The following is a 66,750-nucleotide window of genomic DNA, read 5'->3' as shown; positions in this document are numbered from 1 at the left end:
AAAGTCTCCTTCTACTTGTGTTTTAAGCCGTTCTGCGTGTGCATTTTGAGTTTGACATGTCATTTTCCACATGGAAAAACCCCAAATCTTTACATTGGAATATACCACAGTCTGGATAAAGACAGATTTATATATTTAAAGGTTGGTGGTTTTTTACCCTACTGTTCAGCTAAAAAGGCTCCCAGAGTGATCAGGAAAAACAAGACAGTTCCTGCTGCAGGCTTACAATCCAGAAGGCACAAGATAAAAGGCAAGAAGACAAAAGAAGCAAACTCAGGCACTAATTGTTAAATAGTACTTCTTATAATAATCATCTGGAAGCAGTTTAGGGATGGGAGGAGCCTTTCAGCAGAGCTCATAGTATGGCCCTATTTTCTATCTCCTGCAGTTTGGTTGGGTATCTAGTAATAGTGACATTTTCAAGAGTTGAACTCGGAGAGAAAAATAATCTCCAAGTATGCAGCATAAGTTGGCTACAGTGCTGACTAGTAGGCATCCTGTGATGTCTTCAAGAGTAGATAGATGTATATTGATCTTTAAAAACAAAACCGGCAGCCTATCTAATGCATACAGAAAGGATCGTGCCTCAGATAAGCCAGCTTTTGATTCTAATATATAAGCTATATATTACCTTATATATTATATGCAAGGACAGGAGGAAGTTGGGCTTGCCTTATGCTGGGGTTGTACTGTGAGCTCTTTTATGTCTTCACATGTGCATTCACTTACTGAACACTCAGTTCTTTGCAATACTACTACATCACATTGGTGTGTGAATTCTCCTAGTTTAAATGCTGAACACCAGTGGTGAAAGTTTTTAAGCATGCTGTTAAAGAGAGTTCACTGTAGAGGGAAGTATGGAGTAGGGTAGGGGGAGGTTATGCCTAGATGGAATCTATCAAATTTGGAAAACTACTTCAACACCTGCTTCAAGCAATATGCCTCCGGAAGTGGTAGGGCAAAAAGAAAAGGGAACATAGGCAGTTGTCTTTTACAGAGTCAGACCATTCATCTATCTAGCCCAGTATTGTCAACACTGACTGGTAGCAACGGCTGCCCAGGATTTCAGGCAGGAGTTTTTCCTGCTCTACCACAAGATGGTGGGAACCTGGAACGTTCTGCAAGCAAAGCATGTGCTAAGGGGAGAAGTACTGTGTTAGTATGGGGGTGCTGAAGGCTGATCTATGTGTTTAGAAAAAGTATTGTACATATTTCAGAATGTGTGGCAGGGGCGTGGATGAAGAACATTTGATAGCTATCTCATTTAAAACTCCCTGCCTGAGAGTAACTATAATGTTGGGTTGTAGAATATAGTTCTTTAGAACGATATTGCCTGCAAAGTATACACCTTTTCTGCCCCACCCTAGTCTCCAGTCAAACTGGACTTGCAGGTTGCTGTAGACTTTCAAGAAATATCAGGGAGAAAGTCAGAAATTATTCCTAGCTGCAGGGATAGCACCCTTGTAATAGAAGTATACATTTTGTTGTACCTGTTCTGGTCCCCAATTAGTATCTGTGATTAGTATTCCTGAGCTTTCCCTGTTCCAAAGTATTCTTGGATGGATACATTTTTTAAAAGATATTTGTGGGAATTGCATAGGTTGATTCCTTTTAAAAATTCAGAGTAGGGAAGCAGACAAATTTAGCAAATGGCAGCAACTCCACAAGCATATCTGGAAATCCTTGTAAGGTTTAGACTGGACACCTGAAGTGGGTAGTACGGACTTGGATATCTCATATGATACTTTCATACTTTTTAATTTATAGATAGCACATTGTGTATGTAACTTTCAAATAAAGAAGGACATACCAGTGTTGTTTCATGTTATTCTCTATTGTATCAGCACAAAAAATAAGTCCCAAATGGCTAGGAAGTTCTAGAGAAGTCCTTTAATCAAATACTGGTATTTATTTATTTATTTATTACATTTCTATACCGCCCAATAGCCGGAGCTCTCTGGGTGGTTCACAAAAATTAAAACCATTCAAAATATAAAACAACAGTATAAAACCATAATAAAAAATACAATATAAAAGCTCAACCAGATAAAAACAAAACAGCAGCAATGCAAAATTACAAATTTAAAACCATGTAATTTAAAATTTATAGATTGTTAAAATATTGGGAGAATAAAAAGGTCTTCACCTGGCGTCTAAAAGCATATAATGTAGGTGCCAAGCGAACCTCCTTAGGGAGCTCATTCCACAGCCGCGCATGGATCCATACTTTGTCCCTGCTGGTGGAAGAGGAGGAGACTAGGTTTGCTGATTTCCCCCTTCCTCCTGAAGCCCCTGGCTGTTCCAAATGCTTTTCCAGCTGGACATAAGGAAAAAACTTCCTGACTGTTAGAGCAGTACGACAATGGAACCAGTTATCTAGGGAGGTTGTGGGCTCTCCCACACTAGAGGCCTTCAAGAGGCAGCTGGACAACCACCTACCAGGTATGCTTTAAGGTGGATTCTTGCATTGAGCAGGTGATTGGACTCCATGGCCTTATAGGCCCCTTCCAACTCGACTATTCTATGATTCCTCCAACACCCTGGAGCCATGTGGTGATTTAAAAAACAGTTTTGTGGGAGATGTGTAGATGATTAATTTAGGGAGCAATCTTTATGCTTAGAAAAAAGGCTGGCAAGCGAATACTAAGAGTTGTAGGACTTTTTTCTATCTAAACATGCATAGGATTGCACCTTTTATTACGTTTTCTGCTTACATTTCACTTTCACATATTCTTTTGCTTGTCTATGATAATCACTCATGGAGCATATTTTCAGTGGGCTGCAGAGAGAGAGGTGAAACTGAAAAAAACCCCACTTCCCTTCTGCCGGTAGGATCTCCACTAGAACAAAAGCTTTGAAGGGATAGAAGGAACGCTTTTCCATTTGCAGAAGGTTATGTTGGGATCCAAAACATTGATAGCACATTAATGAAAGCATGTAGGCATGATGTAGAAACTTCCACGATGTAGTGCTTAGTTTTAGATGCATATTGTGCCATCTTTGTAACGCCTTGTTGAAATCTTTATATTGTACATGTGTGCTTAGTACAGGCCTACACTGTCTTTGACTAGCTCACCTGAATGCAGTCTACCAGCTGTGTCTGGCAGACTGCCAGAGTTTTCATAAACTTTGTGATGCCTGTCTGGAACTGCAAATTCAGGCAAGTTGTCAAGCTATAGTACTTGGCCTCTGGTGCTCTGAGCTAAACAGGCTGGCTCACAGATTATGCATGTCTGTCTCTTCATGACTCTTCATTCCCTATTGCCATTAAGGTGTACTCATTGCACACCTGCTGTAAGTTCCAATTGATTACCAACTTCAGGGGAAAGAACACCCACGCAGACAGACACAGAGAATAGGGGAAAGGAGGCAAAGTGGGGAGGCAGAGGTGATATCTAAGAGGCAAGGGAGGACAGGGAAGATATCTTGGGGAGCAGCTGTTCCCTTATTTCTTAACTCTGTCAAGGCCATACATTAACTCACAGACTGATAAAACCTGAGCAGGGGAGATTCCGTGTTTGCTTAGCAACATTTTATTATAAGCGCTATTCCTGCTGTGGGATTCAATCTTTACAAAACAGTGACTGAATGTGGAAATTGCAAAAAGTTCTCTCTCACTAGCCAAGTCTTCTAGTAAATAAGACTGCACACTGTTTTTCACCCGTTTGAAAAGACCAGCCTTAAAATCATGATTGCAGAATGTAGTAAAATGTACAGTTCCTAACTTCTGTATTGTTGAGAAACATGATTCTTGATAGATCACTTTATCACTTTCTTTCCAAACCTCTGACTATTATTATTATTATTATTATTATTATTATTATTATTATTATTTATTTATTTATTTATATAGCACCATCAATGTACATGGTGCTGTACAGATTACACAGTAAATAGCAAGATCCTGCCACATAGGCTTACAATCTAATAAAGTTGTAGTAAACAATAAGGAGGGAAAGAGAATGCAAACAGGCACAGGGAAGTGTAAACAGGCACTGGGTAGGGTGAAGCTAAACAGTATAGAGTCAGAACAAACTCAATATTTAAAAGCTATAGGGAACAGAAAAGTTTTTAGCTGAGTTTTAAAAGCTGTGATTGAGTTTGTAGTTCTCAAGTGTTCTGGAAGAGCATTCCAGGCGTAAGGGGCAGCAGAAGAAAAAGGACGAAGCCGAGTAAGGGAAGTGGAGGTCCTTGGGCAGGCGAGAAGCATGGCATCAGAGGAGCGGAGAGCACGAGCGGGGCAATAGTGTGAGATGAGAGAGGAGAGATAGGCAGGAGCTAGACCATGAAAAGCTTTGAAGGTCAACAGGAGAAGTTTGTATTGGATTCTGGAGTGAATTGGGAGCCAATGAAGAGATTTCAGAAGTGGAGTGACATGGTCAGAGCGGCGGGCCAAGAAGATGATCTTAGCGGCAGAGTGGTGGACAGAGACCAGCGGACTGATGTGAGACGAAGGAAGGCCAGAGAGAAGGGAAACTATTGGAGTTTTAAAATGCTTCTCTCTCTCTCTCTCTCTCTCTCTCTCTCTCTCTCTCTCTCTCTCTCTCTCTCTCTCTCTGTGTGTGTGTGTGTGTGTGTGTGTGTGTGTGTGTGTGTGTGTGTTTAAGGAATCAGATAAGGTTTGGCAGTCACAATGTGAAAGTGCTTTTTATTGCCAGAGGCCACTTGTTAATCAGTGGAAGGTACATGCTGATTTTCTGTTAGAAGCCTGTAAATAAGCCAGCCCCACCCCCCAACACACCCACACACCCAGGACAGTGCTATGCAGGTGTATTGCTGTGATTGCAGATATGAGCTGGCATGATGCTCAGTAGCTGAGGGTAATCAGAGGAAGGGAGTAGATTTACAGCAAGCCACGGTGGCATAGTGGTTACACTGATGGCTGGGGCTCGGGAGATAGAGGTTCTAGCCCCCATTCGGCCATGAAGCTCGCTAGATGACATTGGGGCACTCACTGATTCTCAGCTGAATTTATTACACAGGGTTGTTTTGAGGATAAAAATGCAGAGGAGGAGGTCCATGGAAGCCAACTTGAGTTCCTTGGAAGAGGAAAAAAGGTGGGATATAAATGTAATAATACATAATATATAGTGGACTCCTATGTGTGTCTACTCAGAAGTAAGCCCCATTCAATTCAATGGGGCTTACTCCCAGGAAAGTACTATAGGATTGAACTTACCCACCATAGTGATTTGTCTTTGTTCATCCATTAACTTTTCACTGTGTTAGTGACGACGGCCATTTTGCTTAAATGGTGTGAGGGAGGGGGGGAGTAAAGCACTGCACTTGGAGAAGCTGTTGCAGTGAGGTCAAAATCTGTTCTTCACCCTCCCCCGAAATTAGGTAGATGGGGACCTTTCACAGAGTGCAATGTATGTTTGTGCTCACAGCATGCAGAAATGCATTAGCCTCCCACAAAGCAAGGGTTTTTCCAGTATTCAAGTAATTCCTCTGGGTACCCAATCAATTATCATGAAGGCCATTTTGCTACTCTTATATAAAGTTAGTTTCTAGGTTTGGTCTCTGTCACATTCTACTTTGGTTTACTGTGACCAAAGAACAGACCAGGGTGAGGCTACGTGAGCTATTCAATGGCTCCACGGGGTTCCCAATGTTCTATGGGACAGAATGAATAGGGTGCAATCTAGGGACAAATGAGAGTGGCATCTTCCCCTTCCCCAGGACATGTTGTTGCTGTTATTATATTTATATAGCACCATCAGTGTACATGGTGCTGTACATAGTAAAACAATAAAATAGCAAGACCCTGCCGCATAGGCTTACATTCTAATGTTGTGCCTACAATATACAATTCTTTGCTTTGTCTTCATCTCACCCATCATCAGTATCAATGTAAATAATTTATATAAGAATATGGTAGTGTAAGGCTTGTTATGCAAGATCTACCAGACCAATTTTGCTCATTTGTTTTTAAACTGAAACTTGAGCTGTGTAGACATGCAGAAAATTATGAAAGTTCAAAAAACTTCAAAGCTTGAGCTTTAATAGCAGTTAATTTCCTCTGCGTCAAACAGGCAGGGCAGCCTGTCTGCCAGCGGGATGATGGACAGCCCTGCTTGGCCAATCAGTGTGGCACAAAGGCAGGCCCCAGGTACAGCCACATGGTTAGGCTATCACTGCCAGTGTGGAGGGGAAAGGGGACGGAGACAGTCAGTCAGCCTTCCCTAATCAGATGCCCTCTAAAGATGTTGGACTTCAACCTACATCGGAGGATGATGGGAGTTGTAGTCCAACACATCTAGAGGGTGCTAGCTTGGTTAAGATTTGATGCTCTACAGCTATTAACACAGACCGTTGTATATTTCAAGCTACACTGAAGACTTGGCAGTAGAAAGGTGGGATAGAAATGTTTAAAAGTGTTGTTGTTGTTTTAAAACATCTTCCATCTGGGGGAGGGGGGAAAATGTCTGAGATTGACTGTTTCAGGAACATACCCAACACCTTTAGTGTAAATAAATCAAGGAAGCTTCTGAATTATGTATTTGAAGTATGCAGATATCGTTGACTTACCAGTGCAATTAAGCTTCATCATGCATTAACTACTGAGCTGAAGGTGTCATGTGATATTTATTTTCAGCAATGCGAGATGTGATTCTCACCCTCCTCAGCAGCCAGGCCTGCATTGGCATTCATCCCAGAGCTTGGCAAGTTGCTCCTAAAGTATTATCCTTCCTTATGGGAGCAGCTGACAATGGAGTTTTCACCTCTGGACTGTGAACCATTTTGTTTTCAATTGGCATTTTTTGCTTTGAAAGTGTTTCTTTGCTGACTAAGTGGGCCCTAAAGAATTGCATGTTGCCAAGTTATATAGCAGTTGGCATGCTGTTCTTTTCTCTACGCCTAGAGAAAGACTGCTCTAGTATTTGGTGCACTTATGTTATACTCTTTAGCAGTTAAAACTGAGAATCTTACATTCTAAAGAATCCAGTGTGTGTGTGTGCTCATGATCATGTACCAATGCATTGCGAGATTCATTTTATGCTATTGTCCACAGAGCAACTAGCGACCATTTTGTGATGTGATGTCAGTTCATCAATCAATGCAATGCAATGTAGTAGTGTGACAGTGACTGAATGTGAAGACTATGTCTCCAGCGCCTGGTTGGCACCACCACCTCCCTCCTCAACCCCACGTTTCCCCACTCCCGGGGCGGCCACTATTCTGCTGTCAACATTCTGCCCACTGCAAGTATATTAACACAGAATTTAATGTTTCTTGTTTTACAAAACACAGTACACAATTCAATGAAACCAAGGTATTGGAGATAGGCAGCATTTCACACCTGCTGAGGTCCACACCCCTGGCAGGGGCCTTCCTGCCAACTCTGTGAGCCCCCTGGCCCTGCTGCTGCTCCTTGCCATTCACCTGCTCGCCTCAGGTGTGCAAGCCTTGACCAGAGTGGGAAGACAGAGCAAAGTCCTTCATTGTCTTGTGCTCTCCCTCTGGGCAGTGAATAGGCCAGTGAAGTTGGGTGGCTCTGATTTCACTGGGGTAGTGAATCTACTCTGGGTTTCAGTTCGAACCAGTCACTCTAAAGGAGCTGTCCAACATGCACCATGGATAGCTCTTTTAGAGTTCTGACTGAAACCCAGAGGGGATTCACCGCCCCCCTGACATCGGAGCTACTAGCCTCCACTGGAATAGGCTGCAAGGAGGAAATACATCCAACCTGGAGCCAGCACTATGTCAAGAGTGATATTTTGCCTAATCATTTTACTGATTTGTTTTACTATCTGCCAAAATAATAGAGCCAGTGTGTTGTAGTGGCTAAACTGTTGGACTGGGACTTGGGAGATCTGCATTCTAGTCCCCACTCAGCCATGGAAACTCACTGGGTGATTTTGGGCTAGTCACAGACTCTCAGCCCAAACTACCTCACAGAGTTGTTGTTGTGATGATAAAATGGAGAGGAGGAGGATTATGTACACCGCCTTAGATTCCTTGCAGGAAAAAAAGGCGGGATGTAAATGCAATAATAAATAAAATAAACAATAGAATGACATGTTTTAGATTTACACCTCTAATAAACAGAACCTGATAAACATTTTAAATTATTTAGGCATAAGGTACCACAGATAAATAACCTTTTAACAGTTTTCCTTTATTGTTCCATTTAATGAAATATGTATATTTACATATGTACTGGGATAGATAGACAAATAAGAAGCTGGTTATACCAGACCACTATATGTTCCAGTAAAAAGAGATTATTTATTTATTTATTATTTATTTATTACACTTATATACTGCCCCCATAGCCTCTGGGAGGTTTACAGCAATTCTAAAATTAAGATAAAAATGAGTATACAAAATTTAAAATTCTAAAACACAGACCATACACACATAAAGCATTAAAAACCAAACATGTGGGTGATTAAGATGTGCTGCCATATGCCTGGGCAAAGAGGATGATCCAGTCAGTGTTTAATTTCTATCCCCCTGACTCCCAAAGGTACTGCTGGGGGTGGGGTGGGGAAGAGGCAACCTCCCCTCATCCCCAGATAGGTGCGAGCTGGCTGTGACAAGATGCCAGCAGTGAGGCATGGCCCTCTTCATTATTATTTTGCATGTTCTATACCATACCCGTTTACTATGCCCGTTTACTAACAGGGACTGGCTGGCGAGATCACATTACGCCAGTCCTTTTACAACTTCATTGGCTGCCAGTCCAGGTCCGGGCCCGATTCAAAGTGCTGGTATTGACATTTAAAGCCCTAAACGGTTTGGGGCCAGGTTATTGAAGGAACACCTCCTCCCATATGTACTTACCCGGACCTTAAGATCATCTACAGGGGCCCTTCTCCGTGAGTCCCTGCCAAAGGAAGTGAGGCAGGTGGCTACCAGGAGGAGGGCTTTCTCCGCTGTGGCACCCCGGTTGTGGAATGAGCTCCCCAGAGAGGTCCGCCTGGCGCCTACACTGTACTCCTTTCGTCGCCAGCTGAAGACCTTTTTATTCTCTCAGTATTTTAACATTTAATTTTAACTTGGGTTTGGGTGTTGCTGTTCTAACTCTGTATTTTAATCTTATATCAATTTTGTTGCATGGTTTTATCCTGGTTGTGCTTTTTATATTGTATTTTGTATTTGTATTTTTAACTTGTTGGTTGTTTTATGATGGTTTTAATTTTTGTGAACCGCCCAGAGAGCTTCGGCTATTGGGCGGTATAAAAATGTAATAAATAATAATAATAATAATAATAATAATAATAATAATAATAATAATACCACCTCTATTACTGGAAACAGGATCCGAGGAAGCTGGTTTCCACCCCTTATGAATTATTTTACTGAATGTCAAAATAAAAAGAGCATTAAAACCCATCAAAATAAGCAAGGATGATAACTGCACATTTCCTGGGGTGCTCTGGGCCAATTTGGGTCCTTTATTTGGTGTTCCATAAAACGTCATTTAAAAACGTGAAGACATTTGTTCTACGCTTTTGGGTGTGTGCGCCACCTACTGGTTTCCTCATGTACTTCCTGGCAGCCATAAAGTTGGAAAAACAATATACGAAATCTAATTTGACCACTGCTCAAGAAAACACACTAGACTTCTGAAAATACTTCACTTTGTATCGTATATTCTCCCAGTCCTGCATGAGGGTGTAGTTTGCATTTTGGGAGTGTGAAAATGTTATGTCCGCTGTCAGAAACAAGCATACTTTTAAAATATATATATATGCTGCCCTTCTATGCCAGCTTATCTAGGACCAAGCCATACTGACTTATTTGTGATCAGGCATGTGTAACATTGGACTGTTAATGGCACTTAAGGGGAAATGTTTCTAAAATGCATTCATTCAATTTTTTTTATATCCTGCTCTTTTTCCAGTTCAGGAACACGGATTGGCTAACAATACAAAATATTAAAACCACAGAGCAAAAATATAGACAACCTTAAAATCACAATACCTGTATTAAAAAACAGCAAAACACCCGTGATAAATCTTGGATTATGTTTGTGAAAGTATGGATGTGTGCAACTGGTTGCACATCACACTTGTGCAGCTGGTCGCACAAGTGAAATATGCAAACAGTTCCAAAATGGAAATATTCAGCAAAGCTTTGCTAGCGCTATTTGAGTTCATGCAATGACACTGTTGGATGTTGTCCCTAGTCTCATTATGGGTAACTAAGGCTGCAGTCCTATAAACACTTACCTGGGAGTAAATCCTACTGAACATAGTCGGACTTACTTCTGAGTAGACATGCATAGCATTGCACTGTAACTGGCTGTTAACATTTACAGGTGCCACTTAAGTACTTTCCTTAAATTTGATAGTTGTTGTTGTTGTTTTTTTAAAAAAAGATTGGAATTTTACTTCTAAAATGCAGTGTGTCTTTCAGTAGTATGAGGGCAAAAGGTTCAGATGAGACACTGCATCTATTTTAGCTACTCCTCATCTGTCCATACGTAGTATCAGAAACATCAGTAAATTGCTCTTCAAAGCACATTAGGCCCAACAGAATGCAAACACAATGAAATAAATCAATTTGTTTCTTCAGCAGTAAGAGTACCTGGGTGTTGTATCTAACTACATTCTTTAAAGGTCATTACTAAAAATGGATTCTTTGCAATCTGTTTCTGGGCCTTAAGTTTTAAAAACGGCTGTGTGATAAATGGCTTCTATTTAAAATAGATGGCAAGATAAAAATGGTTCTCTTTGTTGCTACAAGCCTGAATCCAGATAAATGGTTCCAAAAGGCCAAGTCAGTGTTCATAAGCAGATGCAACTGTTTTCAAGTTCGATAGTCAAAGCTGTGCAATGTTAGGGTCTGACAAAGCTGTATGTAAATATGTGATCGGTGGGCCAGTTGTTCCTTTCATCTCAAGAGGTTCATACTTGAATATTAAAAAAGTGTGTGGAAAGTAAACTAAAAATGGTTGCATCTAGGCTCCCAGTCTTAATCCTACAGCAATATCCTCTTCCACCCTCACTAAAATCAGGTCTCTTTGCTAGCAAAATCCAAACCACCTGCTTCCAGCTCTTCTCACACATACTCTTCAAGGCAAAACTAGTTTCAATGCCAATGCATACAGATTGGTGTGTCTCACATGCTGATGCTTAAAACAGCTTCTTTGGCTACAATCCTAAGGGGGTGGACAACTGGAACAGGCAGGGCCCCCAATTTCATCCTGACTTCCCGCACCAAGGCTGCACAGCAACGTCTTTCTGAGTAGACATGTATAGCATTGCACCAATAGTGACCATTGCCGCCCATCAATGACCAATGATCATACTAAAATCTAATGAAGCACCCTTTCTTGGGTTTGAATAAGACTGCAGTCTCTACCTATTTTTGGTTCTGATACCTCTTCTGGAAAGCTGATGTGGCAACAGATTTAGCTGAGCAAAATATATACTAATATAGCCAATTGTATATAGTAACAACTTTGTATGTACTCGTTCGCGCTAGAGTATTAATCTTGGCATATAGAAGCATAACCTACTGATCCCTGAAACCTGTAATAAATAAAATCACAACAGTGAGCAAATAAAAGAAATACAGAGGGATCAGAATTATGCTCCCAACCAATTTCATACATCCAGAATTTGCTCTGCTGTACAGCAGGTGGTCCACAAATGACATCACAGCACCGTGTATTTCTAAATGAGGCCCTGCAAGAAATCCAACTCTCTCCTTGCATTTGCACCTTTCTCTAGTTGCTTTTCACTATTACCAGTTTCCCTGATATCTATCAGCTACACCTACAATAGACACATATTAACCACCTAACAGTAAAATTGCAGTACAGTCAGAAGCCTGTATTTTAACAAAAGCTGAAATCCTGGATTCAAAAAGAATTTTGACCTTTTAACTCTACTCTTCAGCCAAAAAGTTTTCCAAACCCATTAGTAAAAACAAGGCAGTACCTGTCCACAGGCTTGCAGTATAAAAGATGTGACACAAAAGGGAAATGGGATGACTAAAGCAACTGTTTCCAACAGTAACACATGTGGCTGATACATTACAAAACAAGTAAGAATTGCAAAACATCTTCCTGGAAAATTCATTACCAATTGCAGATATAGAAAAACTTTACAATAAATTTTGAAATTGCTGATCAATAAAATGAAGAAATTAAAATATTTTTAACAGCACAATCCTATAAAGGTTTATTCAGAAGTAGGGCTAATTGGCCTGTATCCAATGTTAGTCTAACTTAGTCCCATTCATTTCATTGGCTCTAACATTGATACAACACATTATCCTCTTACTTGGGAGTTCACTCTACTGAAACTTACTTCTGAGTCAGCACATATAGAATTTTATTGTGACATTCATATGCTTTCGAGGTTATAATTGCCCATCTGCTGTGTATCTCACTGGGTATTTGAGGGCTAGTCATTATCTCCCACCCTTTTCTACCTCACAGGGTTGTTGTGAGACTAACAGACCATACTGAGTTCTCTGAAAGGGCAGAACTTAAATCTGCCATTCTGGCCTTCAGGAAATCTGCCAAGTAACTTAAAAAAAAAAGTTCTCCTTGAGAACAATAAATCATCAGTATTATCTGATGATGGGAGAATTACAGCCTTGACCATTAATTTCTTTTCCCTGTAAATGTTCACTAGAGATAGTCTGTCCTACTAGAATGCTATATAATTAGAATACATAATATTTAAGGGATGGTATTCAATTTTACATGTTAGCGAACTAGTCCTTCAGTATATAAGCTTCTCTTTCAAAGAAAATATGTCAGCTCAACAAGAAAAATAAAATATGCTCCCCAAAAAAATTGCTAGGTTTTTTTTGTGGCCTTTATTCTTTCATGATCATGCTAAACTTGATTACGTACATGAACCTGTATATAACTTAAAATAATCAGCCAGCTTACTCTCCTTCCACAAAGTGTTTGAAGCAAGCAGTCTGAAGACTTCTTCAAATATTTTTTTCCTTTAAAGTTGGAAATCACTGACAAGAAAAATGGAATGTGATTGTTTAAAAAAAGACTATTTTTGAAAATTGTGGAGAAAACTAAAAATCAGGAGTGCGCAATGCTTTGGCCCACAGCAGCTCATTTGAAGTGTGCAATTGTAATTGTAAATATTGTCCTTCAGAAAAGTTACAGCAAATGCTAGATCTTTGGAAATGGATACCCAGCTTTAGACACAGGCATACACTGGTTATTTTTTAATTAAGAGTTTAAAATTAAGTGTGCAGCAATCTCAATGAGAGACCATTTTTCATCTTCTGGATCCTGTCTTTCATTAAACTTGTGGAAATCTTGCAATATAGAGGCAGCTGTGCTTTGTAAGTTAATTACATTAGGCTTGCCATTAACCTTGGTCAGTGTTATTTTGTCCCCAATATGCTCTTAGATGCTCGTCTTCATGTACACTGCACTGCAGGCATTTTCACCACACACTTCCTTCCTATTCTGAACTAGATCAACGATAGATATCTGTTCAACATCATTTTCTTCCAGATACTTTGCAACTTTTAGAAAGGCTTCTATTTTGATGGGAGTCAAGTGGTCGCCCAGAAAACCTTCTTCTCTTTTTTGCAATTGCCAGTTCAGGCATTTCTTTCATTGTTCTAAAATTTACATTACATGTTTGATGGCATATGGTGCCAGATGCATGAAAGACACAGACAGCCATAATCCTAGACTTGACCATCTCTGTCCAATTATTATAGATGTCAAGGGCTGATTGCAGAAACAAAGGAGGTGTCTTGATGATGTCGCTTTGCTGTTCCTTCCTTCAAAACCCCATGGCACTGCAGTTGTGGAGTGGAAGCAGAAAATCCCCACAGTAAGAGGGAGCACAGCCATTCAGCTCATTGAGCCCGCCCCTGCCCGGACTTCCTGTGCATACCCCTGACCAACCGTGGGCCTCGATCAGCCCCCAGAACACCCCCAGCCTTGATGTGAAGCAAGTAAATGAACAAGTTTCTGTAAGTCAGCTACTTTTTAAGTGCACAGTTTTTGGAGAAAAGCCCGTGGTAGGTGCGAGTTGGCGTCTGTGTCATATAAATGATGCAGCGACACTGCACAGCCACTACAGGTATATAAGTTATTTGAAAGAACGTATTCTCCCTTATGAGCCTGCCCGTGCTTTGAGATCTTCTGGAGAAGCCCTTCTTTCAGTCACACCATCTTCACAGGCGTGCTTGGTGGGAACATGGGAGAGGGCCTTCTCGGTGGCTGCTCCAGTGCTCTGGAACTCTCTTCCCAGGGATGCTAGGCTGGCTCCCTCCTTGATGGGCTTTCGGAAGCAGGCTAAAACTTTTTTGTTCCAGCAGGCCTTTGGAGAATGATCTGGCCCTCCATCTATGTTAATGTCTTATAATTTTGTTGTGTATTTTAAACGTTTATGGTTTTGTCCCCCCCCTCCCCAATGTATGTTTTAAACTTTGTGAGGCCCAGCATTGGGCAAAAGGCGGGAATCTAATAATAATAATAATAATAATAATAATAATAATAATAATAATAATAATAATAATAATATACAGAGCATATAGACAGGCCCTATGATTCAGCTAGGTAATTTTAGACTCTGGTCTTAAGGGAAGAGGAGGGCAGCTCTTTAGACAACTTGTGCACTACTTTATTTGCAAAGCATGCAATTAACATTTCTCTTCCTCAGCCGCCATCCCATGCTTTACAGCTGCTTCTACATTCCTTACATGTTAGAATGTTTGTCAACCTTGGGGGGAAAATGTTCACAGCACGGGCAGTTTTTGCATTTTAAGCTCACTTAAATCGTGACCGCGGGGGAAAATGGAATTTCATGCTGTTACCATGACACCATAAATTTCTTCTACTTTGTGTGTGGGGGTGGGGGCGGGGGGGCGGGATGTCATTTGGGGTCTCCCTGCATTTTGGCCCCAAGGTCCAGTCCCAGCTTCAAATGCCTCTCTCCCTTTTTCCTTACAAGAAGTGGACATGATGAAAGGCAAGTCGTGCAACAACCCCTCCTCGGCCGTGGTGATTTGCACCCACTCAAAAGCGTGCGACGTCTTTGCCTGCCATGGTGGCGATGATGAGATTGCAAGCGTCGCCGCGCGCCCCAGAGCGCGGAAAGCTGCCCGGCTGGGGGACCAGCTCGTGCCCTGTCGCATCCGTTTGAGGCGATCTCGCGCTCCCTGCTCCTCCTTCGCGCGCCTATCGCCTCGCTCCGGCTTCCAGAGATTAAGAGGCTGCAAGCCCCGCTTCCCCTTCCTCTTCTTCCTCCTCCTCCTCCTGCCCCACCCCGCATCCTTCTGCTTTTGGGGAGGGGGCGGAGCTTTGGAGGGCCGGAGCATCAACAAGCCAGCGGGCATGTCGCGTGACCGCACGCCGGATGACGTAGGAGGAAGAAGCCGTCGCCGCCGCCGCCATTAGAGGGAGGCCGAGTCAGCCGCCCCGGTGTAGGGCAGCGTGTCTCTGTCCCTGGCGGCGCCGTCGCGTTCCCTTCCGCGCCCCCCGCCCCGGGCCTTTCCCGGCGCGTCTGCGTGCGGCCTCGGCTCCCCGTTTCTCTTTGGTCCAGGCCTCCCTCAGCGGCCCGTGTAGGAAGTTGAGCGGGCTTCGGCGGTCGCTGATGTGAGGCCGCGGGAGCGGCGGCCACTTCGCTGCGGATGGCAGCGGCCACTTCTGGCTCGGGCGGCGGCGGCGGCGGCGCTGCTGCTGGCGGGCGAAGCTTCTCCTTCAAGGTGGTCCTCCTCGGCGAGGGCTGCGTGGGGAAGACCTCGTTGGTGCTCCGTTACTGCGAGAACAAGTTCAATGACAAGCACATCACCACCCTACAGGTAGGTCCGGGCAGCGGGAGGCCGCTTCGGGGCTCGGTCATAGTTGGCTTCCTCGGAAGCAGAGGAGAAAGCTTTCCGTTGGGTGCAGCCGTAGCTCTTTTTGAGTTTGGCGTGGTCGCTGCCAAGGCCCCGGCCCCGCCACTCGAAGGCACGCTGTTAGTTTCACAGTCTGCTCTGACTGCCACTTTTTCTTTTTGTTTCGAGTTGTGTAGCGAGGGTTGGCGCTCGAATCTGTCGTGCATATGTCTCTTGGGGGGCCCGTTTTGCTTCTGTACAGCATGAAGTTGCTGCTAAACAATTATTTGGAAGCAGTAAGTTTAGAACAACAACAAACAAACAAAATCAAGTCCTCAAAGGATAGTTCTAATAATTGGTAGCAAAATTATGAGTTTGGTGACCGTCTTAAAAAAAACAAAAACATTTTACTTGTTTAAGTGATCTGTTCTAAATATTCCTAGGTGTCACAGCAGACAAGCAGAAGTTCTATGTAAAATAAAAAACAACCCCCCCCCCAAAGAATCTTGTGGTACATTAAATATAGATTTATTGGGACATAAGCTTCTGTGGGCTGGAGCCCACTTCACCAGATACAGGACATGCATCTAGCAAAATGGGGTCTCGTCTGTATTCTTTAAGGTGCCACAAGGTGTACACATATGAATTCAGTAACAGACAAAACTTTCCTTGTGCAATTTGAACATGTCAAAGCTTTCTCTGTATATATGAGATACTGAAGCCCATTCACGATACTGATTTCACTCCTAGTGTTCTGTCTGGTAAGTCTAAGGCCATAGCTAGACCTAAGGTTTATCCCTGGATCGTCCAGGGGTCAAACCTGTTCATCTAGGTGACACACAGGGGATCCAGTGCTCAGGCAGGGGAGAACACTGGATGATCCCAGGACAAACCTTAGGTCTAGCTGTGGCCTAACTCTGTTAAATGTTTCTCTACCTTTAAGGGACAGCTACTTTTAAAGACTGGTTTTCCATGTATTAAGTGAGAGTTTATTGAAATAGGGAGTTCAAATTCTGAGTATGGACAGAATCAAAAGTTAGTGTTGGTGGGAATAGACTGAGAAAACGTGTGTGTGTGACGCTCTGCACAATTGTGGATTTGACAGAAAGAATGGGATAGTAAACAGGAATGAGCAAAGGAGCAGTGAGATTATGCTAGTTGTACAAAGCCCTAACTATTTGGGCTGTTTGTTTATGGTTGAATTCTTTTTGTATACTTCAAGATTCATTGATAAATGGTCCTCACCTATTCTGCTACATTGACAAAACAGCAGTGTTTCCAATAAGGCCAGGGTTCTGTGATTTAAATCTGAAATATATTTTAACAATTGCCTATTTAGGGTACAGGTATTTACTGAAGAGCTTGTGATTCAGCTAATATAACCACTTAAATATGTTTTAGAACTAAGTATCTTCTATAGGATGATAATCAGATGTGCTTGTTGCTGCAACTCAAGCTTTTTGTGCTGTAAACAGCACAAAATATGCTTTTTGTGCTCTAAACAGACTCTGTTTAGAGACTGTGGCCTAATCTATACCAAGCAGGATATTGCCCTATGAAAGACATATAAAAAAGGCAGGAGCTACACTACTGCTTTATAGTGGTATTGAAGTGCACTGACAACTGTTGGGGCCCATTGACACGACACATACCTTATACTGCTTTTATAGTGTGATATTCTGCTTGGTGTAGCTTAGACCATAGTGTCCCTGTTCAGAAGACACTTTGAACTACGGCTTTAACCATGGTTCTCAAGCCAAAAAGCCTGAAGCATGATTAAAGCCGTGGTTTAAGGTGTCTTCTGAAAAGGATCAGTGGAAGGTATTGTGAAATCTGATCATATGCAGCATTGGGCATTATTAAGGGCTTATTGAAATCAACTTTGCATATGATCATACTACAGATAAACTTGTTTGGGACACAAACAAAGGACACTAAACAAAATCATCCAAGAACACTAAACAAAGCCATTAACTTAGAGGAGACAGAGTTCCCATACACTTCTGGAAGCAAGGCCTGGTGGTTAATGGCAAATCGATGTGTTCCCTGAGAGGAAAAACAGATGTCCCTGTAACAATAAAATATCAGTAATAGTTTGCTCTGTTTGTTAATCTGGCCTGTAGTACTTCCAACAATTAGGGTAAATTTGGTCTTTTAGAGTAGTTGTAACCCATCAGCGAAGCAGTTTAAATATGACAGTTGTTCAAGGAAACATTAAGGATAACACTAGGTGTGGTGGTAGTTCTGGCAATATTTGAAAGAACGTATTCTCCCTTATGAGCCTGCCCGTGCTTTGAGATCTTATGGAGAAGCCCTTCTTTCAGTCACACCATCTTCACAGGCGTGCTTGGTGGGAACATGGGAGAGGGCCTTCTCGGTGGCTGCTCCAGTGCTCTGGAACTCTCTTCCCGGGGAAGCTAGGCTGGCTCCCTCCTCGATGGGCTTTCGGAAGCAGGCTAAAACTTTTTTGTTCCAGCAGAATAATCTGGCCCTCCATCTATGTTAATGTCTTATAATTTTGTTGTGTATTTTAAATGTTTATGGGTTTGTCCCCCCCCCCCCCCATGTATGTTTTAAACTTTGTAAGGCTGCCTTGAGGCCCAGCATTGGGCAAAAGTCAGGATACAAATAAATAAATATAATAATAATAATAATAATAATAATAATACTTCTAATCTTGTTGTTTTGTACCAAAAAGGGTTTGCAAGAGGTAACATGACCTTCTATGCCTGTTGTGAGCAGTTGTTTGTCCCTGCGAAAGAGTAGGCAGGAGAAAACTGCTCCCAAGTTTACATAGTTCCTTAGGTGCTGACATGCAGGGTTCCTCTGTTTTCTCCTTTCAATATATAAGTGAGCAGTATTTTTTGCTTCTTCAAGCACCTCAAGTCTGCAAAGTTGGCTTGTTGAATCTTTCCTCACTGTTAGCTAGGAGAAGAGAAACTATTCATTGCAACATACAGTAAGCTGTTCAGGGTGGAAAGCTACCTGCACTATTCCAAACAATTACTGATACCTTGCTGTCAGTGGGGAAATACTGAAATTCTATCAGCCTGCAGCTGTATTTTAAAATGGCCCTTTCTCTAGAGATGACAACAGGAAGATAATCCACACCTATTTACAGCACACATTGTCTCAGATGGGTCAGAGCTTTCCCAGGTGAGGCCCACCTGTTTCTGTTTGCTGGAACTTCACTTCTCCTAATTTATGTCTTTCCTCTGAAAGATGAGGCTTACATGGTTCTCCCTCCCCCCACCCCCCACCCACAATTTATCATCACAGCAACCCTTAAACTAAGATTTTGGCCGAAGGTCAGGATTTGAACCTGGTCCGGCATGCAAACCACTCCAACACACTGTCACATGTTGTTATATGGAAACTTACGGTTTGTAAATCACAAGCTCACCAAGCATATAGAACATATTCTCTATAGTCCAAAATGGACTTTCTCAGTTTCTCTAAACAAAATGAACTTTTGTGTTAACCAAAGGTAACTTCTTTTGGGGAAATGAGACCAGAAATCTAAGTAGTAGTTGATGTGTAGAGTTAGCAAAGTGAGTATATTGGTTTTGAAATGTTTGATTTTATTGGAATCATATTTGTTCTTTTTTTAAAAAAAAAATGCACAAGCAAGTAGGAAAACTTGCTGAATCATAATTCTTAGATCTGTGGTACACAACTCTTGTGCTCCTACATATGCCAGCAGTTTGCTTTATACATTGATTATTAGTCTGGTGTAACTTAGGTAGGGCGCAATTGCTGTAAGATCACTAAGTAACTTAAAGGACTGTGAAGTCATAAGATATCACAAGATCCATCATGATAGTAGTGGTGTGATCAGATGTTCAAATTCATTTCATAGAATTAATTTTTGGCCTTCTGTTCTTTGAAGTAATATCCACAAGGCATTAGAGTTGATTTGCAATGTGCTGCTTGTGGTATGTGGTAAAGAGCAGAGGCAAAACTGCATCTATATTTGAATGCTTCCCACCAACAAAGTGCTGCAAGAATGGACCTTCTATCTCCTCTAGCCTTAACACTAAGGGGGAGATAGGGGGAGACAGTAAGTAGCTATTTCCTGAGCAAGTAAACAGCCATCAGTCCACATTATTGAGTGTCCATGCATTCTTGGGTTACTCTGTGATTAATGCCAGGAGAGGCAAAGAGTTTCCCTGGCTGGGGAAACACATCCTTCATGCTCTTCTGACCTAATATATCACCCCCAATCATTATTCCAGTACAAATGACTATATTGGTGGTAGCTCAAATCATAGGTAGAGACGTTTATGGAAATTTGGGGGAAATTGAAATATGCAGTATTTAGTGTGGTGGAACTTGCTTCACTACTTTAATAATATAAAATGCATTAAGTATAACTTAGTACATAAAACTATACTGTGCTCTATAATTACTAAATTTAAAGTGTAAATGCCTTGTTGCTATTGAAATGATAATTACAAGTACACCAAATAGTAGAATGGAGCTTAGCTATTCCACTCTAACATAACACACATCTTGGGTTTGGGCAGTTGGGAAAATATGCAAAAATTGAGTTTAAAACAGAAACCATCAATATTGTAGTATGCAAAAGAAAGTATTTTAGTTGGGTTTACAGTCTCATCTCCACAGGCAACATTATCTAGAAACAGATGAAACTGTACAACCCCAACCCCACTCCATCTTCAGTGCCACAATCATTCCTTTTTTAAGCAGCTTCAACTTGCTTAAAGAAATGTGTGTGTCTCATTTAAGCAATCATACTGTTAAGGACTATTAGTATACAGGAACTGCAGCCTCCTTGTTATCATTTTGAAGGAATGAAGTACAGCTAAAACAGTATTTTATTCCCTTGCTTTAAAAAGCACTTACTCATTCTAAAAGAGAAAACAGTTCTTAAGAGTTTTTTTTACCCATTCCCAAATAAATTTCCAATTTCCTCTTGGAAAAATGGAAGAAAAGATAACGAGTGGAAAGCAGGAAGCAGGAAACTATTTTTCTGTCTAACTTTTCTCCAGAACTTTGTGTGCGTGTCCTGTGACCCCAAATAAAAACTCACATGCTGTCAGTTGTGAATACTAGGCATGTATTTCAAGTACCATATTTTCTCCTTTTGCTGCATCCATGTATGAAACTTCACTATTAAATGCATATATGCCCCTTAGAATTAGCATGCTATTTTTTGCATTTTGTACTTGGATATTATTTGTTCTTGAGTACAAGAAAATGAAAAGTAAATTATGAATTGGCCTTTATATTAATGTGTACGTTATAATACATATTATCAGTATATTATGAAAACCGATTTCATTAATTTTAGGAAAACATGTACCTTTTGTCCTTAGTTTTGTTCTATTGAATTATTTTTTCTTGCAACAGATTATGATAGCATCATATCTTTCTATATTTACTAGTAAAAAGACCTCAGATGCACTTTTACAGCTACAAAAATCCTGAATTTTTAAGTTATCATGAATCAGTGTAACTTCGATATCACAGATACTGAATGTGTTTGTTCTTCATTTATAGGCATCTTTTCTAACAAAGAAGCTAAATATTGGAGGAAAAAGAGTAAACCTTGCAATTTGGGTATGTGTCCATCACAACTTTATTATATTTACTATTGGAAGCAGTATGCCTTTGTATATCAATTCCTGGGGAATATTAGCCGGAGGGTGCTATTGCACTCAGGTCCTGCTTTTGGGCTTCTCATAGGCGTCGAATAGAATGCTGGCTAGATAGGTCTTCAGTCTGATCCACCAAGGCCGTTCTTATGTGTCTAAAAATAGAACTCTATTTACCACAGCAAATAACACCAACTTTGCTTTTAGTAATTTAAATGAGAACTAACATGAATATCTTTGCTACATGCAGGATACAGCAGGGCAAGAAAGATTTCATGCACTGGGTCCCATTTACTACAGAGACTCTAATGGAGCTATTTTAGTGTATGATATAACAGATGAAGACTCTTTTCAGAAGGTAACTATAACCTTTCCAAATGTGAAAGCTTTGAGCTTACTACTTGTTAATTGCAGGGTGTGTGTGTGTTTTTCAGATTAATATTCACTGTTTTTGGTTTGCAAATAACTGCTGTGTAAACTTCAACAATTGTGCTGTAAACTTCATTTCAGCTGATTGCACAATCGATCTGAAATTCCTTTACATATCTATCCTATACATGACTGCTGAGTAATGTATAGAATTGTTCTGTAATGGGATTTCAGGGAGTTCAGTGGGTCTTACTCCCAAATAAATGGGTACATGATTGCATCCTTACAGGGCAATCCTACCTGCTGCAGCAGAGAGTGCTATTGTTGCCTCCAAGACACCCAAAGTTTTGCCAGCATGAGGGATCCCCCCCCCATTTCCATGCTGTTTGTGTGTATGTGTGTGTGGCTTCCCCCCCCCCCCTTTTTTTTTTACTTTTTCCTTCCCATTGCAAGCAATCTGAGGTTGACTCTCAAGTTTGGTGTAAGACCTCTCTGTCTACCCTTGAAGGGAGACATCTGAACTAGCCTTTGGGATGCATCCTTAGTGTAGGAAACTAAAAGATCTGGAACGTCTACCTGTTTGTGCTAATATATTGGAAGTATCCATTTGTTACTGAGAACTTACTTTAAAGTAAAATAAAACAAATAAAACAATTTTTCATACCCTTGCAGGTAAAAAACTGGGTCAAGGAATTAAGAAAAATGTTGGGAAATGAAATTTGTCTATGCATAGTTGGTAAGCTTTTGGTTTTTACATCTTATTAAATGGCTGGGGGATCTTGTTTGTTCAGTTTAAATATTAATTTGCATTTTAAATGTTTGCTCAAAAATTCTAGCATTGCTTTTCTAAAGCCTTCATAAGTGTTATTTGGGTGATGGTTGTGTTCACTGTTGCACAATAAAGAAAACAAAATACTTGTGCACTTTAAAAATGAGTAGATGGGAAAACAAGGTAAAATAGCAAAAGCAACCAGGTGAAAAAGTCTTTGAGCTGAAGGTGGCAAATTTCTGAACATGCTGGGATTATTTACTAGATGTCTGTCCATCTCCAAGAAAACATTAGTACAAAACTCTAGGAACAAGCTACAACTCAGCATTGCTGTTATTTAGACTGGTGAAGATTTTCCTCAAGTAGGATTATAATACACCGTACTTACTCATGAAAAGTTTCTGTCATTCTTTAAAATTAAGCCTGGTTATAACTTTATCTGTGCTGCAGTAACCACAGCTTCCTGTATAACTGCATAAGTGAACACATCTTGAAGAGTTTGGAATAGAGGTGTAGCAAGAATTGTGTGGGGTGGGGGTGGATGCATTTCATGCCTTTTGCTGCTTTCACTGACAGTGTAAGGCACTGCAGAAAGGTGTCAAGATGATATCCATTGTAACTATGTAACACACTCATAAGTGGTCTTGGGATTTGAAGTTGATCAAGTAATCAGTGATATAACAACTGGGTGGGTGTAGAGGCAGAAGAGCTGATGTCACTGGGGCTGGAACTGAAAAGAGGGACAGTTGAAAACAGCTTGTAGATGTTGAGCAGATGGTAGCTTCTGATATATTTGGGATAACTAAGGAAGTCTGAATTCCTGACAGGTAACAAAATAGATTTGGACAAGGAGAGACATGTGTCAATTCAAGAAGCAGAAACGTAAGTTTACGTCTCTTAATTTCAATAGTACTTTGAAGACATCATCCCTCTTAAACACAGCTGCACTGCTTTAGGTTAGCAGTGGTTCTGCCTGAACTTTGCACAGCATATAGCTTAAGCTACCAAATGTTAATGCATTATGAACAGATGCTAGTGAATTCTAATCTAACCCTTTTCTCAATTCCACTGATTTTTGTTTTAGTTTTTACTGATTGTGTGAAGCACTTAATTTTTGAGATCAGTTGTCCAAGGTTTGGGTTTGGCAAACGATTATCAATGATCTAACAGCCTGTGACCAAGCATACAAGCAAAGCATTGGTTTGTAAAGACATGCCTTCTTTATAGAAGTGTGGGATGGAGCTGTCTAGCTCTTGAGCCCACTGGATTCCTTCATGATACATAAAGGTACTCTGAATCTAATTGATCCTTGAAATCCTTTTCTTTGCTAAGCTTCCGGCAGTTTAAACCTTGCACAGTGAAGCTGCTGTCAATTTCTAGATCTCCTTGCCAAGAGAGCTCTGTGCAGCTTGCGGGTGGGCAATTAAATATCTTAAGATATTTTGGCCTACAACTCCCAGCACTGCTAACCATTGGCCATGGTGAATAGGGCTCATGGGATGTGTAGGCTAAACATTTGGAGGGCTCCAAGTTGCCCACAAATGGTAGCCCCTTCTCTGTCCTTCCATCATAAGGCAAAGACATTTTGTTCAGTCTTTGGGCCTCATAACCTGACTAGTCAAAACTACTGCAAATATGCTGCATTTTGTTAAACTGATTGTAGTTTTTGAAGGTTTAATTGGCATTTTTTCATCTCTCATTCTTACTTTTTCTGTTATTTGTGTATGTTACTGCTAGCCATCTTGTGCACGTTTTAATTAACAGCTTCATTCACAGCACCTGCTTCAATTGCACATGCATTTAGCCTTGGTGCTGTAGACAATGAGGATATCTAAATTTTGCATATGTATAAAGATTATTCTTATTTTTCTGTTGGAAGTTAAGAGCGTTACTTTTTTGCAGGTATGCAGAATCAGTGGGAGCAAAACACTATCACACATCAGCCAAACAGAACAAAGGAATAGAAGAACTCTTTCTTGATCTGTGTAAAAGTAAGTTTTTTGTATTTATGGATTTGCTGGCCATCTTACTTTTGTGTAATTAAGGAACACAAAGCATGATGGCAATTGACTTTTGAGCTATGCTGCACAAATGAAACTAGCTTCTAAACACAACTTGTATTCTGTAATCATTTAATTCAATTAACCAGAACAGGATTTTCTGACCAAGATGACATTTTTGCTCTATGAATGGTAGTCATTATGCAGTTTTGTGCATGGAATTTTATTGCATGGTAAATTCTTTTTACCAATTAAAACTGAACTATAACTTGCAAATAGTAGCTATCAATGTGGCTGTATAACTTGTCCTACTAGTCTTTTTTTAATGCTATTTTTTTTAAAAAAAACAGTTCCTAGCTTAAGGATCCTTGTCCTGTAATAAAATGTGCATGCATGTCAGAATGTTGAGACTTAAATTGCTATGTGCTAAATTTCATATAAATTATGGAACATCCATATTCATGGGGCCTTTGAACTAGTTTGATGATGTGGTCTCCTCTATTCAAGGTCATAGATATTAACATTATACATTCCCATTGGTCAGCCAAGTCAAAATTAAGGATCATGTAATGAGAGACAGTGTGGTATAGTGGTTAGAGGGTTGGACTAGGACTGGGGAGACCCGGGTTCAAGTCCCCATTCAGCCATGAAGCTCGCTGGGTAACTTTGAGCAAATCACTGACTCTCAGCCTAACCTACTTCACAGGATTATTGTGAGTATAAAATGGAGAGGCGGCGGCTCATGTACGCTGCAATAAATAATAAATGTAACAAATACATTTTAAAAAATACTACTAAAATACAAAAAGTTGTTGCTAGTTGCTGACAAGTGGATTGCTGTTGAATAATTTGGGGATAGTGATCTCGAAAATAAAATGCTATACTAACCAGAGAGGTGATAGTAAATGGGGCCTATCTCCAATTAACAGTGGGGTAACAACACTTGCTGATCAAACTGCCAGCTATTCTTACACCTAAACATCTGGGGTCAATTTCCAACAGTCTAGTTGCTGAATGTCATGTATGGGACTAAGAATCTATTGGGTATTTAAAACTAGCTTTCTATTTATAAGTATTGTGTTGATTAACTTACAAATAATACATGTCAAAAGCTTCTTTTGAAAATCTCTTGCAAAACTTCTGAATGTGCTGAATTTACCAGTGTGATTTAAATTGCTTTTATGTATAAGCATTTATAGTCCCAACTAACCTAATTCCATATCCTTAAATTCTAGGAATGATAGAAACTGCACAAGTTGATGAGAGAGCACGAGGCAATGGTTCCAGTCAGTCAGGAGCTGCAAGGCGGGGAGTACAGATAATTGATGATGAACCAGCAGTTCAGAGCAGTGGAGGTTGCTGTTCATCTGGATAATTGTATAAGACTGTACATTTTTGCCCCCTTAGTGAAGACTGCGGTATTCAAAGTCTCATTCTTTATCAGCGGAGCGCCGGAATTAACAGTATTTAAAATCATTTGTAACAATTCAGTACCATTAAGTGCTAAACTAGTGGAGTATGTGACCAGAGAATTGGCATTTTCTACAGTGGTTAACAAAGCAAACCAATGGCCTTTTTACATATTTCTTTAATAATGAGTAATATTGCATGTGGGAAAGACTTATGGCTTCATTTATATTTTAAATGAGATCATTATTTAATAACTTATATACACTATTGGAATGAGACATTTTTTGCAGCCCTTTGTATTTTGTGGTAGATTGAATTGTATCACTTCAAAATTGCAAATTGATTTCTTTTTAATTAGCAGATACCTGGATACTATTTTTGCAGGGATGGCATTGACCTATAACTGTCTGACTACTTTGATATATTCATCCTGTATTCCATGCTGGTAAAATAAATTGTAAAATACATATTAAATATTTTATCTGCTTTTACAATTGCAGGTGCAGAAATATGTACATTAGTCTTTTCAGTGATTGTGAAGTGAATAACAGTTGGTAAAAAGAAAAAAAGATACAAGGTTAATTAACTACTGCTCACTTTTTTCTCCGCTAGATTATGACCATTCTTTTTGCTTGCTCTAAAGTTTACATGCCTTGTTTGAATTTTCTGGCAAATAATTGGTCTAACACCTTAGGTCCAAAAATCTAGCCGGAACGTTGTGAACTGCTGCTACACTTATTTCTACAAATAAGTTTGACATGCCTAAAACGTTCAACTGCTTCAGCTGCTTATGTCACACAGGAATTTAATCGTATGAACTTCGCCTCTTCCATCTGATAATCACTAAACAAGACCTGCTTATAAAACTTCTGTTGTCCTTATATCATTGCTTCTTCATGTAATGTTTTTCTCCCAGTTAAACTGAAATGAAGTGAAAATAACTTGGTTGCAACAGTTTTCTTTTTGTAGGCTATTAAAATTGGCAGGAACTCAGCTGTTATTCCTAGATAAGCTTTGTTTTAAATCCACTTAGGTGTTTTTTCAGTTGAAGGAATTTCAAATACCTTCTGAAGATAAGTATCTTCTGAAGGAACAGAAAAAATGGAAAATGAACCTGGAATTGTTCTTATGTCAAGATTAGAACTGTACAGCTAAAGTAGAATATTTCTGAACTTCCTAAAGGAAATATCACTTAAGGTGTTAATTGGTAAATGGGTATATGTTGATGTGGAAAATATCTAGTACACAGTTTAGCTTTTAGAAATGGGCTTGTGTAATTCTAACTTCACATGTGGTGGTTTAAATTTTAAGTGGAGCAGTGATGAATATGCATGCTCAAACATAAAGAAAGTCACAGTGGGAAGTTGACACACATCCCATTAACTTCACTCTCCAAAGTCTGACATGGAATCTTTAAGAGCAATAGTTTTAGGAAAGCACTGCATGCATTTATCCTGCTTAAGTTGATGTATGAAAGTCAACTGAGGTCTAAGAGGGAAAAACTAGCTGTCACACATGGCCATAATCTGGATAATTAAATATGTACATTGTACTCTGTACCTTAACCCTTACTGAAATTGTAAGCTGTTAAGTTCATATGTTTAGCTTGGTTGCTGTGACTTCTACCATGTGCTACTGTAAGCTGCTCTATCGTCATTAAATATTCATATTTAGTACCTTCTACTTACAACTACTTTTCTGTAGTGCATACTGTGTAGTATTGGGCAGTTACAAGTGAATATAGGTTCAAACCAAGATGAATCAAACTGATTCAGGAGGAAATTTGTTTGCCAGTTTTATTTGCACTAATATTCATGGCTCTTAAAATTAGCCTCTTGACCCTTCTACCTCTGTCAGTTGTCAAAACACCCTCCTGCAAGGTCAGACAAGGTTTGCACTATTACCATGGGTTAAATAAGCCGTGGTGCTGGGCACGAATTGCCTAATTATCTGCCCAGGTGTGGCTTGTTTTGTCCAAACCTGGGCATCATGGCTTGGTGGGGGAAACAACCCTCAAATAACCCAACAACAGCCCATGGGTTTCTCCCTCCAGCAAGCCATGCCACCTGAGTTCAGATGACTCAAGAAGTTGTGCCTGTGCGAGTAATTAGGCAAATAGTGCCCAACCACCATGGCCTTGCTTAAATTGCTGTGATGATATGAACCAGGTCATAAGGTGCACTAGTTCAGTAGCATTTTGATTTGGGCTGGGAATTGGAGGAGTCTTCCTGCCACGAAAGATAACTTGAACCCTGAGCACGAACAGAACCCATCTACAGGTAAACTATTCTAACTACAATTCCAGGATAGTCAGATATACTCCTTGTTCCCTTGAAGATAAGTTTGCTCATGTAAATTAGCTACAGGTTGCTTTTTTTAAAAAAAAACAGCTGGTAAAGGTGGAATTGATATTTCTTCTCCCTTTAGCAGATCAGTGTTGTGTCTCAGTCTGACACCTTTGATAATACTGATTAGCTGTTGCACACTAGGGCTGGGTTTATACACTTACTTTCCTCCTACTCTTTAACAAGTGTTGGAGGTTTCAACTTCAGACCTCTCAACATACACAATGCAAGAAGGAGTTGTTGGTGCATTTGATGTTTTGCTTAATTGGGTGGTTTGGGGTGTAATTCTGTGAATAAACAGGCTGTACTTACTGGGGCATGCTGGGAATAATAAGACTTGTCTGTCTAAACATGCATAGGCTTGCACCCTTTGCTTATGTTCTTGATACAGACATATAGACTTCTCTGAAACTGCTCTTGAACGGTTCCTAGCAAAATTGTCTTGGTTTGGACTGCATTCCTATGCATATTTACCTGGGAGTACATCCCATTTAAGTCACTGGAGCTTGCTTCTGAGTGAACATGTATAGGAGTTCACTGTAAACTTCCTCCATCTAGTAGTGCCACTGATTATGCTAATCATTATGATCCTCCTAGTATTTTAGCTATTTCCTCACTTTCTCCTATTCTCTATAGAACTTAGGCACTTCCTCTGTCAAAAGTTGACATCACCTGCTCTGCTTGCTTTTCCTGCCAACTGTCAAATGATGTTGCACAACAGTGCTCCTAGCTGTAAAGGGCTACTGGCCTGGGGTTAGATGTAGTGCAGCTCTATAAAGACTATTAATAGATCATATACAGCCTTTCCATATAAATGAGATACAGTTTGCAAGTTAACACTTACAGGGGAGCAGTTGGCTTGCTTTACTTCTGGAAGCAAGTTCCAGACTGAATTGCTGTACAGCTTCTGGAGAGCTCAGTTCCTGAAGATGGAACTGTTAAACTTTCCCTATGCTTTAACACTGTTGGTGGGACTTATTATTCTGTCCTGCCATATGCCCAAAGTACTCCGCCCTGGAAGCTGTAATTCTCCTGGCCTCGAAACATCTGAAGTCCAGCTGCTGCTTCACCTTAGATTGTGAGTTTCCTCCTAAGGTCCATGGCAATTTGTGTGTTCTTCCTGATACCTATTGCATCGCTACTTAATATTAGTGGTGGTGAAAGAAATAGGAAGAATCTAAATTGGAGAGTTTGGAATATGGTGGACATTGGCAAATGTTTACTCTAATGGGCCTTACAAGTATTGGAATTCTAGTTTTTCCAATCCCTTTCCATGCAAACTGTTCTTCCTGCCTCTTAATGGTAGGCAATAAATAAAAAACCCCATACATGCTAAACACCGATGGTAGTTGTAAATGCACTGTAACTAATTGTGTTTCCTTGGACTGAAAAATCGCACTGAAGGGATTGCTGTTTGAGAAATACAAACCCAAAGTCTCATTGGATAAATGGAACTCCAGCTCCTCCGTGTAATGAAGCTAGTTCCAGGACCCTAAGGTGGCCTAAGACATGATGGTTCAAATGGTACCCTGCCTCCAAATGTCACATGGACAAACTGCTTTTGAAATGGAAGAAAATGTGAAATGCAGTTTTTGTATAGCATGAGGGGCAGCTATTAAAAACAAAGTAAAATATTCCACTGGGCTAGCATATCCCTCTTTGCATGAATAGTCAGTGTGTAAGGTTATGATCTTAAAATCATAATAGTTATTCCATTATGATTTTAGTGATTGTATTTAATTGTACTTCACATTAATCAATAACCTTAAACTTCCATGTGATGGTTTTAAAAAAACATGTAAGTGTACAGCTCCAAATTGGTATACAAAAGGCATGTTAACAGAACAAACAATAGGTGTGTCCAAATTAATCTAGGTAGTCAGCTCAAATGTTAAACAACATATAAGTTCTCCGTTGTTTGCATTGTAGTTATGGATAGTAGTTAGGGCTTTGTGGTGGTATTAGCTCACTTGTGCAGGTTTAAGACATCACAGGTAAAGACAAAAAGCAGTAATGCAGGACCCCATCCTAAAGAGATGGTAATTATGGGATTCTTATAGACCCATGCTTTGCATGCTTTTATGATGGTAAAAATCTGTAGAGGTATCTCTCAGGTAACGGAACATAGAGTCCTAGTAAAGTTAGTGAAATGTGGCATCTGCATTTTTCCAAAGAAAGAACCCTTTCCTCTTCAGCATAGTGCCTGATGATGAATGCTGTGAAGAACATAAGAAGATCCATCTGAATCAGACCAATCTGTCCAGCATTCTGTTCACATAGCCAACTAGCTGCCTATGGGAAGCCCATAAAAAGGATATGAGTGCAATAGCACCCTCAACTTCATTGCTTGAGTATCATATTGTAAATCAGGGATGGTCCTAATAAAAGTAATGATTGTATTCCCGTTTGAATTTGTGTCTATGACCTCTATCACTGTGTTCTGATTTTTTTTAATACCAACTTTGAAAGTTTTGTGTGAATGCATAAACTGTCAAGCATACCAATAGAATCCATGACACTTAAGCCAAATTCAATCTCATTTAGTAAATGGGAACAAGAAATACCATAGCAAGAGTAGTTAATATCTATCAGCCAGAACAAATTGTGTATTGAACTCTATTAACAGTAGTTGCATATTGTACTTACATTTGAAAAGAGCTCTTTACCAAAATGGCATCCATAAATGAGATAGTCTACTGCAAATTATCAGCTAAAGTGCTGCTATCATTCCTTTTGAAAAACAAACCAGTCTAATAGTATCAGATGCATTAATATCTCATAGAAGTCTCTGCAAGGCCCTTGCTTTCCTCCTTATGGAATGGATGCATATTAGAAGTCGGGTGTGTTTCAGTAAAGGGGTATACAGATATACATTTTTGGGGAAAGTGGTCCAACTCTAATATATTCATACTGGTCTCCATTTTCCCTCTCTGTCCCACTATCGGCCTGAACATTGGAGCAATGTAATTCTCTGCAGAGGCATGTGTTACTAATTAATTGATTAATAATGGATCTCTGAAAATCAGAATTGCCTGTCTATTCTTGCCCAAGCTTTCAGTCTTCAGGCAGCACTCTTGAATTCCTTTGAAATGTAAATTTATAATGGACCATATGTTGTAAACATGCTCATATCTCCCTCCCTCCATGCCTCTATGATTATGTTTGCATATAAACAATGAAAACAAGAAAAACATGCAGACTTCCCAAAATGAATTTGCAAACTAGAGATGCACACATCATCAGAGAATCAGAATAGTTGAGCTGTAAGTGGCCTATAAGGGCATCGAGTACATAACCCCCTGCTCAATGCAGGAATCCATATTAAAGCATGCCTGGTAGGTAGCTGTCCAGCTGCATTTTGAATGTCTCTAGTGTGGGAGAGCCCACTACCTCCCTAGGTAGTTGGTTCCATTGCCATACTGCTCTAATGTCCAGGAACTTTTTCCTGATGTCCAGCCGGAATCTGGCTTCCTGTAACTTGAGCCCATTCCATGTCCTGCACTCTGGGATGATCAAGAAGAGATCCTGGCCCTCCTCTGTGACAACCTTTCAAGTTCTTGATGAATGCTATCATGTCTCACCCTCAGTCTTCTCTTTTCAAGGCACTGCAGAGAAAGATGTATCTGTATGAAAAAGGGCAAGCCTGCATTTCAAAGGGAATGCTAGGACTTACTTGTAGGACTTTTTTTCTGTCTAAAAATGTGCACGCACACACACCAGCAATTAAAACACAAATCAATATAAATAAAAGATTTTCATATGAAGGTTAAAAAAAATCACACACACACATATAATCTTTATAAAAAGACAAACACCTAGTTCATCTCATAGTAACATTTGCATAGTATAACTTAGCTGCATTAGTCTAAAGGCAAAAGTCTAACAGACAAGACACAATCCAATAATGTTATGAAATCTAGGCAGCATAAAGGATATTTCTATTTCTGGGGTGGGGTGGGGTGGGTCTAAAAAGCAGTTTTCCGCTTCACCACTAGTTTATTGGTCAGAAACTCACATTGGTGCAGTGATGTGTAGGTGCAGCTGTGTAGGGGAACGTTTCTCAGCCGAAGAGCCGATTTGGCTCCGGGCAAGGATTTGGGGGTGGGGCACTGCTGGTATCCCCCCCCCCTTCTTTTCGCTCTCTCACACACTGAGCCAGCTTCACCGGGCCCTCGCCTTTTCCGTCGGGTGAGTTAAGCCCCAGCGAACTGCTGCCTCAAGGCATCGGGGCGCGCCTTAAAGCAGCGGTTCCTCAAGTGAGCTGGGTTTGCCCGGCCCGCGTCTTTCGCTTTGGGAAAGGTTACGGGGGAGCGAAGCCGAGAGAGCCGCTGTCATAGCAAACCAAGCGAAGGTTAGTATCCAATGTTAGTCCTAAGCGGAGAAGACCTATTGAAATGAATGAGGCTGAAATTAGTCACAGCTAACTTAAGTCCTATTCTTTCAATGGGTCTACTCTATGTGGGACCAACGTTGGACACTCCTCCAAACAGCCTCCTCAAAATCTCCCCTTCAGCGAGCGAGGCACAAAAAGGGCGCGCGGGAAACAGGAACGGCTAAAATCAACCGGCGGCGGTCGAAGCTTGTCACTTTCGCCGCTTCCGCTTTAGGCGGCATTCGTGAGTTTCCGTCAGTGCTCACAGCGCAGAATCCGCTTCTCCTTCCTTTTCAGAGCTTCTGCCCTGGACCGCTACTCTTTTTTTTTTTAAGGTGCGCATGCGTCGAGCTGCCAGGGCCTGTGAGGCGGGGGCGGACCGGGCTGGAGTTGTTGTGAAGCAGCTGGGAACACGTGAAGACAGCAACGTCATCATAAACATTAGTAGCCAACATGGCGGCTCCTGTGGGTGGAAAGGTAAGAGGAAGGGAAGAAAGAAGAGCGTTTTTGACCCGGGAGGCGGGGAAAGGCTCCTTGGAGGGGCTCTGGTAGTGGAGAAGGTCCTTCTCCCATCCCTCCCTCCGGGTACTTTATTGTTGGGGAGCTGTGGAAATGGGGTGGGGAAAGAGGATGACTCAGTGTTGTTCCTGGCTGAGGTGGGACGGTGGCAGGCCTTTGACTGGTGTCACTGGAGGGGTGGCGGCGGCTTGTGGGAACGGATGGGCCGTCTTGTGACCTGGTGCGGCGAGAGACTGAATGCTCGTCCCTCGTGTACTAGTCTCAGACACGTGGGAGTTTCCCCGTTTCCTTGGTTAAGGTGCGAGTTGTAATGCTCGGCATCCGAGGCTGCTGCCTGTGAGGGGCGCGCAAGGTAGGTTTCTTGGAAGAGACCAGCTTCTTATGACAGATTGATTTTTTTAATGGCATAACTGCTATTCATTCGTTTACGATTTTCAATAATTCATCCGGGTTTAGGGTCAGCATTTTACACGTACATCCCTGAATGAATTGGCAGGAGGTGCCCACTGCCCAGCCTATCCTTTTCCTGTTGCTGCTTTCTAATCTCTGGTGCCAGTTATACATAGAGAAGTGCTTTAATGCTTATTAAGGAGACAAAACTCATTTGCATTGTATGATTATAGACCAGCATCCCCAACTTGATACCCTCCAGATGTTTGGACTACAACCCCAGCATTCTTGACCATGCTGTTTGGGGCTGATAGGACTTGAAGTCCAAAACATCTGGAGGGCTCTGAGTTGGGGAAGGCTGTTGCAGACCTTTGTCTCTTACCAGAGCCAGCTACTCTGTTTTAATATTTACTGTCAAAGAATTGTTTGTTATTAAAAAAATGGAGATTAGGGAAGTTAAACATCTGTTTTACTGTAAATTTAAATACACAAACAAGTGGAGCCGTTCAAGTAAGACATCTGTCAAGTGGATGGGAGGGACAGTTCTGATGGGTTTGGCAGTGACAAAATGCATGGCATGACAGGAATGAAAATAGAGTTTTTATAGGGTTATTCTTTCGCCATTGCAGTGTACTTTCCTTTCATAATGGTTGTAAAATAAGTGCTGTAGAGTAATACAGTAGATATTGTGTTTCTACTGGATTACGGTAATTATTTTCCTTTTGGTGCAATCCTATGCATGTTTAGATAGAAAAAAGTTCCTATAACTCCCACCATCCCCCAACTAGCCATGTTGGCTGGGGGTATTGGGAGTTGTAGGACTTTTTTCTGTCTATACATGCATAGGATTGCGCACTACGTTTAGTGTTAAATTTGCAAGATGCTGTGTGGATTAGGGGAGACAACCCTCCGAGTGCTGGAACACAAAAGCACTACAAGCTGGGAGATTATGATGATGTTTATTCCAAGCTTGGAATAAATGACATCACAATCTTCCAACTTCCAGTGCTTTTGTGTTTAGGCACTTGAAGGGTTTCCTCCCCCAGTCTGCATGGTGTTTTAGTGCCTTCCCTCCTTGTTTGTTTGAATTTGCAAGATTGCCATGAAACTTACTCCTGGCTTGGAGAAGTTGTGATCTTAACCTATGTTTTTTTATTATTGATTTATTTAAGGTATTTCTCTACCACGTTTCTGAAACCAATCAAGGTTCTGTTAGCAAATTCAAAAATGAAATAGCTATCAGAAACAATAAAAGTAGCATTAAAAACCACGCTAATGGTTTAAAAAGCCAAGATAAAAGATGCATCTTGACCCACTTCCTGAACTCAAAGGGAGAACTCTACTCTCAGAGACCCCTCACAGCTCCAAAGGGAGTGTGTTCCAGAGTTTGGAATCTATGTTGGTTAGGATTAATTATTCATAAGAGAATAAATGTGAAGGACTCAGTAAACTGAAAATTGCACCAACCTCTGTGTAGGTATGCAATTTGCAAAACATTAGTTTGTGGTCTTTGTTTAAGGCTGTGGTCTTATGTGAAGTTAACCATACCATTGATTTCTTTGAGCTTTGGCATGTATGCAAAGGCTTGTTACACATCTATCAGAAGTTATTCATGCTCTGCTGGCCATTACTATGGCTTGGGTCTGCTGGATGTGAAGTTGGGCTTAATGAACTCAGCCTGCATTCTAATGTCTAACAGATCCAAAATGGTCTAGCTTGGTTTTGAATTGTACCTCAGACTCATTAATATATGAATTTATTTCAAGTTGTGGGATCCAGTCTTAATATAAGAGTATCCCAGCTGGATCAGACCAAACAGCCATGTAGTTTGGCATCCCGTTTTGCACAGTGGCCAACCTCACAGTATGGCATGAAGGCAACAGCCCTCCCCTGCTGTTTGCCTTTCAACAGCTGGCATTTAGTTGCATGCTACCTCTAAACATGAAAGCTCCATTTAGCTGTCATGGAACTAATAGTGCTTTATCAACAAATTTATAGAATACAGGTCTAATTCACCTTTAAAGCCATGTAACCAACTCATCATTAGTAATCTTATGGCAGTAACTTCCATAAACTATTTGTTGTGTGGGGAAGTACTTTCTTTTGTCTGTTCTGAATTTTGTGCTGATCTACTTCATAAGAACATAAAAAGAGCCATGCTGGATCAGACCAAGGTCCATCTAGCCCAGCGCTGTGTTCATACAGTGGCCAACCAGCTGTCAACCAGGGACCCATGAGCAGGATACCGTGCAGTGACACCCTCTCACCCGTGTTCCCCAGCAACTGGGATATATAGGATTACTGCCTCTGATATTGGAGGTAGCTCATAGCCATCATGACTACTTCATTGGATAGCCCCAAGTTTTAGTATTTTGGGAGAGGTATAAAAAAAGTTCTTTCCCTTCACACCTTGCATGTTTTTATAAGCATTTATCATGTCTCCTCTTAAGTTACAATCCTATGAATGTTTAGATAGAGAGAAAAGCTTCCAGTATGACCCAGCCAACATAACTGGCTGGGTCATGCTGGAAGTTGTAGGCCTTTTCTCTCTCTAAACATGTATAGGATTTTGCCCTTAGTCATCTTTTTTCTAAATTAAGAAGCCCCAACACATTAGCCTTTGCTCATGGGAAGCTGCTGAAGACCTTTGATCATTTTGATTGACCTTTCCCAACTTTATGATATATATATATATTTTGATAAGGTGCCCAGAACTGCATACAGCATTCCAAATGTGGCTGCACTATATAAACTAAGATACTGTCTGCTTTATTTTAATTCTATTTCTTAATGATCTCTAGCATAGAACTTACTCTTTACTGCTGCACACTAAGTTGATATTTTTATTGAAACTGCGCTATGTGAAGACATTTTTTTGGAGTTGTGGGCTGATATAGCTATAAATGACAACAGTTCTGTATCTAATCCTTTATAGGCATAATTGTATACATATTTAGGCAGAAAAAGTCCTCCTTCCAGCCAGCCATACTGGGAATTTTAGGACTTTTTTCTATCTAAATATGGATAGGATTGCACCCTTAGTTATATAGCAGATAGATTTCTACAGCTTCTACAATTATCTTTATCCAGGACATGAATAAAGGCAGGATGGCTTTGATGTTTGCTATCATGAACAACAGCACTGGTATACATGTTTGTTGTTACTACAATTCAGCATGAGATAAATATATAACAGGAAAAAGCTGTTTTCCTCAGCCTAGTGAGACAAAGAAAAAACATTGGGTATGCTCTGATTTGGTGCCCCGGTATGAAATTTGTATTTTACTATAATTTTACCTTGTATTTCCTATCCCAGAGTAGGCATACCCTGATGCTTATGTTTCCACACTCAATTATCTTTGCCTGAAAATCTTGCATATGTTTTTTGATTGGTGCCTCTCACTAGAGTCTGCTCTCAGAAATTGAAATAGTCTGCTCCCAGTTTCTTTATCAGTCCTACTAACCAGCTAGCAATAGTTTAAGCTAAAACTTCCAATCTAGGAATTAATTAGTGCTATAATTAGCAACATGTTCTCATCCTGCAGGGACTTGTAGAGTGTACGTACATGAGCAGAGGTATGAGTAACATTAATAAGATCGCTAATCTAATAGATTTCTGTTTAATATTTGGCAATAGTTACAACATAAGTGAAATGGTAAATTTAATAAAAGTTATAACTTCTAACATCTGCCACTTTCATAGAGAGCAATAAAAACAAGATTATTGTGAATGAGCTGCATGCTCATGTATGCAGCCTGTTTGTTCTTGCTTGGCTCCTGCTGCCAGTGGGAGCAGCCAAATGGACCAAGCTTACTGTGTGATCTGAACCCAGGCTCCTGGTTTGTTATGCCCCTTACAACCCAGAATCACAAACCAGGATTTGTTCTTGATTGACAATTTCTGACTTGCGTAGGATAACCAGCAAGCTTTGAATTCTTGATTTAGCCCTTCCTGCTGGTGGGAGGAGCCAAGTAGGAGTGAAGAGATTGCATGTATTAGCATGCAGCTCATTCACATAAGCCCAGAAGGAGTCTTTAGAATATTGGCTTATTATTGTTTGCGAATGAAGTCATTGCATTGAAACTGGATCAGTGCCATGATGCATAAAACTGTTTTATTGCACGAAATCAATGTGATGAAGAGTTTTTGTGTTTGTAGTTTGATTTGTTCTTTAAGTTTTTATCCCACCTTTCTTCCAAGGAACTTGGGATAGCTTGTGCTTATCTTCCCACCTGTTTTATCATCACCCTGTAAATTAAGCTGCTAGTACCTGACCTAAACGAGTTTCATAGCAGAGAAAGGATTTGAACCAGAGTCTCTCTCTAGTCCTAATCTAACACTATCTCAGGGATGGGAAACCTTTGGCCATCTAAAAGTTGTTGGACTACAACTCCAATCATCCCAGAGACTTGGCCATATTGACTGGACCTTATGTGAGATGGAATCTAATGACATCTGAAGGGCACAGGTTCTCTACCTCTGCTCTAACCATTGCACTATCTGGTGATGAAATCCCAACCCTCGTCTATCTTCAAAATTAACAGTACAGTAATATCTTCATTAGGACCAACTGCCAAGTCACATATTTGTAATAAAAAAGCTTTTTAATTCTTTAAAACTCTTCTTAGGTTGAATGTTAAGCAAAGAAAGAGGGATGATAGGGGAGAGAAATTTGGAGGTGTTTTGTTTTGGAGGTTTTTCTTTATTGTGTCATTGATATTTTTGTATTTATTTATTCAGCACAGGATCACTCGCATTTAGTTTGTGCTTTAGGATTTTGAACCAGTTTGCTCTTTTCAAATTTTACCCTTTCTTTCTTTGCCACTTACGTATTCTCAGTCAAAATTCATTTGCATTTTCCTTAATACCCCACCACCCCTGGCAAATCATCATTAGTTGTAAGTGGCCTAGTTTGTACATAATGCTGAACTGTGATTTTGTGTTGCATGTCCAAGCAGGACTGAGCCTTGGTTTCATGCATATTCACCTTACCCATGGTGTGGCAGATCTGATGTAATAAGAAAGACTGTTTTTAAACTAATCAGACTTTCTAATTACATCTGAACTAGGGGAACTCTTATTTAAACTATGGTTTGGTAACAAGCCATGATTATAAAGCACGGTTTAATTTTTTCTTGCTTGAATGAGCTGTAGTTTAAAACTAAACATAGTTTCCTTGGGTTTGTACATAACGAGAAACTGGTTTGTTTAGAAGTTGAGGCTTTTGATCTTGTAGCTGCACTGGAAGAAGGGGGTGAGGAGTGCCTGAGCCTTTTAGCTGTTCATGCATTATTTATTTATTTATTTATTGAAACCTTTTAACTCGTCTTTCAAAAACATAAACATACATACATACAAACACACATACTCAGGTGTTAACGATTTTAAGCACCAAATGCAGACTGGAATAAATGTGACTTCAGAGGGTTTTTCTTTTTTAAAAAGCCAGCAATTATGAGCTCATATGTAATCTCCGTAGTTTAGGGAGCTCCAAAGGTATGGAACCACCACTGAGAGAAACGCATTCCTGGTACCTGCCATCATGCTGGTGGGCCATTAAGGAATAGGACTTCTGATCCTGCCCTTAATGCTTGAGCAGCTCCTACTGGATGTTATCCTTCAGATAATCTGATCCCAAACCATTTAGGGCTTTAAAGTCCAAACCTGCACCTTGAATTGTGTGTTAATAACCTTGACTTCAGTGTGATGATAAGTCATCCTCCCCTGTTGTCTGGCATGGTTGCAAGGAGGGAATCAGCAGCTTCTGCTTCTATTCTAGATTAACTGCAATCTAGTGTTATTTCGAAAACTTAAAACTGTGGTTAACCTCAAGCATGGTTAGTGGAAATAAGCAAGTTCTGAAAAGGTTTGAAATTGGTTTGTTTCTTCTAGCCATAATTAAGATTAACCACAGTTTGTTGGGCTTGGGCTACATGGCAAGCTTCTTTTACTTAATATAAAATGGAAGCAAAAGCTTCTGAACTCCTGGTAGTTGCGTATGCACACCCAAGGCTTATGGTGGCTCATTCTCATCACACTAAACTATGGTTTTTGTGTAACATCCAAATGCAGCTTTTGTCTGCCCCCTTTCCATATTGGTTTTTCCTATTATGAAGGTAATCAAGACTGACTTGGTTGATGATACTTTAATATTTTGATACTTATTATGCCATATCTGAACACTGGTTCTAACACCTACTGCAGAATTGCAGTCCTGTTTATTTTCCCAGTTGGACCAGCATATCAGTATAACCTCTTCTTACAGAAACCCTATCCAGTTTGTTACATGATTGTGTCACATGCTGTCAGGGGCAGATCTGGTCATCCTGTTTTAAGAGTCCAGGTTGGATTACAGCAATTGGTCCTGTCCCCAGGAGCAATTCAGGATATCAAAAATACTCTTATGAAATAACTGTCCTCATTCTTTTTTAAAAACATTTTTATTCTAGGTTGTATATGAACAAGAAGGGGTTTTCATTCACTCCTCCAGTGGAAACAATGATGATCAGGATTCTTTACTCTCCGGGACGCTGCGAGTCATAGAAAAGGTGTTTAATCAAAATTTTGGTGTCTGCCTATTGTCTGTAATTCGTCTTCCATGTTTTCTGTCAATTTACCTTCTCCTTGCCCATTTCACAATGATAATGTCTTGAAAATATACTTCATGTGTCTGTATAGGAAATGAAGTTCATTATTTTTGTAAATAGAAAACAGTATAATCTTAATGACATTATTGAGTTGTATTTGAATAATTATGTATGTGTTGTAGGATACTGAAGTGGTGGTAGATTGGAGACCACTGGATGATTCATTAGACTCTTCTAATATACTATATGCTAGAAAGGTATGTTGTTTACTTGCAGCAATCCTTCTTAAAGTTTGGAAGTTTGCTTTAAAAAAGCAAAATAAAACCTGAGATTCTCAGAAACCATTTCTGCTCTTGCATGGTAAATTAGCATAAAGGCATAACTGTACCATTTAACTGTTGGGTACAGGATCTACAGATCTATGGAATGAAGTTCCTTTCTGTTATCATATGCTATTGGTATAGACAAATGAGTGTCTTGGCTGAAATCCATCCATTGCAAATGTAAATGCAAAGAGGACTGTGAAGAAGGGATGAACGGTTTATTTGGCTCAGAGGGCCTTAGTAGGGAACATTAGTAATGATGAAAGGTTGGCTGTGCCCTTTGAAGTGATTTTTTTTCACTTTCTAGTATAAAATCTTGCATAGTTCTCTGCATGTTTTATAGATAGTAATCAATGGGAGGCATTCCCACTGATGGCATAAATTAATTTTTTTACTGCAAGCAAAAACATCAATTTCCTTGAATAAGGAATCTCCCTCCCAATCATCAGGGTGGTTACATAAGACGGTTCTTGTTGCTTTAAGAACTTAATTTAATAGGGCTTGTGTGTTTTGAATTTTTATGGTGCTGTGCTATGAAACTGCAGGAATGTCTTCTTCTCCCATAGCTCTAAGCTTACAGAAAAACTAGTATTCAGCTTCCATGGGTTAGGCTTGTATGAACAACATATAGCAGGATAATAAAAGCACATTAGTCTTTTCCCTTCTACTTTGACCTCTAAAGTTGGAAATGGGGGGCAGAGGGGAAAAGCCTGCAGTGACAGGGAAAACAGGGTGGGGCCCATAATTGGCAGTTGGATAGAGTTGGGAAAGGGCTAATGGGCTAAATAAGTGCAGAACTGAATATTACTATCTCTGAGTTATTTGTAAGGTCTACTGTGTCTTGTTTTTTGTTTGAAACTAAAATGCTGTTTGTTCTGAGTGGAGACATAAATCCAAATTTTCTTGCTCTTTGATCGTTATTTTTTCCAAAGGATGTTAGTGTTCTGCACACTCTGTCTTTTAGTTTCAATTGGTTTTGACAAAAGGTGTGATGTTTCTTAAACAAGATCACTTTGTAGTTATGGAAAGTAAAAAATGGCTTTTGTAACTAGTTGAAAGAAAAACTGCTGTTGATGTTGTTTTGATATCTTATTTAGGATTCCAGTTCTGTTGTTGAGTGGGTGCAGACTCCTAAAGAAAAGATTCCACGAGGGCCAGAACATACAAACAGTTACGAGGCAGAATGGGATATGGTCAACACAGTCTCTTTTAAAAAGAAACCACATTCAAATGGAGGTACGTGACAAATATTGTGTATTACAATATTTCAGTGGCATTATAGTTGGTCCACTCCAGTGAGGGATGATCCCAAGTGCAGAGGTTTCTACATGTGGAAGAGATGCCCAGAATTGTATATGTGGTTTCCTTTTTATTTGTAAAACAATAGGAAGGCTGCATATCTGCTTCTATTCTTGCAAAAGTTTCCTCAGTGCTGATTATCTGTCATTAGTGGAGAACTGGGCTCTGAGTCTGAATGGGGGTAAATATAGCTGGGTTTGGATGATCAATGGGGGTAACAAAGCAGCATTGGTTGTTGGTCCTGTATGTGCTGGTCATGTGACCAGGATTACCCTAATTACTAGGTTGTATACCATGTCATCCAGCCTAGTGTGTGGCATGGGTGTAGTGACTTTTCACCTACCCTACAGCTCCTGCCGCAAGCCATCAGTTGTAGGGTGGGTGAAAAGTCACTATACCCATGCTGGGATTGGAGGACATGGCAACCCACCATGTGGTATGGGTAATCCCAGTCACACGACTGGCAACATGTGGAGAAAAGACTGACATTATGTTGTTTCCCCCACTGATTGTCTGGACCCATCCAGAGAGAGAAATTTTGTGTGTGTGTGTTTACGTGTGCAGTATTTAAACCCATGAAAATGGGTTGTTAGAATTTAGGTGGCTTTTTCTTTTACTTGCCCACCATTAGGGAAACATTGTGTTAGCTCAACATAATGGACTTGATCAAGTTGAATGCAGACACAAACTGATTGTGGAGAAGTTTCTGTAGACTCAGTAGTGCACAAGGGGTGGGGATGAAAATCTAGATTCAACTGGATGATGCCCAACATTCAAGGAAATTAATGATTTACTCACAATAGTAATTGTTCATTTTATTTCCTTAATAGGATTGTTAAGAATTAAAATTATCACTTGTAGAAATTTCCAGCAGTGTATGTATTTACGAGTTATTTTGAGTTCTGCAAAGGATATGTATATTAATGCAGAATATTGGAGTTGAATTCTTTGGAGCAAACACAAGAACTAGATGGTTTGACTGGGTTCGCGCATCATGATAAGCCACGATGGTTTATTTTTCTAAATAAGCCATGATGGTTTATCATGTCATCTGTGAGCAGTTTCCCCAACCACGGTTGCCTGTTTAGCCAAAATTAAGCCATTCTGATAAATCATGTTCTGCAGTGAGGTTTATTTAAACCTTTGTGTGGGGGCAAACAGTAGTTTATTTTCAAAATAAGCTAATATGAGAAGCTTATAAACCATCATGGCTTAAAGTGACGTGCGAACCTGCCCTTTATAAAAAGAAAATTGTTAAAATATGTTAATATTTATGCTGCTTTTGTAGTTTGCTGCTCTTCTAGGACAAGCAACAATTGCCCCTGGGTTATGGTTAATACAATTGTGGTTAGCTGTGCCTACCATTCACTGATCATGATTTCTCTAAAAGAGCATCCAAGGCATGTGTACAGTTGCTCTCATGAGCCAGTTGCATATCTGGCTTGGTTTTATTGTCTTTAAATCTCAAAGTAGTAGAAAGCTCTTAATGCTAGAAGAGGATAAACAGAATAGTGTGCTGGTTAACACTTTTAGGAGATCGGAGGGTGTGTGTGTATGTGTGTGAAGAAGCCATGTTGGCAAATGAAATGAACAATGGGCAGTATTCCCCTAAATAATTTCTGGATGCTCATGTCATAATACAAAATAAATACTGCGGGTATGCATTTACTAATTACAGTACTTTGACAGGATATTCTATTTGTGTAAGTGCACCGGATAGCTGATGCTCTCCTAGCTGTTGGTTGGAAAGGAAGGAAATGAGTACATATAAGTCGCCTTTTACTGTCAGACCATTGCTCCACCTAGTGCCAGTTGACTAGACTATGATTCTCCCAAGTCTTGGGCAGAGCCCTTCATATTTTACCCAGCGATTGGACTTGCGACTTTCTGAATGTACATCAACGCTTTCTCAATCGGGAATCGAGGGTGAAGAGGATCTATTGGAAATTAACAATTGGATGCAGTTTGTGCTGACTTAATGCTATGTACACTTACTCTCAGAAATACTGTTGATATTTTTCTGTGCTGTACATTACACATCGATTTAAACCTACGAAGCAAAAATATTATTTTTCTTCCTCTTCAGATGCAACTGTTCGTACAAATGGAGAGAGCAAGTGGTCCTTCCTGTTTTGTTTAACAGATTTGAAGTCCATTAAGCAAAACAAAGAAGGAATGGGATGGTCCTATTTGGTGTTCTGCTTAAAGGATGATGTTGTCCTCCCAGCTCTTCACTTCCATCATGGAGACAGCAGCTTATTGATTCAGTCACTGAAAAAATATGTGGTGCTCTGTGAGTAAGTATTCTTAGTGAAGATTCCTGAAGAAAAAAAAATCAATTATTTGTATAGTCGGTATATCAGCCACAAGGAGTTGAATAACTTTTAAAAAAACTGGCCAGTAATTAAATTCTGTTTCTATTAATACTTAACCTCAGTAGGCTCAATAATTCATACTTGTTATATATTTTTTAAAAATACTAAACTTCGTTATCAAGTGCGGTCTTTTGTAATATTACTGGAAGATGCTACTTAATTGATCTAAAGTCCAGAAATTGAAGGTAAGGAGAGAGAACACTTACAGTGTTCTGAAGAACACTTACATTGGGCCACTTCCCACAATCAAACATGCCATGGTGACTTAAATAAGCCGCAGTGGTTCGTTTTAAACCCTGCCATAGACCATTGGTTATTTGTTTCCCCCTCAAACAAGCCATGCTGCTTGGGTTTGGATGATATGACAAGCCGTGTTTGGATGAGTAATTAGGGAAATGGTGCCTGGCATGTGCCAGGGATTAACACACACCTGTTTGATCCTGTGAACTGGGTCATTGATATGATTGGACCATTCATATGTAGATGAACTCAGCTGATAGCCATAGCCTCATAGTATAGCAAGAAGGATAACAGTGAACATGGGAGAAAAGGAATGCTGGAGTAAGAATCTCTTCTGTTACTGAATTCTCCTGCCCCTACTAGCTGTCTGCAGTAGTAAGCAGATGCAGAATAGAGAACCCCACACCCAGGTTTCAGGTATTTTTTCCCCAATAGCCATAGCTGGCAGCAAAGCTAGAAGGAGATCAGAATACAGCACAGCTCTTCACTTCCAAGAATGGCAATTCAGTTGCGGGACTCTACTTGAGGTGACAGTGGTCCAGCTTTTGTAAACAAAACATGCTGTAGCCTAGCTACAGTTATCCATGCTCTGATAATCTCTCGTTTGGATTACTGCAATGCATTATATGTGGGGCTGCCTTTGAAAACGGTCTGGAAACTTCAGCTGGTACAAAACAGGGCAGCCCGACTACTAACAGGGATTGGCTGGCGAGACCACATCACGCCAGTCCTTCTACAACTTCATTGGCTGACAGTCCAGGTCTGGGCCCGATTCAAAGTGCTGGTACTAACATTCAAAGCCAGGTTTGGGGCCAGGTTATTTGAAGGAATGCATCCTCCCATATGTGCCTGCCTGGACCTTAAGATCATCCACAGGGGTCCTTCTTCGTGAGCCCCTGCCAAGGGAAGTGAGGCAGAAGGCTACCAGGAGGAGGGCTTTCTCGGCTGCGGCATCCCGGCTGAGGAACGAGTTCCCCAGAGAGGTTCTCTTGGCGCCTACAGTGTACTCCTTCCATAGCCAGCTTATTTTGTCAGTATTTTAACACCTAATTTAACTTAAATTTAAGCTTTGCTGTTTTAATTCCATATTTTAACCTATATCAATTTTTGGTGTGTGGTTTTATCCTGGTTGTGCTTTTTATATTGTATTTTGTATTTGTGTTTTTAGATTTTTGGTTGTTTTTATGCTCTTCATGATTTTAATTTTTGTGAACCGCCCAGAGAGCTTTGGCTATTGGGCGGTATAAAAATGTAATAAATAAATAAATAAAATAAAATGCTTATTCTGAAAAATGCGTATATGGTTACAGAGACAACTTGATATCTATAGCTGTGTTAAGGGCCTTGTGTCTGACTAACATTGTGCATACGACTAGGCCTTCAAACACTCTTGCACGCTGGGTCTGTCTCCTGCTCACCCTTTTCCTGGCTTCATAGCCTCTTCAGAGATTTTCCTCTAGTGATCCTCATCTTGGATCAAATAGGTAATCCGGATAACAAGAAAGATTATAGTCTCCAAATGAAATCAGTCTGTTTAAAATTATTTATAGGATAGAATCCCTAGAAATAGAAAATCAAACTATGGCACACACTAAAACTAAGATTACAGTAGTGCCTGGCCCACGGCCTGATGATCAATGGTGAGGAGGGAGGTTCTGAAGTTGACTGAACAAATATTAACACAGGCTAGCTTGGCTGTCAACATTAGTTTGCATCTTGTATCTAGTCCTTGACCATGAACTACTCTAAAGATGTACCCTTGAGTGAATAGGCGTTTTCTAGTTAGCACTCAGTCTATTACAAGCTCTTAATAGTTTTTAGTTGCTAGTACCAAATTAGTAGTTTGAAGTAGACGAGAGAGAATTTTTTAAAGGAATTATTTCTTTTGAAAGACTGAATTCAGTTTAATTATTTTGGCGCAATCCATATTTCCATGGTAATGATATTAGAAATATCTGCTCTGAGCAAGTTGAGTAATGTTCATTTATTGTGGATATTACCCAATCCGAGTTTAATTAAAATGGAACTATCTTAAGGGTTTTTTTATATGTGTGTTTTCGTTCTAGTGCGTTAGCTAAATGTGACACAACGCGAACCTTTGCTTCCTGTGCTGTATTAGCAAGGCCTACTTTGGTTTATTAACAGCCTTGTCATTGGGACGGATTATATAGCCTCTTCTGACTTCAAGATGCAATCTCTTGCTGAATTTCATATCCTCTGGTACAAATGCTGCATCCTTTCATGATAGTATTGGAAAGCGATAGCATTTATTAAAAGTCTTATCTAGAGCTTTAATAATAGGTAGTAGGTGTTCTACGTAACAATACACAAAAGTAATCATGTTTTTGTTTCAGAAACCAGTAATAGTGAATTCAATCAACTAATTTCCTGAATAGCTAGGGTTGATAATCACTTTCAACTTTCTAACTAGTGTAGGTGCATGTGTGTGTGTGCTTATAGATGTGTACATCTTAAATCGTTGCACGATGAATTTTGTTTTGTAGCAGTTTTGCTTTCTCAAATGTAATGGCTTTATTGTCGCATTGCCCCCAAATGATTTTTTTTTGTTCCCAGATCTCCACATGATAAAAGGATTCTGAACTGTCAGAGCATTCCACAGTCCTTTGAAAATCTCCTTGATGAACCAACATATGGTCTAATACAGGTTTGTGTGACTTGTATTTGTTATACTTTTTAAGTTTATGATTCAGGATATTAACATGCCCATTGCTTGGAAGCAATTACATTCCTACAAAGTTGGTAAATGCATGTATATGTGTGTAAGTGTCTTCTGTATAAAATGAAATATTTACAGCTTTGCAATTAGTTTGTGGTGTCTAAACATGTTGAATGGAGGTTGGTATTTTCCAAGTAATAAAAGTAATATACTTTACCACTGTCTTGCACAAATTTTATCACTTCTTCTGGATCTTCTCTGTAAAGTATTGTAGGGTCCTACCCTCTTCGCATTCACCCTCCCTGTGTTCAGTGCAGTGGTGAAGACAGTGGATGAGATAATGCAAAGATCTGGCATTATTTCTCTTTGCAGTTAGACCAAGGCTTCTGTGCTCTAGGTTCTCATGCCGGTCTGGCTTCAATGAAGGGCCTGGTTTCTGATGAGTCAACTGAAAATTAATCTGGGAAAAAACAAGCTAATGAAGGCTGGCAGGTATCCACGTTACTGGGGTTCAACCTCCCCAAGGCATTAAAATGCACAGACCGGGAGTATTCTTCTGCTGTGTTTCTTCCAGCCCCATCTGGTGACAGAAGCTATCCATTCTACTGAAGTTGTATTTTACAGATTCCTATCGCCCAGAGGTGGAGAAGCTTTTTTAGTCCGAGAGCCAGACTACCATCTTGGAAACCTTTCAGGGGCTACATGGCAGCAGTGGGTGTGGCCAGGAACCAAAGTGGGCATGATCACCACTCTTTCACTCTTCCCAGATTTCCTTCCTCAGCTGATTCATGCAGTTGAGAAGTATGGGGGCCATTTTCAGTTGAAAAGGCAGCGAGCCATTTTCATCCTCATCGTGGGGTGCTGGGCAGGGAAGTTTAAACCTTCCTGTCCAATGTGCCCCGTTGGACAGGGCAATTTAAACACTTACCTCTTATCGCCAATCAGCTGTTGATCAGCAATAAGAGCTTCTTTTGGGGACAATGTAAATCACTTACTACTCTTGGGATTTTTTTTATTGTTTATAAGAACACAGGTCACATGATCAACACTTTTAAATGTTTACAAACTTACATGAGCCATTCTTAAACATTTACTCTGATGTTGTTCCTAGAAATTGAAAAAGGATCCTTACACAGCAACAATGGGAGGATTTTCCAAAGTGACCAACTATATTTTTGATAGTTTACGAGGAAGTGATGTGACAGCTCAGCAACGGCCTCCATCAGAAATGGCAGATTTCATTAGTGATGCTATTCCAGGATTAAAAATAAATCAACAGGAAGAACCAGGATTTGAAGTAATTACACGTGTGAGTGTTGGCTCTTTCAGTTCTTGGAAGCTTAGATAACAAGACATTCATCTGTGGCTGGTTTTAAAATTAGTGCCTTGGCAATAATGTAACATCTTCTTGGTGTATATTTTAGATTGATCTAGGAAAGCGACCTGAAGTTCACAGAAGGCAGCCAGTGTCAGTTGAAGAATGGACCAAGAGCATGGATTCTGAAGGAAGAATCTTAAATGCTGACTCAATGAAGCAAATGATATTCAAAGGGGTAATATCTTAGGAATTCTCTTTAAAAATACTGTTTGACTTCTCAGTGTTAGGATTGTGGCCTCCAACTAATATTTACAAGTTTGGTCATCCCTCCAGAACTTTGGACGAAATTAAAAATCAGGCTGGTAGCAGTGCTGTAGCTTAATATAAACCATTTAAAGTTGTTGTTTTTGAGCCCAGTTATTCTGGCCTCAACCTCACCATGAGACAATTTCAGCTAATCATGCTGTTTCTGGTAACTCAGTAATATTGCAAATTGCTGTCCTTGGTTGCCTGATACGAAATCAGTTGTACAGAGAGAGAGAGGTCTAGGGATAACTGTCCCTCAGACTGAACATTACAGAGAAATACATGCAGCAGATAAAAAATGGAATTCTGCAGTCCCTTAGGAGAGATATTAGTAGAATGTGCCAGCCTGACTACAAAGTTTAAGTGAAGTCCAACAGGGCTTTATGCCTAGTTCTTAATCCATAACCATTTATAGAAAAGAGCTGCCTTGAGGAATTTTGTAAAGTGTGCTGGATATGAACAAAGTATAGGTTAAGAGAATTCCTGAACAAGTTTGTAGGAACATAGGAAGTTGCTTTATACTGAGTCAGACCATTGGTACATCTAGCCCAGTAGTCATGCTGACTGGCAGCGGCTCTCCAGGATTTCAGGCAGGAACTTTTCCAGCCCTGCCTGGAGATTCTGGGGATTGAACCTGGGATCTTCTGAATGTATTCTACCATTGAGATACAGACCCTCCTCTATTGTTCAGCTGACTAGTAACAGCTAGCTTCACAATACCACTTGGATGTTTGCATTATCTTGGTTTTTTTCTAGATGAGCAAAGGCAAATAGGGCTTCTTTCCTACTTGGTAACAGTTACTTGTTGTATTAAGTTTTGGCTTCGCCATAAACATAGAGGTTTTAATTGAACCTGAATAACGTATTCTGGTTTATCTTTAAATAAACTTTAAATTTAAACTGTTGCTCTGAATTATCATCATTATTTTTATAGTACATAAACTAAATGCTTTAGAGAAATTTAGAAAAGACCTGTCACTTCCAAAAGGCTTGCAATCTAAGTATTGATAAGATGTGAGTGGGAGGGTGGCAGGGGCTTTAGAAAGGAAGACAATATAGAAATATCTGTAACATATGAAGCTCCAAACTTCTAGTTTTTACTCTATGTTTATAAAAAGCATGCTGAAAAATATTAAGGTAGGAAAACCAAGGTACAAGTCTAGGTCTTAATGAGTATTCTAAAGTGAAGTTGAAAAAACTAGGTAGCCTTCACAGCAGGAGAAAGCAAATAATCATCACCCCACAAGAGATGACCAAAAGAAGTTAAACAAAAAGAAAGAAAATAACGGAAGCTAAGGCTACCTACCATAGAACTACTTTCTTCCCTCGATCCCAATGTTGTTGTTACATAAAAAGTGCTTGATGTTGATTTTATTGTGTTCTTTTTTCTTTAGGGGCTTTGTCATGCTTTGAGGAAGGAAGTGTGGAAATTTCTTTTGGGCTATTATCCTTGGCACAGTACTAGGGAAGAGAGAACAAATGTGCAGAAAAGGAAAATGTAAGTACAGGCACTTTAGTGTTGTAAAGTATGAGTACGTACAGATATTTGACATGATATCAAGTACCCTTTGTGTATTTGCAAAACAGCTGTTTGATGTTATCATCACTAGATGGTTAGCTTATATTAGACAGTCTACAAGGTTAATACAGGCTGAAGACTAATGGCGTGCCACAGTTGTGCCCATTCAAGGGGATCTTCCTTCTCCATCCCCTGCTCCACCTAAACACATACAATGCAACAGCTGTTACATACTAAAAGTGTTTTGTATACCCACTTGTCCTATCTCGCATGGGCTCAGTCTGCATGTTATTTCTGCTCAAAGTACCAAGTAGCTCTTGATAAGCATGTTATTTATTACAGCACCTTTTGCTGCTTTCTTTTAAGTTATAAACTTATCACGGCTCCTAACTAATGCCTTTTTTCTTCAGAGATGAATATTTCAGGATGAAGCTTCAGTGGAAATCTGTCAGTGAAGAACAAGAAAAAAGAAACTATCGATTAAGGGACTACAGAAGTCTTATAGGTAATTTTAAGAAGCATAGAATGCAAGATATGCATTGGAGATAAATGTTAAAATCTTCAAAATTGAGATGACTTGGTCATCAGGGTCAGTATTTTCTTTCTTCCCCCACCTCCACTTTCATTGTACCCAGAAGACAAAAACAATTTTTAAAGGGATTAATAATCCTTACAAAAGAGTAAAATACTATAATGGGCTTCCAACTCTGTTTATAAATCCTCTTGTAATGGCATGACACAGTTCTTTCAGTATGCTTAAGTAAATTGTGTTTTTTTGCTCTGGAATCTTGAAACATTGTAGGCAAATGTATAAGAAAAATATGAAACATCTTAGCCAGTGGGATTTGTAGTGAAGGAGAAGCAGAGTGGGATGAGGCATCTAACCCTTTCTCTGCATGTAGTTTTTCTGCTCTAAACACTTTTTCTCTCCGTGGTTTCAAACACATTTTGCTTAAAAGAGAGGCCAAAGTAAACTGACTTGGAAGTGTGTTTTGGAGCTTAAAAATAGTTAGTGTCCTTGCTTTTGCCATTTAAATTGTTCTAATACTGGCCTCTGCTAAATGGGATTTTATTTTTAGCCTTTTAATACAATCAGAAATGCAATAGATAATGTCAAAGTCAAGTGTAGCTGGGACAACTAAAGTTTATCTTCCCCATGCTTTTTTTTAAAAAATAAGAACGATCTATTTTAATCAGATGCTGGTAGTGGCAACTATGTGGCATATTGAAGCAACATAAAACTGTGCAACTTAGGTTGGAGATGGAGTAAAGAAACTAAGCTTGGTAATGATTAAAGAAACATGACAAGATGGAATTTCCTAATAATGCCATCTCATGCTAAACCAAGCAATTAAAACTTCAACAAAATCCCTTTAATTTAGGCTTGATTGCCTATCAGCTTCACCATTAAATTTAAAGCAACAACATATATCTAGTAAATTTGAGTGACATTTTACATTTAATATATCTGAAATAGACTCCAATGTGTTTTAATTCAATGAAAATGTTTTACATTTTAATCATGAGGTTTCTATAAAAATGTATAATGTTTAGAAAGTGCTTGAAAATCTTCTTATAAGAAATCATCTTATTTGAGGCAGGAAGAATTTTATTCCCTTTAAATACTCTTAAAAGCTTTAATGCATTTTAAATGACATCCTAGGAATTCAGTTGTCTTACTAGACACTTCAAAGCTCAGCACAGTGTTTGAGAAATTGGAAACCTAAGGAGCATTCTGAATTTTTTAGATATAGGCTTAGCAGAAGCTGTTTTGAAAATGCATTAAATCTGTGTGCTGTTTTTCAGAAAAAGATGTAAACAGAACAGATCGAACAAACAAGTTTTATGAAGGCCAAGATAATCCTGGGTTGATCTTACTTCATGACATTTTGATGACTTATTGCATGTATGACTTTGACTTGGGTAAGTAGGTCTCTCTAGGGTTATTTCTTAAAATTAGTTTTCAGAGAATGTCTGATGTATTCAGTCTTAAAAGTACTGAATTCTGAAATCAGCATACTAGTACTTGATGAATTTTTTGTGTATCTTAAGTTAACTGTTGGGGACAAGTGAGAGCTGCAACAAAGCTGGACATCCCCACCCCCAGAAGCCTTCCTTTGCTGTGCTGTATAGTGTTAGAGGTACTAGACTAGATAGGCGTTTGGTCTGATCCAGCATGTCTCATCTTAAATTATGTTCTTACTAGGTTTCATTGAGATGTTAAAACTATGTTGTGTACCGCCCAGAGAGCTTCGGCTATTGGGCGGTATAAAAATGTAATAAATAAATAAATAAATAAATAAATATGTCTGGGCTGTACCACTTCAGACTACCAGTAGGGGGCTCATGATGAATTTTTCAATTTTATGTCTATCTATAGATGGATATATAGAGAAAAATAAAAATGGCTCCCCATAGAAAATGGGCATGTCTGCAAGAAGGATTGTAGCCTATCCTTCTTCCTAGATGTGATTTTCTCTATTTATTGTCATTACTGTGCACTATAGAAATACTTACATATGAAGACAGACTGTTATATGAGCACCTGTCAGTGGTAGTACTACTCAGACACAGGTTTATCGTCTGAGTGAAAAGTAGACAAAACATTGTTGTGAACCTGTGCCTTTCTGCCACAATGTTATTTGTGTGCCTTTTGTCCCATTCTCCTTGCTGCTGCTGCTGTTTTACTTGTTGGATCTATGGTGTGACCACACTTGGAATACTGTGTACAGTTCTGGTCACTGCACCTCAAAAAGGATATTATAGACGGGAAAAGGGCAGCCATAATCAAGGGCCTGGAGTGACTCTCTTATGAGGAGTTGTTTTATCTACTCAAATGCTAAGATTCAAAGGCACTCATCCTCTAAGTCTGAAAGAAGGAAGAGAAACAAATTCCTCTTACAGACTAGCAGCTTTGCCTGTTATATGTTTGAGAGTGTCTGTTCTCTTCTATGCTTTTAAAAACATGGAAGTGAATTTCACTGAAACAGTAGCATATAGTTACACCTGAATGTGCAGACCTGTTGCAGGAGTGCATTCTATAGTTTAGGGTTCCTCTTGTTCTTCAATTGGGATCAGAACCAAACTCAGACTTCAAGAGTACGGCCCCATTCACTGACTTTGTCCAGGCCACAGGGTTCTCAGTGGGGATCATGTGGTCCCCCACTCGAAAACAGTTCTCCACCCCTGCTTATGGTTTTGATCTTAAATATGAAACCTGGCACCTCAGGAAGGGGGAGACTAAATCATCAGTTATTTTTAAAGCTTTGATATGAAGTTTACAATTACCCTATTAAGCAGTTTTCCATTTCTTTTTATTTAAGGCTATGTTCAGGGAATGAGTGACTTACTTTCTCCTATTTTATATGTGATGGAGAATGAAGTGGATGCTTTTTGGTGCTTTGCATTGTACATGGATCAAATGGTAAATATTTTCATTTGTAGTCGTATTGTTATTTTAAGTTACTGTTTGTGTACATTTCTTACTTTGCTGTCTCTTTTTGTTTAACGCTAAATGTGATGGGCAATTTTAGTAGTGTTACTCATGTAGAGTATAAGAAGATACCCACCCAGAAAATGTATGTTTAATAATTGCAAAGGTAACTGAAGAAAGTAGTAGTGAGGATATTCTGAACTTTACCCATTGTAGTCACAATAGAAGGTATCTTCTAAAGTAAGCTGTACACATAATTAAAATGGGCTGTGGATTCTTGTGTGTCAGGATGTTTTCATCTATCGTTCAGCAAGTTGTATCTGCCGGTACTTCCAACTTTTGGTACTTCCCATTCGAGTTGGTCATTAGAAGAACTGTTTAAGAATAGGTTTGTTTTTTATTTTTGCATCCTCTTTTGCCTTTCATGTTGTGTCATTTAGATTGCAAGCCTGTGGGCAGGGACTCTCGTTTTTATTGAATGTATGTAAGCCATAAATTCTGAGTGCCTCTTTGGCTGAAGAGTGGGGCAAAAGGGCTCTAAATAAGTAAACAAAATGCCACCTTTAAGAAGGCCCTTGCCAGTGTAGCGTTCTGTGAACTTTCTTTGTTCTTAAATGATCACCTGGCAACAGGAAACCCAGGGCATAGTGGTGTACTGAAACGCATGTTAGTGAATTGGAGGAGGATCTCGGCCTACCAGGAATGGGTGGGCAAATTTTGGCATGCTTGGCGCAGCAGTAGCCTGACAGTGCAAGATTGTTGTATTCTATTAGGAGCCTCCCTGCACTCTGCTTGCCATGTGCTGAAGGGGATGGATCATGGGCAAAACATTTGGGTGTCCATTTTTTCTTCCAATCTGTCTTAAATCCAGCAGTTCAACACATGTAACAGTGCATAGAACCATGCACGCGCCACTGCCATGTAGAAAAGAACATACCATGTTTGGTGTGTATACAATATTCTTGACTTTTGCATTCCATCCACTGGCAGTCCCTTATTTGAGAAGGCAACTATTTATGTTTGGATAGATACAGATATACCTAATTCAGAGAATACATACAAATGCACACACTCATGTAAGGACCAGTATCCTATATCATGTAGAAAACCAGTGTGAGAATCAGTCTTACCTGTGTAACTTTAAAAACTAGCTGTATAGTTCATGTTTAAAAACTATTTCCAAAAACAGCCACACTTTTTAATTAAACACACTTGCAACAAATAATATAAATAGTTTAGAAGCAGATACACCAACTCATACAGAGTTACTGCTTAAATTCAGTTTAGGAAGCTACCATATAGATAGCACTGAGCATAAGAGCTCTAACTTCCCTATTACTACTATTATTTTCCTTCAATCCTGTCTACTGGATTAAAGTTAGCTGTTCAACTATTGGGGTCAAAATTACATTTATGATTAGTTTTGTGAGTATATTTAAATGAATACTTATCTTAGCATTTGTGTAGAATATAACCATTTGAAAAAACTTGTTTCCCATTAAGCACCAGAATTTTGAAGAGCAAATGCAGGGTATGAAGACACAACTAATTCAACTTAGTACTTTACTACGCTTGCTAGATAGTGGATTTTGCAGTTACTTGGGTATGTATAATATCTCAAAACAATTTACCACATTTTTATTGGCATGCAATTCTTTAAACACCTTTCCTGCACTAATTACTTTCTCAGTTATAAAAAGAGGCCTGTTTTTAAGCTACAACTTCTATCTAATCTGTCAAGAAAGTTTTTACTCTTAGACCCAGAGTCCTTTAGGTACCACTCATTAGGCTCCTATATTGAATTGGCAGTGAATGTTCAGAGGATTGACAATATTGTTTGAATAATTATGTTTGTCCATAGTTTCCTCCCTCCTTCCACCTAAATTCTAGACTAAGCTAAATGACATTTGAAGATACAAATAGGACAACAGAGGTGGGATGGACTATGGAGACAGAGAGTGTTGAGAAATATGTCAGTAAGAATAAAGGAGAATTACTATAAACTTGTATGGAGGTGGTACTTAACTCCGGTTAGATTAAATAAGATTAATAAACAGCTTTCAGCAGATTGTTGGAGGGGTTGTGGAGAAAAGGGAACGTATTTACATATGTGGTGGGATTGTATATATGTGCAAAAGTTATGGAAGATGGTGTTTTATGAGATTGAACAGATTGTGGGATTTAAAGTAGAAGTTACACCAAGGATTGCATTACTCTCACTGCATGATGATCCTAAATGTAATAAAGAAATGAAAGAATTGATAACGAACCTACTGACAGCTGCGAGGTTGATAGTAACTAGGAATTGGAAAATTACAGGAGATTATTGTATTGAAGAATGGTATAAAGAAGTGTGGGACATTGCTATAAACGATAAATTGACATGTAATATAAAAATGCAAAGAGGCATAGTAAAAACGAATGATTTTGAGAGTATATGGAAAAAGTTCCTGGAGTTTGTATTTTCTAAAGGAAGGGGGGTTCCACCAACAGATGAAACTATGAGTTTTTGGAAACAAGAATGAGATCCCGAGGTGGGGGGAGCACTGTTATGTTTATTATATTATGTTTAATAGGTTAATATTGAATATATGATAGTAAGGTATGATAATATCTTGTATTAAGTGATTTTGATTTGTGTTTGTTGTTTCAATAATAAAAATATTCAAAAAAAAAAAAAAGATGATAATTCCAATTGTTTTGATGTCTGAAATTCACAGCCAGCTTTTCTATCTAGGATTTATGTGTATTTTTTCATTTCTTTAGAATCTCAGGATTCAGGGTACCTGTATTTTTGCTTCCGGTGGCTTCTAATAAGATTTAAAAGAGAATTTAGTTTTCCAGATATTCTTCGTTTATGGGAGGTAAGAAAATAGTTTGTTACATTCCCTTAAATGTGGAGACAATATCATCCAGCATTATCATTATCATGAGGTAAAGTCTATAATAAGGGAAATGCATAATAGTGGTATCTGAGGGACAGAAGCTGGCAAAGCTGCATTCTGGGGGCATTTGTTTTGTTAAGTGGGGGCATGGGGGAAGGCGGTGGTGGGGCTTGGGGCTTGCTGTCCATGCCACCTATTGGTGTACATCTTTCCCCAGACAGCTGTTGAGTTTCTATGGGTCGGATGACCAGAGTAGAGCCGTCTCTCTGTTCTTGGGCTACTTAAAATCATAGAAGTAGAGGTGCCTTGACTGTGAAGGCCAAACCCTGGTTGATGCAAGAAATCTAGAACTAGAGCATCTCCAGCCTCTGCTTGAAGCCCTCCAGCAATGGAGAGTTCCCATATAATTGATTCTATTGCTGAACTTTTACTCTAAATTTCTCCTTAAATCTACTTTCTTGGAACTTCAGATCTTGTCCTACATCTTGGGGCAGCAGGGAAGAAGTCTTTGTCCTTTCTATGTGACAGCCTTTAAGGCATTTGAAGAGTGCAATCATGAGGGTAAACGTATCCAGTTACTTCAGCCTTTCCTCATAGCACTTGGTTTGCATGTCCCTAACCATCTTCATTGCTTTCCTCTGAACCCATTCCAATTTGTCTCCGTCCTTTTTAAAGTGCATTTCCTGGTATGGGACACAGCACTTCAGATGAAGTCTGACTAGTGTGGAACAAAGTGGATCAAAGTGGAAGTATCCTATGACTTGAAGACTATGGCTTTGCTCACACAGAACTTTGCACTGGTCACTGAATTTCATTTTCTTAGTTTCATCCCAGTTTCTTATTCTGTCAAAATCAGATTTTATTCCTGTCTTCAGAGTTGTTACATGTCTTTTTCTGTTTGGTGTCCTCTGCAAATATGATAAGGATTCCCAGCATTCCATCAAAATCATTGATAAAAATCTTGCCGAGTACCAGATTCCTGCAGTACTGCCAGTTTGAGCCATTGATTAGCAGCTTTGGCTACAGTTTTCCAACCAGCTGTGCATCCACCGGGTGGCTACAGTTAGTCAGAGATAGTTCACTTAATCTACCATCATGCCATCCTTGTTACATTACCGTTGTCCTCTTCTTGTCACTTACTATCAGCAACACAGTGACCTACCTCTCAATATACCAATGGCGACTTCAGTCACACTAGTAGCCAATACAATGAGGTCACTATAACATGAGAATGAAGGATAAATACTTGTAGTTTTAAGAGTCCTGAAAAGGTTGCTCATCCTGATTAACTCTATTTTGTTAGTCGCTTCTTCCATTATACTTTCAAGACTAGTGGTTGAAAGTCCAGAGCAGAAAACAATACATGATCCCACATAAGGATGCTGAGGATCCACCAGAAATATCTGATATTCACTGTGGATGGCAGATGCTTCCAGGACATATCTCTACCATTTGCCTTGTCAAGGTCTCTACAAAACTCTGTAGCAAGAAATTAATTATAGATACAAAAATACAATACTTTGCTTATGAACTATGTAGATAAGGGTTTAATTAGAGTTACATCCTTGAACCATTTATAACCTTTAATGAAATCTATAATGAAAAGTTGGCCTACTATTTTTCCTGCTTATATAATTAAGCTTCTGGAAAAATGAGCATTCTTTGTAGACCTTGGGAATTATAGATATAGTCAGTCTTAAATTGTGGAAAGATACAGAACTTGAATGATGCTTCAAACTGACATTTCCAAGCATTTAAAAATAGCTTGGAAGCATTTATTTGTAATACTGTAGAGTGCAACTTTAAAAGATGACCTAATGCAACTTTGCAAAAGAGCATTGAGCAGTCCTGTTCAGAAGCCCATGGCTTCTATTTTTTAGGTTCAAAATGGCAAACTAGACTATAAGGGTCTTGGACACAAGGAATAGATTTGATCTGTCATAACTAAATAATATGAAGAAACTAGAATGAATTAGGGTAAACAATAACTATGTACAGAGTCGATATATCCAAGCTACAGACTGTATTTTAACACCATAAACAAAATAGGTTAAGAAGATATTAGAATACAGAAAGGGCCACAAACTTCTTTATTTTAATTGATTGGCAAAAGCAAAAGATGGAGTTTATTTTAATTGATTGGCAAAAGCAAAAGATGGAGTTTAATTGATTGGCAAAAGCAAAAGATGGAGCTAGTGAAGCCCTGGTACCCTTGCAGAGGAAAGGACTTCATCTGTAGCCAGAGAAAATAAGAAAGTGTTGGAGACTCTGATCTGGTTCTCATGTAACTACCAGCTATGGGTTAATTTATGGTTGGTTGGGAGCATGAGTGAATGAACTGTCGCCGCCTTCTTGCCCCTTCCACTTTGCATCCAGTTGACAAAACAACCCAAGACTGCCCTTTTCCTGGATTGTTCAGCATGAGGCATTGACCTAGAACTCTACGTTTTTGAGGGGGAACAACCTGGAGTTTTAACCAAATAACAAAACAACAGATTTTTGTCTTCACATGTCACACCAAACAACCCAGAAACAGGGCGTTTTGTCAACTTTCTAGTATTCACATAATGCCTCCTTCATGTGAGGAACATGTAAAGGAGACTTTAGATGGGGTTGCTGTTTTTTTGTTTTTGTTTTCACTCCTCCATTCCTCAAAGGAGGTCAGAATGATTGCTGGGTAACACTTTGTAATTTCCCAGCTCAGACCGGCCCACCTTCACAGAGCATTTTTTTTCAGGTGCCCTTGTTGCCACGTTCATTGCCATTGACTTACAGACATATGACAATTTAGCTTAAAATGGAAAGCAATTATTGTTGACTAGGTGTGATATTGCTGGAAGTCATTCCTGATAAGAGCATTGTGGAATGCTTGAAGACTCTCTCTGTTCATCAACTCTGAGCAAGTTTGTCTGTGGCATGGTCTGGCAAGAGGTGTGAAGCAGTGAAGCTTCCTAAACATATATACATTGTATTGGCTTTGTTTGGGGTATATTATAAGGTGAAAGATACTTTCTGTGCTTGAACTAATTCAGAACTTGTAGAATTTACAATTTCTTAAAAGCATGTTCGTTTAGGGGAAGTTCCTTTAGGGTACATTCTCAGTTGAATCTTTGACTGGAGGGTCTTTAGCAGGGGTGAGGAATCATTGGCCTTCCAGGCATTGATTTACTACAATTCCCATCCCTGAGTATGCTGGCTGGAGCTGATTGGAATTTTAGTAAATCCGGAAGGCCACATGTTCTCTGCCCAATATTGTTGAAAGTATTGTTATGGCCACACACAAAAAATGGTTCTGCCAAATACAGAATTGGATGACTTTGGTAAAATTGAATGCATATTTTATTTTTAGGCTCACCAGTGACTAAGAGAGCAATCCTATGTTCCCTGGGAGAACATCTGTAGTCCACCTTAGATTGGGGAGTAATCCACCTCAGATGGGGGAATTGGAGGTACCTCCCCTTCACAGCCAGGGTGGAGAGAACTGTCTGCTCCCTCTCCAAGGTCGGAAAATCAACCTTGGAGCATCAGGAAAGGGAGCGTTCTGGCGGGCGAGGACTGGAGGAGACGGAAGAAGCCAAGATGAGAGTTACCCTTAGCCTCCTCCAGCTTCCTTCCCTCCTCTTCTGAGGTGCTCTTGCTAGATGGGCTAAAAAGCCTATCTAGCAAAAACTCAGGAGATAGGAGGATGGGGAGGCGAAGGCCACCTCTGCTGCTCCTCCCACCCTGCTGGCTTCAAACTTCCGAGTGGTGTGGGTGCAATTGATAGGATTATGCCCTAAAACTCTGCTATTATCTTTCAGTACATGTCTTACACTTTAGGTAAAAAGTCCAGGATCTTCATTCATCAGCAACTTTAATGTTTTACTAGGTGATGTGGACAGACTTGCCTTGTCAGAACTTCCATCTTCTTATCTGTTGTGCTATCCTGGAATCTGAAAAGCAGCAAATAATGGAAAAGCATTATGGGTTTAATGAAATACTCAAGGTATTTATTGCATGTTAGTTTAAATCTACATTATTCATTTTCTGTTCTTTCCTGTGTTTCAAAATAAGTAATATTCCCTTCCACGGTCTTGTCAGAAGTGAGACAGCATAACAAATTGTAGTTACTCAGCCATGTTTCTGTTATGATAAAAGATGTTCAACTTTGAGTTACCAGATATCAGTAATATATTAAGTGTTATCAAGTTAAGAGAAACAGTATTACAAATCAGATTTCTCATATAGTTCTATAAAGGCTGTTGTGTTTCCAAGTCAGAAATAGGGCTTCTTGTTTGTCCAGTAGCAGCTTCATATGTGTGCTGCCCTCGGCAGAAGATTCCAGCTGATATAGGAACTTACAGCAGGGCTTAGCTTTAGGTCTCCACTCTGTGATGTGGAAGAGGTCACCCACAGATCCAACAACCCCCAGTTCAGGGAAAGGTTATCTCAGGATACTGAGGATTTCATAGGAAAATGGCAGTCCCCTTCTAGACTTAAGGGCCTGTTTCGCTCTTTACTGTGTAGCCATAGGATGGTAGTGAGAATAGCCACAATTGAGCCTGGGGGTTGCCATATCACAAAACAAATTCCGGCATCAAATGTAATTTGCATATCATGTCTTGAACATATGCTAATTATGCAAATATACTGATGAAGTTTGCATAGTATTTAATAGAAAATGCCAACACAAGGAAGCAGAATTCTCTAGCTCAGAAAGCTATGCATTTAGCATAATGCCCTCCATCCTTTGGTGCACTTTGTCATTCCTTTTATTCTATTTTAGCATATCAATGAACTGTCTATGAAAATTGACGTGGAAGATGTGCTTTGCAAAGCAGAAGCCATTTCTATGCAGATGATGAATTGCAAGGTAAAAGAAAAGTATATTTCATGAGCATATCATGTAGAAACGCAGAAAAAGTTGAAATCTTCTCAGTTTCTTCAGTCTCTTGATGCGATATTTTTAGATTCCAAGGGGAGAATTTGCTTGTACCTGCAGTTGAGGTACTTTTGAAGAAGATAGTCTCACAACTGACATAGTGGTGCAGAAAAATGGGGGTATCCAAAAGCTTCTACTATAGTGGCAGTTCGGAACTCCAGGTTAATTTATTTATTTATTACATTTCTATACCGCCCAATAGCCGGAGCTCTCTGGGTGGTTCACAAAAATTAAAAACATTCAAAGTATAAAACAACAGTATAAAACCATAATATAAAATACAATATAAAAGCTCAACCAGATAAAAACAGCAGCAATGCAAAATTACAAATTTAAAACACCAAATTAAAATTTATTTATAGACTGTTAAAATGCTGGGAGAATAAAAACGTCTTCACCTGGCATCTAAAAGCATATAATGTAGGTGCTAAGCGAACCTCCTTAGGGAGCTCATTCCACTGCCGGGGTGCCACAGCAGAGAAGGCCCTCCTCCTGGTAGCCACCTGCCTCACTTCCTTTGGCAGGGGCTTGTCCTTGAGTAACACCTGTGTCACTTTTAAGGGCAGAATGTGGCATTGGCTTTATATTGGTTTAAGCTGTCTGTATGACTGACTCCTGATTCCACAAAAAATGTCTTTAAGAACAACTGCAAATCCTCTATCTCAAAAGTCCTGGGTAAATTTGAATTATTTTACATGCCTACTGGATCAGTCTTGAAGCTTTATCTACTCTTTCCCCTAATATAGCTAAACAGATGCTCAAAGAGAGATTTTTATCTCTCTTCTAAGCAGTGAGATTTGTATTCAATTTCACAAATGTCGTATTCCATTTGGTGCCCATTATAAGAAATGGCATTTGGTTTGGAGATTTGTTTTATAATCCTTACTGTGTCTCCTTTAAGAAAATCATTTGCAGTGCTTTACTACTGCAATGTATGCTCTCTGCTTTTTTTTAAAGGGAGATTTAAAAACATCCAAAACCATAAATGACTTTGTATTTTTGAGTCTTGGGAGGTTAAGGATATTTCTCATTATTTACTCAGTTGTCTCTTATATGAGCATACTAGGCACAAGTTTCTTATGTGTATTATTCATTCCCTGTCAAATAAACCTCCCCCCCCATCAAATATGTACATTGCTTTTAGGCAAAGATGCATTCATTGCCACCCAAGTAGCAAAATTAGCTTTGTCAGATAAGAAAACAGGAGCCACACCTCAAAAAACTTAAGAACAAGGACCTGATGAATTTCTTTTATATTGTACTTTAACGTTTGTATGGTTTATTGCACAGAGATTATGTAGTTATATATCTGATTGCTGAAAATGTTGTTTGTATGTATATTGTGGTGGCCTATGGCTTTAAGCAAATTTGTTCAACATCTAAGTGTATAATTATTGAAAGTAATCCTCTGAAGTATGAGATACTTTGTTATGGTAAAAATGTGGCAGTTAGGAAGAATGGTTTAAGGGTGTCTTGCTAGCTACCTGGATGCTGCTTCTCCTCTGGAAACTACAGGTGTTAATTTCTTCTGGATTTAGTAACAGGAGCACAGGATGCAGCCATTGTAGCAGTGTGCTGTAGTATATCTGCCTAAGATGCATGACTTTATATTATGGTGACTGTCAGTCTTCACATCTTTTCACCTTAAAACTAGAGGAGACAGAGTACCTTTGGCACTTGCCTGTGATTTTAAGGTCAGTATAGACATTGAAAGATTCAAGACTGTTAGCTGCTATAGTGTGACAGTTAGTTTCCTCTGTCAGGGAAATGCAGTATTATGGCATGCAGAACATCTGGGACATTGGATGCATTAGTTTGGAGCTCCCTCCCCAAATCTGGTGCACATGACATACATAAACCAGTACAAACACTACCACAAAATGGTTCTCTTCCCAGAGGTCGTTTAATCTATCAATTTAGAAAGATAAGGGTAAGATAGAATATTTGAAATTCACATCTAGTCATCCTAGAACTATTATTTTTCAAGGCAAACAGTTTTTCCTTTCAGAATTAATAAAAGACCTATTTGAGCACACACTTTATATTTACCTGTAAGTCCATTCAGGAAGACGTTTCTTGTGAATTTAGCAAGCTAACTTTAAAAACCCAACACTACTGCCACAGCAACGACAAAGCTACCAGTGTTCTTATTATTTTTCATAGGAATTGCCTCAAGCGGTCTGTGAGGTCCTGGGATTAGAAAACAGTGCTGTAACAACACCAGATTCGGACACTGGAGAAGATGAGACTTCTGGAGGGCTAAGTTGCTCTACATCAGCATATCCAAATATCTCCATGCCTGTCGCTGCTGCCAATGGAACAAACGAGAGCATTGAACAAGTGGCCCACCCAGTGATGACAAACTGACATTTGCACAATTGTTTGCTTGTATTTTTGAAGAGACACTTTATTACAGCTGTTTTTGTTTCTTTCAAGCACTTGAGGTGGGTATTTAAAATTTTGTGTTGATTAAGCTTTAAAGTTTTGGAAAAGAGATCATGTACTGTAATACTCTTGCATCAAAGCTTTACAACATGAGCTAATTATTTTTGTAGTTCCTTCTACCAAAATAGCCTTTATGATTTTCAATAACATTCCTTAATACTTTTGTAGCCAAGTGGTTTTTTTCTCCAGTGAAATGGGCATCAGATGAATGTGAATGGCTTGGAAATAAATGCATCTGTATCGCTTTTACTTTGAAAAGTCTTGAGCATTGATGGTTCTTCAATATCATAAGCTTCAAAAACTCTACTATTTCTTAAGTGAAACATGCGAACTTCATAAACAGTGCTTTGTAAATGAAAGGATTCTGTTCCTGCTCAAATGTTTACAAAAACACTTTCTAAGTATTCATGGTGATTGAATGTAGATTTGCAATGAAGATTTTCATTTGTGCAGTTCCCTGATCCTGAGTTTTGTGTAATCCCAGGGATGGCTGAACAGTACATTTTTACATCTCTTCACTTATACATATGTATGTATGTATAAATTAGATACATATTCAAACTTATGAGTATTAAAGGAAATCTATTTTTGACTAAGCAAACTTGGCTGTTCATTCAGGCAATTTTGACCAAATTTTAATACATAGCTCCAAATCTGGCTATTTTTGAAAATCATTTTTCTAAATAAGGATAAAATTATGTGTGGATCTATTCAGTTTCTCCACTTGATGTAATTTTACAATGGTTTTCTTTCTCAATTAACTAATGTTGATCGTTGCTGAATAGTTTAGTAATTGTTTAATAAAAATCAACTTACATTGCCTCTATATTAGATTACAAGATAAACCTCTAAAAAGCAGGTAAAAATAAATGCAAAATACTAATCGCCTTGGGTTTGTTTCCCCCATTTAGTTCGGCGTAAGCTCTTAAGGCACAACTAGCACAAATGCTTATTTTGGAGGATTGTGCCCATTGTCTTAACAATAAATAACTTGCATATAAGAAACAAGCTTATACTATGCCATCTTTGACTTTTTAAATAGTTAAGTGAAATCTGACAACGGATTCAGTGTGCCTGTTTCTATTTGAGAACCATTGTACATACTATGAAATAAAATGCGAAGTTTACTTAATGTTAATTAAAAAAACTTGTACAGCTGTGAGGGGAAAGGGTTGCTAGATTTCAGTGTTCAGCATGCAGATTTCAATGAAGAGCAACTCAGTTTTCTTGTGGTAGAACACTTTGGTCATGATAAGGTTGCTGTTGACAGATGGGCAAAATAATGAAAGTAGTTAAATGTGCTTGTCTTACTGAAATCAGTGTGACTGTGTCCACAACTAACCACTTGAATTTCAGTGATTTTAGGTGAATTTGAACACACAAAATATGAACTTTGTAGTATTTGGATGCTGCTACAGGCCCCTTTTTACAGTAGCATCATAATTCATGTACTGGCAGAAAAAGAAAGTCAGTATTCTTTTTCCCCAACATATTTGCGGAATGGGGTTAGCTGCAGGCGTGGGAAGGAAATAACATGTGAAATGGTACTTAACCACTTAAATTGAATCCACTATTCCTAAAGGATTAATTTTCTCCCGTATACATTATGAGAAATACGTATAATGGCTAAAAAGCAAATATGTATATGGGCTTTGTCACTTCAGGTGATAAAAGCAAGGTGCTGCATTAATATGGAGGAACTGATGAAACTTTGAGTTATGAACCCATGCATCACAAGGTGAAATCTTTGCAGTTCTTGGCTTTAATATCAGTGTGCTTATCTTTTATCAGTTAATAACCAAGAGCCCCGTTCTGCAAATGGCAAGGATTCAAGGCCCAGCATCCGTAGGCTTTCATTTCCTGCTTACAGGAAATAATTTTTGAACTACTTTGCTCTTTTTGTTCTTTTGTAGAGCTTTGGCATTATTATGTTATACATGGCCTTAGGATTTAATATTTTTTTCTAGTACAGTCTATTGGCTAAATGTTGGCAAGATTCCAAAATGAACATTGTTTTAGGTTTGAAAGCAATTTTATTAAGGACTTCACTCAGTGACTGTCTAGATGTTTGCATGCAAAATTCCAGGTGGAAATAGGAAAAAGGGTCATATAACATGACTTCAATAGGTATGCTTTTAAATTACAATTGATTTTCATGGAAATAAGTTCCACTGCAACTTGTGTAAGTTACTTTTGCAGAACAATACTTAAAGCTTTGAGTACAACAGCAGTTCAAAGAGCTCCTTAAGGCATCTGCAAGAGCCTTCATACACACAGTTGGGCTCCTATTTATTTTATATTGAGTAAATCCTCACCCCTTTCTGTCAAAACAGTGCTCAGTACATCACTATGAAAACATAATTGCTCAGTAGGAATATAAGAAGAGCCATACTGGATCAGACCAGGGGGTCCATCTAGTCCAGCATTCTGTTCATGAATAATACCTTTTATAGTGGAAATAGCATATATACATCAGGACTAATAGCCAGCAATAGTCTTATCCTCCATGTATTTGTCCAACCCCCTTTTAAAGCCATCCATGTTGGTAACAATCCCTACATCTTGTGGAAGTGAATATCATAGTTCAACAATGGAATAGTAATCTGTAACAATGATACAAGCTGATACAACCGCAGCATGTAGACACTAATGGCTTCACCTATTAACATCTTAACCAGGTAAGGAAAAAGCCTGCTTAAATCCTTGACTTGGCAGCTGAAGACAAGACAGAGATGGGGCCAAATGGACCTCCCAAGGAAGGGGGTTTCACAATTTAGGTGCAGCCACCAAGAAGGTGCTTTCATATATCCCAACCAGACCTGCAGTCTGGCAGAGGTGGAGGTCCCCACCAGATCTAA

At 39.4% G+C, this 66,750-nt stretch overlaps 2 protein-coding genes across 2 annotated transcripts; both read left to right on the top strand.

Moving 5' to 3' along the window:
* The first annotated feature begins 15,340 nt into the window (after positions 1 to 15,340).
* On the top strand, positions 15,341 to 30,681 carry RAB21 (RAB21, member RAS oncogene family). Its single transcript, XM_063133868.1, has 7 exons — positions 15,341 to 15,756; positions 21,295 to 21,354; positions 21,640 to 21,747; positions 22,431 to 22,494; positions 23,355 to 23,409; positions 24,430 to 24,518; positions 25,763 to 30,681. Exons 1-7 carry the CDS (start codon positions 15,586 to 15,588, stop codon positions 25,900 to 25,902), a joined length of 687 nt encoding a protein of 228 aa, XP_062989938.1. The 5' UTR covers positions 15,341 to 15,585; the 3' UTR covers positions 25,903 to 30,681.
* A 2,341-nt stretch (positions 30,682 to 33,022) lies between these two features.
* Positions 33,023 to 64,905, top strand: TBC1D15 (TBC1 domain family member 15). Its single transcript, XM_063133866.1, has 17 exons — positions 33,023 to 33,131; positions 40,014 to 40,112; positions 40,334 to 40,408; positions 41,572 to 41,710; positions 43,860 to 44,070; positions 46,963 to 47,053; positions 48,177 to 48,374; positions 48,490 to 48,618; positions 50,084 to 50,187; positions 50,619 to 50,713; positions 52,015 to 52,131; positions 53,532 to 53,632; positions 55,145 to 55,244; positions 56,408 to 56,505; positions 60,395 to 60,511; positions 61,292 to 61,378; positions 63,611 to 64,905. Exons 1-17 carry the CDS (start codon positions 33,108 to 33,110, stop codon positions 63,812 to 63,814), a joined length of 1,989 nt encoding a protein of 662 aa, XP_062989936.1. The 5' UTR covers positions 33,023 to 33,107; the 3' UTR covers positions 63,815 to 64,905.
* The last annotated feature ends 1,845 nt before the right edge of the window (positions 64,906 to 66,750 follow it).

Source organism: Elgaria multicarinata, chromosome 9, assembly GCF_023053635.1.
Source record: "Elgaria multicarinata webbii isolate HBS135686 ecotype San Diego chromosome 9, rElgMul1.1.pri, whole genome shotgun sequence".
Taxonomy (NCBI): domain Eukaryota; kingdom Metazoa; phylum Chordata; class Lepidosauria; order Squamata; family Anguidae; genus Elgaria; species Elgaria multicarinata.
This window is presented reverse-complemented; position numbering and strand designations above follow the sequence as displayed.

Coding starts and splice junctions, on each gene's coding strand:
- RAB21 (XM_063133868.1), top strand. CDS start 15,586: ATGGCAGCGGCCACTTCTGGCTCGGGCGGCGGCGGCGGCGGCGCTGCT. Junction 15,757..21,294: donor AGCACATCACCACCCTACAG/GTAGGTCCGGGC, acceptor CTTCATTTATAG/GCATCTTTTCTAACAAAGAA. Junction 21,355..21,639: donor GAGTAAACCTTGCAATTTGG/GTATGTGTCCAT, acceptor TGCTACATGCAG/GATACAGCAGGGCAAGAAAG.
- TBC1D15 (XM_063133866.1), top strand. CDS start 33,108: ATGGCGGCTCCTGTGGGTGGAAAG. Junction 41,711..43,859: donor GAAACCACATTCAAATGGAG/GTACGTGACAAA, acceptor CTTCCTCTTCAG/ATGCAACTGTTCGTACAAAT. Junction 52,132..53,531: donor CATGTATGACTTTGACTTGG/GTAAGTAGGTCT, acceptor TTTTTATTTAAG/GCTATGTTCAGGGAATGAGT.